Source organism: Saccoglossus kowalevskii, chromosome 22 (assembly GCF_978046115.1).
Source record: "Saccoglossus kowalevskii chromosome 22, keSacKowa6.1, whole genome shotgun sequence".
NCBI classification, from domain to species: domain Eukaryota; kingdom Metazoa; phylum Hemichordata; class Enteropneusta; family Harrimaniidae; genus Saccoglossus; species Saccoglossus kowalevskii.
The window spans coordinates 7249245-7321333 of NC_140662.1; the positions used below are offsets into that span (position 1 = coordinate 7249245).

The 72089-nt window shown below is 34.7% G+C and overlaps 1 protein-coding gene and 1 long non-coding RNA gene across 2 annotated transcripts; both read left to right on the forward strand.

Annotated features, from left to right (window-relative positions):
• Positions 1-260: 260 nt before the first annotated feature.
• LOC100372311 (transmembrane protein 26-like) lies at positions 261-15931 on the forward strand. The gene is made up of 3 exons (XM_002733155.2): positions 261-451; positions 13297-13492; positions 15173-15931. Exons 1-3 carry the CDS (start codon positions 261-263, stop codon positions 15929-15931), a joined length of 1146 nt encoding a protein of 381 aa, XP_002733201.1.
• Positions 15932-17569: 1638 nt separating this feature from the next.
• LOC146728649 (uncharacterized) lies at positions 17570-25091 on the forward strand. The gene is made up of 2 exons (XR_014928192.1): positions 17570-17914; positions 24194-25091. It is a non-coding gene; the product is annotated as an uncharacterized LOC146728649 (long non-coding RNA).
• Positions 25092-72089: the final 46998 nt, after the last annotated feature.

Here is a 72089-nt window from a genome sequence, read left to right on the forward strand (position 1 = left end):
AAACTGGCAGGTGGAATGAGTTGATACGGTCAGAACTTGGAGGAAGACATATTTTGGTTTCGCGAGAATTTGAAGTTTCAAGCGCGACGGACCAATCGAAGAAAAGCTTGAAATCATGGCTATACAAAATACACCTGAATCGATTGTAGCTTCTGAGTAGAAATTATATTTGCTCTGTCTATGAATACAGGAATCGCACGGCGAATTATGGTGTTGCTTGCAGACAAAATACGGGTGGATATGAATTGATGATCGCGAGAATGGAGTTTTTTGGTATCGTCAAAGCCATTATTACGCGTCTTATGTTCTCGGTACATGGCTTTATTTCCGTGTGGAGAGTGACAGATGTAAAGGCTGACCCACTATATTGGCTGTTGCTCATGTCAGTTCTTGGACTCTTATTCGAAACGATAATCACTTTAAAGCTTCGTAAAGGACATGAGTGGAAATGGTAAGTACAAACACGGTACACTCGAAGTCATTTCACAATCTAGTTTAGATGATTTCATTAATATCATTCTGTACAGCAACTCAACATTTTATATTCAATTGAAAAGCGAAATTGCTACAAACCTGTTCACGTTTGATTACAAATGTCATGTAATTTACAAAACAACAACTGGCCACATACTGTCTTCATTCAAAGTTTAGTATTTTTATTAGACGCACACTTTTCATTACGACTTGAGCACTAGTTCATAATAGGCTTTGCCTACTTTTCTACATTTCTTTGAAACCATCGTAACCGTGAAACACTAAACCAATGTAAATTTACCAAAGTGCAAATTCTAATATCGACTCGAGAGATGATAAAATCTACGTGATGTTATTACTTACAGATTTAAAAAAAGCAAAGAAAATACTATATATATAATGTGAATGTTGTATATAGAATGCTAATTATTTTTCGTTTCATTTTGTTTGACATTAACCCTATTGTATTCGTGTTTTGTATCGTTCCGATTTCAACCGGAGACAGCCAATCTCGCGTTAAATAGCCAGTCTTGCGTGAGCACGGAGTAACACAAATAAGTCACATATTGAAACCATGTAAAGCCCAATCTTTCTTTTTGGTATTATGAACAGGTGTAAATTTAGTGTGGGTTTTATGAAACTTTGTTTTTGGGTACATTAGTATTATATTATTTATATTATTTCGACATTATCCAATATGTCGTTCACAAGATTTCACAAGAACCAATAAACTGAAATGTTTCGATAAATGTGAATAGCATTATTATTAGCACTGACTCAGTTTTATAGCTTGTTATAATTGTGGATTATTGCATAGCTGCCACTTGGGTACATGCTATACATACCTGTGTTGTCGTCTATATTAAATTTAATACAGCAATGTAAGTGTGCGTTGTGCGTCTTTGTCTCTGTGCGTGTTAAACTCGGCTACTTAACGCATATTTTGATGTCGTCAGCCGGATAGTGGAACACACTCTCAGCGTAACTGTGTTTTGTCATCGTGGACGTTGCTTTCCACCGCCTTTTTACGGAACAATCGTGTAACGAACAGTTGTTACGCTATTACTCTTACATGCATTTCTAATCGAAGACGGGAAATCGTATTCATCACGTAAATTCAGTGGGTTCAGCGCAAATGTATGTAATTATTACTCCAACAACAATGTGTCACGTACGCATATCCGTATATTTCTTTAACATGTCATGGCACCAGCAAATATGGCTTTAAATGAATTGCTCTAGTCTAAATTCACGGCAGTAAAAATGGTAATATCAAGCTAATATAGTACTTCACAAATGTTCGATATTTGTATAATTATCAACAATTACACAGTCGACGGCGTTGATTGATCTGACATGTACGTGGTCACTGAATTCTGACAGTCTGTGTAGTTAGGGCGTATTGAGAATACCCTTATTTTTTGTAATTCCCGTAAATCAAATATTTGCGCTTTCAGCTTCTCTCATACGATTTCACTCTTAATTATTAACTCAATATTAGACTGACGTCACGATATTGTATCCACATGGCACCATTGTTATTAGATAGTACTACACAACCTACATCGGTGTATAGAATTATCACGGGGGTAAATCCTCTCTTCGGGGTTCTCCACACGTGCCAGGGGGGATCTCGTTTCGTCTCTATATCGCGTTCCCTTGAGGTACGGGATCGGGGAAGTCACTTAAGCTTTACAGTCAAATAAGACACACACAACGAAATACGTTTCAACTTTCGTCTTAGTCGATCAGTCGAGCACTCTATAAGACACAGCGCCCTGGGGAAAATCCCCAAGACTATCGCAAGGCTGGCCCAAGACTAGCCCAAGACTGGACTGCCTCAAGGCTCGCCCCAAGACTCTCCAGGACTGGACTGCCTCTGTTCTCGTGTACTCGCCAAGACCAACTCAAACAACTTTATTCATTTTCAAAACTCTAACCAATTACAAAGCAGTAAAAAAAACTCTAGGGCGTAACCTTCAATCATACAGCCAATCACACTAAGTACTGAACACGTCATATCTTTTGATTAATCGTTTACTACATTAATAACTACAAATACTAACTGTCAGAAATAGTAGTCCGAATAGCGACGGTTATCTCGTAATTAGTTCCAAATCACTGAGTCGAGTTCCGTCCAGAACATCACATGGTCTAAACGATGCCAGACATAACACAGCCATTCAGCTAATTAAGTCGATTAACAGATACGCAAAAACAAATTCATCATAGAATACTCTCAGGAAACGTATCATTTCATAAGTGCAACCGCTGTTAGGTTTGTTCCACACTTCATAATCCGTATTCATAATCACGTAATTCTGATTGATCACCACAGTGTTATGTAGTATAGGTTCCAACCTTATTCACACAGAATTCACTTGGCTCTGAGAATCGCGTACAAGACGTGCATTGCGTACGCAAAACATATGCTTTAAAAACATTTAATTTCTCTTATATTCTACTCACATCTATTTGGAATTTTCAGACCTGTTTACGTGTGTAAATGTTGAATTACCTTCATTCTGCTAATAACAATTCAGAACATTGTTAGTTGAGTAATTATATTCTTTCTCTTCGACTATTTATATAGCTTTTCCTCGTCCAATATTGGAAAACAACACGTCCATCCCTTCGTACCGAATCATACAGAAGGCATATCATATACTTTTACCTCAGTGTACAGAAATAATGTCTCCCCCCTAAAACAAATGTGCCCTGGGACGAGTCGAAATCTATTCAGCTGTGTATTTCTTCGTCAGCTCTTTTTTGACAGTTGACTGTTCATGTTGTACAAGTTTACATGGCATAAGTACGTTCATAAATATTCCACATACATATTCAAAGTAGAATCTACTACATAACGCAGTATATTTTGTGTGTTGGTAACCCATCCCCCCCGATTGTACATGTCTAACAATACAAATGATTGGTATTAATGTAACAATTCTTGGCGGAAACATTTGCGCGTGCGTGTGTGTGTGTGTGTGTTTTCTGACGAATTGCAAAGATATATGTTATTGGATATCTAAAACTAACACAAATAAATGACATATTTCAAGCTTTTTCTCAAATACAAATAACGGTACTTTTGTGCTAAATATCAAGTAACCCGTAACTCTGTAACAGATCAATATTTAGAAGGGCGTTTATTATCAGTATACACTCGTATTAAATGTACATTAAATGGCAATAAGTCGATACAATTAATCTCTTGGCAATCAAACTGAAGTGTAAATTTGTTTAAAATTACTCTCCATTTTCAGGTTCATTTATTTCGATGAATGGAAGTATGTTTTGAGCTAAATTTTATATTTGCCAACTTTTAACTTGACTCTTGAAGAATTGTTTCACTTGTGTGAATAAAATATAAAATACACGTGTGCAAAGCAAAAATAATTAATTTCCCAACGTACATTAAGAATATTGTTCTGGCAAACAAATCAAATTAACAGTTTAAAGTCCATGGCCGCTATTGTGAGATGAAGCACAGGAGTTAACAACTTTTCTCTGCACATAAACACATAAACGTTTGTTAAGTGTGGGTGAGTCCAACTGTTAATTAGCGTGGCGAATCTGCACATTTAATCACTCGATCGTTTGTCTGAACCTAAGTCTTCAACCGCACAATTATATGTGAATCATACTATAAAAGTCTACACAAGTTCAAATTATTTCAGATTATTTAAATCGTTATTGCAGAACCATTACGATTATTAATACGTGTCCAAAAACTTGTATAGTGAGTGTATATTCTTGTAGACCACTCGTGTGTAGTTAGTGGGAGCGAACATGTGCTGACGTTTAACATGTGAAAACACTGTCATTGGGACACTATACATTGTCGTATTATGAAAGGGCATTGACACTGCACTCCTGCGATGGAACACAATGAAAACAAGTATATCCAAGAAATTCAATAGCGATATTGTTTTTTCTGGTTTAGAGTCGAGTTTACAATTTGGAAATCACCAAAATAGCATTCATTTGTAAGACCGTGAATCACTACAAATTATATTGCGCAGATCGCAGGTAATGCCCCGCGTACAGTTCAGGATGATTGTGACAAAGAATACTGTAGCTATAAGGCCATTACCAAACCATTATCAAATTCCGCGCCATTTACCACAAATTATACGTTGTTAAAGGTAATGATATTAACCTTCCCACTCCATTGTAATAGATTGACTTTGTAGCGAATGGCCAGTCAATTACCCCGCGTCGCTTTGAAATATTATAAAACCGTAATTTGCTTTATAGTAGTGAATTTCGTCGTGATTGAATACTATTTAGATTATAACTACATGTTCACTGAATATTGGTTATACCCATGTCGGTTGATGTTCTCCCATACTGGAGTGCAACCTGAAAATGCTCCATACTTGTTTATACACTATATCCATTTGATGTATGTATACGTTTAGAACTCACGACGTATCTAAATAACAACTATAAGTTACGCGACCTGTTTATGAACCGTGTAATAATGTGTTATGAACTAACATAGCAGTGTCTAGGCAATTACCTTCACTCGGTAATTGTAATAATAGGCTATACTATTAAACATATGGTTCATATTTATCACGTACACAGATATGTACACGGCAATTACATATACTTTACATATATATTTTACGAGCATTTTGGTCAACCGCAATAAAATCAAACCTGATTACATCGACTTCATAATCAAATGGTTTATTAGTAGCGGTGTTAAAAACAATGATCGAATCTATATTTAGTGTTCAATGATGAGAAAGATTCCTAAATGTACGCATATTTCATTATTATATTCAGCTCCACGTAATGATTGTCTTGGTAGGAAAACCAAGTGTTATTGTTGTGTGTAGCGAGGACAAGAACAGACAGATTTATTGTCTTTCCGTCTGGACGTCATTATCCTAAGTTGAATTACCGAGAGGCAGTAATGTACTTTGGGGTCGAATCTGCATTCTTCCTGAAAATTAAAATTAATAAAGTATAAATATAATAAATATACTCGTAAAAACTTCCTTGTAACGCCAAATGTTTCACGAATTTAGAAAAAAAAAGCATAAGTTACATTCAATCATACTATATATAATCTATTCAAATTTGGTATTTTCACTTTGAAAAACAAACCAGTATTCTGATTATGTAACTAATATTTTAATTTCACTTCACTGATGTATATGGGCCTGTGGTCTGCAGAAAATCAATAAATACACTAATACAATTTGCCTATGGTCAACTGCTGGAAATTGAATATCAATATAATTAGATGCTTTAATAAGGTGAAATATTTAGGGGTCATGACTAACTAAATTTACAAGAATATTTTATGTCAAATTATTATTACATTCATTACGAAGGAAGCTAGCGTATTGTAAAACGATAATTTGGGCTACTCGAAGAATTTCCATGGAAACTGCGATATAGCTAAGAACGATATATGATATGGCAGTTCTTATTTTAGCAAAAATAACATTTATATTACAATTCTAAATACTATCACATTTCATAATGACACCTCAATAGTTGTTGATTTTGGGATTGTAATGCTATCGCAATACTCTTAATGAAAGGTTAAATTTTGAGCTCTGTATTTAATAACATTGCATATTAATTTATTTGCCAAGTAGCATTTTAAAATTGGCAAAAAACTAAAACCTAATATTTCATTTTTATCATAGTCAAAGTTTTCTAATGTAGTGTTTATAACGTTGGTTTATTTATTTGCCAAATTTTACAGGCGAATAATGTCAATGCGATTGCGATATTTATTGAAATAATGACTTTTAATTTGTATGGGAGAAAATGCAATGCATGTTATGACAGCTTTTTCCTAATTATATTTCTTAGGAAGCTAAACGCATTTGTATATGCTATATTATGGACAATACTAGCAGCTCAACATCGCTAAGCACACACAAGTATAATTGTATTAAGTATAGAAGGTTTAGACATTGTTATGTTATGTTTTACTTCTCATTGTATTTAATGGAAGAAAATTACCTACTACTGGAAACTGACTAAATTATAAGTCAATTTTGAAATGTTTTAGCAATATTAGGATTGGTATCACTAATAATAAATGAGCTTATCATCAAATGTCACATAGTAATATTTTTAAGATAAAACAATATTGTAATAATAGAAAAATTGTGACCTTATTCCATAACATTCCGGACACTTCTATTTCAAACAATTCTTCATGATTTCATTTCCAATATTATGATTGTAATTGTAAATCTTGCTTTTTTTGCATAATGTTTAATAAAGGAACACTTGAACTTAACAGTTCAGAATGCCGAAGTGAAGTAACTGAGCACCTAACTCAGTTGAACAATTTCTGCTGACTGACCAAACTCACGCAATTCCATCATCAATCCAACCACTCATTCCCTAATTCCAATCAGAGAGTGTTGAACTTGACAGTACACAATCGATAGTTTTATTTACACAATCATGGCCAACGTCTCTAGATTACTTGACATGTTTAAACATAATGATGTAATTTGAAAAATACACTCAAACAAATTAGAGGCGAGTTGAATTAAAAACTCGTTATCTGAAATTACGTTGTCATGCACCAGTGAGGCAGTATGCAAGCTCTTGTCTCAGATATGATCAGTTATCCAGACTAATGTTTATGTTCCCATAGCAACATTAGAGTGAACAAAACAAACCCACATATGCCAGTACTGTTTATCCCTAGCCCAGTAACTTGCCTGAGGAGCCTTATTCCAGTCATGCTAATTAATGTCGTAACCCCATTATTGCTTTTCTCTAGTTTTAACTGATTTAACTAAATTATTTATAAACAATTTTTCGCCATAGACTACAATGTAAATAGGTGAAAGTAAAAATGATTAATATCTCTTGATCAATACATTCACAAAGTATCAGTATCAAATAAAGACTTCCAATATGTATTGATCAACCACAGACGTCAGGTTATATTAGACATGTGTTGTACACGTCACCAAATTAAATCATTGTACCCCGATGCCGACTATTATGACGTAAAACTAACTTACAATGTTCGATATTATATTTAATTAGAGATAACGTTAGTACTGAAAGAACAATTTAGTTACATTCTATGTGATTGACAGGTTAATTTAATTAATTTTTACTGCTATTCACACTAATAATTATTTTCACAAAAATGATATTACGTGTTTAACGTACGAAGTCCAAGGCTGCTTTTTAAATTGACATGAATATATGTAAAGCAATTTCATCATCAATGTGACTGTCTTGCATTATTATCATGAAATCAAACAAGGTGTAATTAGGAATTGACGGGAAAATTGTTTTTTACCCATGGACTTGACATCGCATATATATTTACTGTTAACTGCACCGAAAACTTGACATACTGTACTTAGAATACTCGGTGTAATTTACGGAATTAATGTAATATAGAATTATATCTCCATGCCATTCTTGTTGTGGGTTAACATAAATACATGTACTTTCGTGTAGTTAATCGTGCGAGTAGCAGAGGTGTTGCAAGTACAACAGCCACACATGGTCAGCATTGTGTGCAGTGTGACGTTTACAAGATGGTGACCTAAAGTGCGGTTGTTGCACTCGAAATAACACGCTTACACAGTGCAATTAACGACTTCGACTACGACAACCAAAGTTGCTCAACATTTTTTTAAATTATTGAAAAATGAAAAATTCATAACCTGGAAATGACTGATGCAATCAAATGTGAAAATACGTATATGCATGTGAAAACAACTGTGGAGATTACTAATATGCATGTGTAGACGCGAATGAATTTACCTATATTTTTATGTCATTTTTATTGTGGTAAAGTACGAATGAATGTACCTGTATGTTTATATTTTTATGTCATTTTTATTGTGGTAAAGTACGAATGAATGTACCTGTATGTTTATATTTTTATGTCATTTTTATTGTGGTAAAGTACGAATGAATGTACCTGTATGTTTATATTTTTATGTCATTTTTATTGTGGTAAAGTACGAATGAATGTACCTGTATGTTTATATTTTTATGTCATTTTTATTGTGGTAAAGTACGAATGAATGTACCTGTATGTTTATATTTTTATGTCATTTTTATTGTGGTAAAATACGAATGAATGTACCTATATGTTTATATTTTTATGTCATTTTTATTGTGGTAAAATACGAATGAATGTACCTATATGTTTATATTTTTATGTCATTTTTATTGTGGTAAAATACGAATGAATGTACCTATATGTTTATATTTTTATGTCATTTTTATTGTGGTAAAATACGAATGAATGTACCTGTATGTTTATATTTTTATGTCATTTTTATTGTGGTAAAGTACGAATGAATGTACCTGTATGTTTATATTTTTATGTCATTTTTATTGTGGTATAACACGAATGAATGTCCCTATATGTATATATTTTTATGTCATTTTTATTGTGGTAAAACACGAATGAATGTCCCTATACGTTTATATTTTTATGCCATTTTTATTGTGGTAAAATACGAATGAATGTACCTATATGTTTATATTTTTATGTCATTTTATTGTGGTAAAACACGGGTGAATGTACCTATACGTTTATATTTTTATGTCATTTTTATTGTGGTAAAATACGAATGAATGTACCTATACGTTTATATTTTTATGTCATTTTTATTGTGGTAAAACACGAATGAATGTACCTATACGTTTATATTTTTATGTCATTTTTATTGTGGTAAAACACAAATGAATGTACCTATACGTTTATATTTTATGTCATTTTTATTGTGGTAAAACACGAATGAATGTACCTATACGTTTATATTTTTATGTCATTTTTATTGTGGTAAAGTACGAATGAATGTACCTATATGTTTATATGTTTATGTCATTTTTATTGTGGTAAAATACGAATGAATGTACCTATATGTTTATATTTTTATGTCATTTTTATTGTGGTATAACACGAATGAATGTACCTATATGTTTATATTTGTATGTCATTTTTATTGTGGTAAAGCACGAGTGAATGTACCTATATGTTTATATTTTTATGTCATTTTTATTGTGGTAAAATACGAATGAATTTACCTATATGTTTATATTTTTATGCCATTTTCATTGTGGTAAAACACGAATGAATGTACCTATACGTTTATATTTTTATGTCATTTATATTGTGGTAAAATACGAATGAATGTACCTATATGTTTATATTTTTATGTCATTTTTATTGTGGTAAAACACGAATGAATGTACCTATACGTTTATATTTTCATGTCATTTTTATTGTGGTATAACGCGAATGAATGTACCTATATTTTTATGTCATTTTTATTGTAGTAAATCACGAATGAATGTACCTATATGTTTATATTTTTATTGTGGTAAAACACGAATGAATGTACCTATATATTTATATTTTTATTGTGGTAAAACACAAATGAATGTACCTATATGTTTATATTGTTATGTCATTTTAATTGTGGTATAACACGAATGAATGTACCTATATGTTTATATTTTTATGTCATTTTTATTGTGGTAAAACACGAATGAATGTACCTACACGTTTATATTTTTATGTCATTTTTATTGTGGTATAACACGAATGAATGTACCTATATGTTTATATTTTTATGTCATTTTTATTGTGGTAAAGCACGAGTGAATGTACCTATATGTTTATATTTTTATGTCATTTTTATTGTGGTAAAATACGAATGAATTTACCTATATGTTTATATTTTTATGCCATTTTCATTGTGGTAAAACACGAATGAATGTACCTATACGTTTATATTTTTATGTCATTTATATTGTGGTAAAATACGAATGAATGTACCTATATGTTTATATTTTTATGTCATTTTTATTGTGGTAAAACACGAATGAATGTACCTATACGTTTATATTTTCATGTCATTTTTATTGTGGTATAACGCGAATGAATGTACCTATATTTTTATGTCATTTTTATTGTAGTAAATCACGAATGAATGTACCTATATGTTTATATTTTTATTGTGGTAAAACACGAATGAATGTACCTATATATTTATATTTTTATTGTGGTAAAACACAAATGAATGTACCTATATGTTTATATTGTTATGTCATTTTTATTGTGGTAAAACGCGAATGAATGTATCTAAATGTTTATATTTTTAAGTCATTTTTTATGTGGTAAAACACGAATGAATGTACCTATACGTTTATATTGATATATCATAACTATATGTTTATATTAAGTGCAAATCCGTACAATTGTAATGTTCAGTATATATGGGTGTTCTCAATGAGTGTCACGTAGCTACAATTTCCTATATAGAAAACAGATTACAAGATGCACTCTATATTTGGATGAGAACAGCAAAGGAAATTGTTGCTCTCTTGTGAAGTAATTGATTTATCGTTTACACTCAGTACGTTAAATATCAGGGGGTTAACATGACGACTTATGAAATATTAAAGATCAATTGTATTTTAGTAAGTCACTCTCTGTCAGTTACTATACATGTAAATAAATCAAAGAATATAAAGGAGAAGGAGAATAATCAATGGATTTAATTTTAGCGATTTAATCTTGTAGAGTTTTACGGTCTGTTTTAAATACGTCTATTCTGTGCCATGGTATTACCAAGTAAAATTATCGACATAACACACAATAACACAAGTGCCAAGTACAAGATTATACAAATGGTTACATGACTAGAAGAGTGAACATATTATATAAGATTTATTGAATATGCAATATGAACGAAGGAATATATGTTTTTTTGATTATTAATAACCATAAAAATTGCGTTTACAGGACACACACTATTATTCAATAAATGTAAAATCATAAACCCTAATACGCATGCGCAGTGATAATATATGAACCAATTCAACATGTGTATTAGAGAATGTCATTTGTTTCATTGAACGACAACAAGGAGCCTTCAAGAACAGCGCTTTACTGTCTTTATAAATCATCTATGTATTCAACAACAAGCTTTATCAACATAACGAGTCAAACAACAATGTTAAAAATGGCATATTTCGTTCTTATTGCGTCTTTCAACGAGGGTAATTTTCATTTTTGAGAGTATATCTATTTAACCTCGACGTTTAAACGTCACATATATCATCGGAATCACAATTTATTAATTCTGACATTTTCATACAGAAACCGTGTTGCTTGAGATGTTCTAACAGTTTACATTTAATAAATAGTCTATGTTTAGGCGGTAGCTACAGATCCTTGGTTTCAGGGAAACATGTATATTCTTATTTCTGTGAGTTTATTACACATTCTTAGTTGTTTGCATGTACATTGAATTCATTTTCAACATCTATTCAATTTTCCGATGCAATAGCAGGACAACCGAGGTCACCTGTACATAGATTAAATACCCCTTCTATTAGTTGTGTTTCAGGTCCCATATCTCGCTTCCGCCATCCAATATTGCAACAATTTGCAGCAGACCATTGCTTGAAAGCTTCATATGTCTGCTAAGTGTTGTTAACTGTTCGATAATGTTAGACCGAAGTAGATGTGTGTGTTGTACGGAACCACTCCAATTTGTTCACCACTTTAGTGCCGCTTTTCTTTGTCATCAAATTACAATGAGTGTTAGCCGTACAGATTAAGTCTTTATAATATACGTTTTAATGTTTAGACAGTATAATTACATTGTTTCAGGTTTCATAAAAGTATAGCGGTGAATATGTCCTTATTTACAGAGTGGGGCAATGCTAGAATGGTTGGTTTCTCGTTAATAAGTTCTGAGTAAAGAAGTTACAAGATGACGATAAATTGGGCGCTTAATTTTCACAGTAGAACAGGATGGCATATTTTAAAATAAGGCGGAACAACAAGGCCATTGAAAGTGTATTGCCTTGTACTCATTGTTGCGAGCATGGTGTTTGGTACTGGTGTATAGTAGTTTGTATCCACCGCTTCAGCAATTTCTCGTAAAGTACTCTTTGTTCATTGGCATTTATTAGGAAAGTACTTTTTCTTTGTATTAAATGGTCTGCGTTTACTATTTTTTTTTGTCGTTTTTAAGCAGACTGTTTTTCAAAACTAGTTTGTTCTCACAAGTTATAAGTACAACGTTCCAGATCGAAGAACATTGTAGTTGCATGGTCACGTGGTTGCATGGTCATGTGGTTGCATGTATAATGATGAAATAAAATATACATTTGTGCTATGTACAGGTCATTAAATCATTGTCCTTGTATGCAAATAAGTTACGTACCACTTATGCTGCGACAATACACAATCCGCGATAGAGCTACAAAAAAAAAACTCGCCAATTTTGCGGTATAACTTCATTAGAGTACTTCTACTCTGCCGCAATCGTTAATAAATAGGCAGTTCTGGGTCTCGGTCATGCTAGATTGTTCGGCGTTGCGCGCCTTTGACTCTTACCAGACCTCGGTCCAAAAACAGTCTGCACATTACCGATAGTAGTCGTAGTCTATCTATCAGCAAGCCCTGACACTAACAGTACTCCATCCCGGTACTCCACATAATGTTATTTTAAAATTGTGATTAAAATTGGCAATAGTAAACGCTGAAATAAATACAACAGGTCATTTGGGGTCACGTGTGTGGTCAGTTACGCCCGGAATAAAAAGCTGAAAAAAATATGACTTCTGCTTACATCACTGTTATGATGAAATCAACACAATGTTACGTGCAGTGTGGACACTATGGCAACCTAAACATGATTGTACTAAAATTAAACTGAAAACCTGATATACTATACATATACAACAAAATAAAATTATGTATAATATTAGTTAGACCAAACTATTCTATGCTGTATTAGCTCTATAATTGCATATATTTACTCTTTATTTCAGGTTTTGTCCCAGCGTACTGTTTTATCTTGGTAGTGTCGTTCCAAGTCTTTGGATACTTCAAATTGAACTTCACAAGGAGAGAGAAGTGTGGATGAGAGAGGCAGAACTGGCAGCCATTTCAAGAGGCAATTGCACTGCTTTCAGCTCAGACGCGGAGGATCATTCAGCAGAAAGTTTGTCTGAAATATTTAAAGGAGTAAGTTGCATTGTATTAATTTAACGTAATCTGTAGTCTGTAACGTAAAACCGTCTCTGTGTAGATTATTCATCAATTCGGGGATTCACGAAACAGAATATTACAAACAATTGTTGAACACTACATTATTTTGCTATTTCCGAATTGGCTGCAAGAGAAATACGCTTATGAGTTTCATGAGATCAAAACAACTCGAATTTGAAAATTCTTGTGATAAATAATATGTCGATCAGACATAATTAGGGGTTTTAATGCGCATTACTTAATTCATCTCTCAGGTGAGAATCAAACTATGTGAAGTCCTTCTTTTTTCAAAAATTATATTAAAATTGTATTTACTGATCACATATGTACGACTTTTGTACTTCGGCAGTCCGAGGAACATTTTATTTGCCGTACATTATGTAATTTCACACAGAATACATTATGCAATTTCACACAGATAACAACTAAATTCTGTCAAGTTTGCAATTTAATTTCATAATTCAATTAGTTAAAGCGCGGAGTCGTCGCGCCACGCATGGTCGAGATGTATGGGTCTCATATAAACAAAGATGGCGACTTTGACTGTTGCGAAGATCAGCGAGTACAATATCAGGGGTAAAATCTCTTCTTTCGGGTTCTCCACACTTGCCAGGGGGGAACTCGTCTCGTCTCTATATCGTCCCCTTGAGGTACGGGATCGGGAAAGTCACTTATACTTTACAGTCAAATAAGACACACACAACGAAATACGTTTCAACTCTCGTCTTAGTCGATCTTTTGGAGCACTCTATAAGACACAGCGCCCTGGGGAAAAGTCCCCAAGACTATATCGCAAGGCTGACCCAAGACTCTCTTAGACTGCGTCAAGGCTCGCCCCAAGTCTCTCCAGGACTGCGTCTGTCGTGGAGTATTCGCCAAGACCAACTCAAACTCTCTTTATTCATTTTCAAAACTCTAACCAATTACAAAGCAGTAAAACGACTCTAAGGCGTAACCTTCAATCATAAAGCCAATCAAACTAAGTACTGAATACGTCATATCTTTTGATTAATCGTTCACTACATTAATAACTACGGATGTCAGAATAGCGACGGTATCTTGTAATTAGTTCCAAACCACTGAGCCAAGTTCCGTTCAAAACTTCAAATAGACCTAAACGATGACAGACATAACACAGCAATTCAGCTAATAATCAGCTAATTAAGTCGGTTAACAGATACGCGAAAACAAATTCATGACAACAAACTGAGACGATTCCAAGCTTTCATTAGGTAATTTTAGGTGATTGGAAGGTATCGAAGGAGTCACCGCCGGTAATCAGTGCAAGTCACGCCCAGGTCAAACCTCATACTTGTGATTTCCATTTGAAGAGCACATTAGATTGTGGGAAAATCAATGTTTATCAACACAAATGTCGCATATGCGCAGTGCGACCGCGCTTTAAGTACACGGTGCATAACGATACACGTGGCTGAGTTTACCATACAACTATATAAAATATCTTGTTGAAATTTATTTAAATAAGGCCAATTAATTTATTCAGTTGTTTGATAGATGCGTGTCTTCTAGAATATGTGATTGGCTGGAACGGTCTAACACAAATCTGGGGTAGCTGTTTGCGGGAACGGGTTAGTGTCATATAACAATTTAGTGTTTATGTATTGTTTAGCTAAAGTTAACTCTCGTTATTTTCAGGTAACAATTCCTGGGTTTGCGTTTTCTAGTGAAAATTGGGTGCTAGCGCTGCAGCAGCTTCTTCTTGGGCTCCTAATTCTGGGAAGATGGATGCTACCAAAAGGGGAGATCACGCGTGACCAACTCTCCCAACTGCTTCTTGTTTACATCGGCATGGCAGCAGACATATTGGAATTTTCAGTGGAAACACTCAAAGAAGACGCATTACAGGGACAATGGGTGTTAACTTACCTTATATTAGCAATCTGGTCTTGGAGCTTACTCCAATTTTGCCTCGTACTGACCGCGACCAAATCGCGTAAGCCACGCATGGCGCGCGCCTCGTCAGAATCAACATTCCTTCCTTTTGTGACGCGGTGTGAGGGCGGTTGTCGACTATGGTGTGAGTCTGAAGTGTGGGCAATCATGGCTAGTATAGTAATGCAAGACGGACCATTTCTCGCAATGAGGATGTTTTTATTAATTCGCTATGACGTAGTCAATCACATGATGATATTTTTTACTTGTAAAAACTCCCTCGTTCTGGTACTCCAGGTATATAGACTTGTTGTGTTATATATAGAGAAGCACCCCGATCGTCATAGCAACTCGTCTCGTCGTTATAGTGATGATTTGACACAAGTCGGAGACAAAAGCGCGGATGTGCCGTTCATCGTTTCACATGGGCGTGACAGCGATATAGGGAACTTAGGTAACTTTTCTGGTTTCCATACGAATTACGAAAGAGAGCCAGTGATCGAATATCAGACCTCTCTCTGATAAATCGAAAGTTTATGTTTTACTTTCTAAGTTTGTTGATGTTATTTGTTTTAGTGTGTAGTATTCTTACCCCAAATCTGTTATCATGTATATTACCTAATGTATGAACACGTGTGACACTTGTCACTTTTCACCAGTTTTAGTTCGCAATCATGGTCAGACAATGACATTGAACAATAGTTTTAATTCATTGACATTGGACACTGGTTGTTATGCACAGCCATGATCAGACATTGACACCAAGTTCACAGTCATGGTCAGTCGAAGATCCCTTCTTTTTCGTATGCATAGCTTGTTGATTACCTGATTACGTCGCAGAGACGTCACTTTGCCTCATATTTTGTTATGTTGCAATGCTACTAGAGAGAGTATGACTAATTTATGATTGTATCGGATGTGTATATAATTAAATGTTTGGGCATTTTTTGTTTTTTGTTTACTGGATTAGTTGGTATCACGTGAGACTTTTATGATTGTATCGGATGTGTATATAATTAAATGTCTGAACATTTTTGTTATTGTTTACTGGATTTTTTGGCATCGTGAGAGTTGTATACGAATTAATTTTCTTTTATTTTCATTATACCTAACGACCCCACCCAACCTCGCAAAGCACTTAATAAGACTTCCCTGAGTAAATTGAATAATTGAAACATGCAAAGTTTTATTCTCAAGAATTCGCATGTAAATTACATAATGTAACCAGTCAATAGACGACTGGCTACATACTAACAAAAAGAAACAAACGTTAGCATGCCCCTTTAAGTGATAACACCGCATTACCTTTATTTCTTCGATCACTAGGTTCCCTGGGAGTTCTGAGTATTCACGACAACGTCATATTTAATGCATGTTCACAACATGCTCAAATATGAGAGTGAACTTTGTTGGTTTTACTCACGTGACCAACTTGAATTATTTGTGATTACTAGTTATGCAATGTTACCGCAATGCTAATGACGTTGTCTATGTAATTTACAATTTGAATATTTACGTGTGTACGTGTGTTTTATTCGGCGGGAATTAGCGAAAATAAAACCTGGTAGCATGTCCAACTAACTTGCTCAATAACTCACGACAAACCGCTTTGGTTTTGACCAGATGAACGGTGATCAAATAATTTCAATATCTGAATAACATTATTTTAAGTAAGTTTATAAGGTTTTACAGACTTAATTGTCAAAACAAAAGTTGTCAGCGAATTAATGGATTGCTTACTTGCTGTCCAATTACTTCTAAGACTTGCTGTAATGGACCTTAGCAAGACGCAATGGGGTAGAAAATCAGAACAGTGAAAACAACAAATAAACGAATATCACAGGAGGGCATTGTTCCATAATTTGATCGATTTACGTTTCTGATGCAAGTAATGAACAAGTAGACATTCTAACACAGAAAATAAGTCAATGGGAAAACCTGCACCAATCCATAGTCATATACATTCCAAATAAACGTGTCGGACAGATGTTGGATATCGTAATTCGCTTTGCTATATTTTAGGATTCGGGGATCTTCGTCGCTGGTAGACAGATGTTAGTTTGACGTCACATATTGATAAATCGATGAATAATGATATGTTATTTTTACTAATGTATTGGATATAATAAATATTATATTATACCAGTATTTCAATTGACCCGGGAAAATTAAAACCAACGTTCTCTTGCTTTTTGTTATTATTTTTCTTCACAAATCAATAAATCTCATAATTCTGAATAATTCTGGACAGTTTGTGTATAATTTGGAGTAATTTGTTATGTTTAGTTTAAATTTTCTTTGCTTGCGCATCTTTTCCGACCGAATTGTCATCTTTTTGACGCAGACACAGTGACGCTAACTTAGGGGGTATTACAATCAGCTGTCCTAACAGCCATATCACGGAGCTCAACTCAACTGTCGTACTTTTAAAAATCAATTGTATAGCATATCCGTCGCCGATTGAAATGGTATTAGTGCATCGAAACTGTTCGGCGAAGCTGCTAGGTAAGTATATGGCGATTCAATACTAATATTGATATTTACTAGCTAGCTATCCCACTGTGACTTGTTCAGTGTGCCTGCTCAGACTGCTGCGGCGTCTCGAGTCGTCCATTTGATTCTATCATCATCATCATCATGTTGTGTTCAATTCCAATTTTAAATGTGCATCGATTTCTCAAAACAGTAATTTATAGACATGTATATAGTTCATCTGATCCAGAAAGTGATAGTTTAAACTTCATGTACATGTCCAGCTTGAATTTACATGTAAATAATCTATGTGCGGACGTTGAGCAGGCGGACAACAACAGAGCCACCGAGCGAAATGATATTTTCCGTTTTGTGTTTCTTCCATTTGAGATGCATTTCTGTAAAATATTCCATATATGATGACTTTCCAGAATTCGCTGGTGTTGTCAAGAGTTGTAGCATCCATTCTGGAAAATCCATATTTTAGCAGCTATTTATTTTCTTGAAATTAAAATGTTTTAATACGCAAGATTTACAGTAATTAATGAGGTCTTGATGTTAGTAATTTATATCCATAACCTCAATGGTATTCTTGTATAAAACATGTCAGTCACTTTCTTATTTTATCGTATTTTTTCTCTATAACATGACGAGATAGAACAATTTGTATAATATATTATACACTTGCGTCGTAAATGACAAAGGTGTGTCAATAGTCAATAAAACAACCTAGGCAATACTATAGTCATTTAGAAAAGACATACAATTTTGTTATTAATCTTATTATTATCTTATCTTTGTATTACATTTTAATTTGTTTAATAAGTTTTACAATACAAAAACCATCTTTATTATTGCTGCATTGTGGATATACATTTGTAAATGTAGCTCCAGAATGTGAGTAACCACTTGGAATTCCTACTGAATTTTGGGACGCCATGAATTCACAGAAATGCTTTCTTAATTTCATTTCCAAATACTTGCTGTGATAGATGAATGTTTAAACTATACTTTATACATGTACCATAAGTGAATGAATAATATTACTAAAAAAATCCTTTGAAAATAAAAAAGTTTGCCATGCAATCTATTTGTATCTAACTACCTTGGCCTGTCTCACTGACCTGATGATCAATGGGATAGTGGCTTCCTATAGAGGAGAAATGTGTTAACTCAATATTGGATTTTGCAAAGAATTGTGGGATTGAAAATTCAACTGAACAATATAACCATAACATTTTTAAAAATAACTTGCACGTTGCTTGAAAACAGGAGAGGTAAAAAGCTTATTTTAACGGAGGGCTCTATGGAAAAGATGTGAGCCCCCCTCCCCCCAAATGCCCTCTTCAGTTCAATTATCTATCCCACAACTTTTTGCAAAATCAAATATGGAGTTAACACAGTTCTTCCTTATACATGTATATCTAAAACTGGATATTATGAATCACTGCCTTAACTATGAACCAAATAATAAGGTATAATTATTCCCTTAGAACCTAACCTGACTCACTGCACTAACAACCAATAAGACATTTGTTACTCATAATTAGGACTAGGTATTATTATTATTTTTAATAATTTTTTTGTGCCAGGCAACAGTTCCGGACATTGAATGTCACTGTTGTCTCTCCTGACTTTTTTTTATGTGCAAATTGCAAGTGCTGACACATAGTGCATTTTTGCCACAGAAGTCATATTCAAGTTTGGGACTACATGACAGGGCTGTGCGGCCATTTTCCTATCAAATGGCAATTTAATGCGCTATCCTAGTGGACCTTAATCAAGGTTCCCCCAAAGTCGCATTTGTTAGTGAATAAATCTTGGCCAGTGGAATTGGGCTTTCCATGTTCAGCCTGAGTAGGATTTGAACTTGGGTCTACAAATCATGAGTCTGATGCGACAACCACTATGCTACCAGTGACCGGTAGGACTAGGTATTATTAATCGAAGACGACCTGACCCGACTCACTGCACTAACAATAAAACTAATAATAAGGTATTATTATTCCCCTAGAACCTAACCTGACTCACTGCACTAACAACCAATTGGACATTTTTTACGTACATGTATAACAACAGTGTTCTCCCCAGACCTCTAAAGCGTCATAGTACAGTGATGTGACCCTGTGAGAAGTTCTTTCAAGGGTGTGGCCCCTCTAAATCCAAATCAAATACTAGAATATTAATAATTTGCCCATTGCACGTAACAGCAACAATGTGACAAAATAAGTCTCACAAATCACAAATGCTGCATACGTCTGGAAAATATACTGATTTGGTACACTGCTGTTATTTGCAGTTTTTGCTTTAATTTAAAAAAAACAAGTGAAATTAAGTCCCATTGAAAATAAAACTGTACATAAATCGAAGCAAAAATTATTCAACTGCAGGCGAGATCGCCAAAGAAAAAAACTGACTGGCAACACTATTGTTTGGAGGTGTCAATCTGCCCAACGAATGTGTGTCTCGGCTACGCTGGTGGCTCACGCTTTGCCAAATTTTGCCGAATGGCGAGTACACACATTGAGTTTTAAGTTGAGTTGCCAAATAATATATTTTATAGCCAAAATTGACCATATTTTAGGAAAGTAATGATTATTTGAATGTATAAACCATCTTTATAGTAATGTTCTTGAATGTATAATAAAGAAAAATGAACGACTTTTACCATAACATTTTTTCTGATAGTCGATTTTTCTAGGATAGTTGACGTCGCCATTTCTACAACAGAGCTGGTATTATGTTACTGTATTTTGCTGATCATGTATTAAAAAACTCTTGAAAATATGATACATCAGGGCAAAATGTAAGATAAAATATTAAACTTCGGTCTGACCTTTTGCATCACTTCCTGTTGAAACACCATAGTTCCTCACAAAGTCGTATGTTATCGCATGACTTTGTGGACATTTTTTTTATCATCCCCAGTTCTTTCTAAGATTAAAACATTAACTCGAGACACATGTTAGATCAAAAGAAATACCTGGATTGCCAAGTCTGTTTATTAGTGGTTCTAAGATAATTGCCAATGAATCATTTTCAGGAATTTTTTAGCTCCGCTGTCGACTTTGTCGAGCGGAGCTTATCATATGAGTGATTGTCCGTCGTCGTTCGTGTCAATGTTTTACTTTTTCGACTTCTTCTTGAAAACTACAAGCCTGAATGCTTTGATACTTGGTGTATAAGTACCTTGGGTAGACTTCTCTTAGATTTGTTCATTTCATGATGATATCTTCAATTCTCTAATTTTGGTGAATATTTTTGTTATTTTTGGTAAAAAGTGATATTTTCAACTTCTTGTTAAAAACCGCAAGTCCAATTGCTTTGATATTACATATATAGATACTACATGTGAACCTCTCTCAGATTTGTTCATTTTGTAATGATATCTTCAATTCTCTAATTTTGGTGAATAATTTTGTCATTTTTGGTAAAAAGTGATATTTTCGACTTCTTGTTAAAAACCGCTAGTTCGATTGCTTTGATATTACATATATAGGTACTACATGTGGACCTCTCTCATATTTGTTCATTTTATAATGATATCTTAAATTCTCTAATTTTGGTGAATATTTTTGGTAAAAAGTGATATTTTTGACTTCTTGCTGAAAACAGCAAGTCTGATTGCTTTGCTATTATATATATATATATATAAGTGCTACATATGGACCTCTCTCAGATTTGTTCATTTTGTGATGATATCTTTAATTCTCTAATTTTGGTCAATATTTTTGTAATTTTTGATAAAAGGTGATATTTTCGACTTCTTGTTAAAAACTGCAAGTCTGATTGCTTTGATACTATACATATAGGTACCTCAGGTAAACCTCCCTCAGATGTGTTCATTTCATGATGATATCTTCAATTATCTAATTTTGATGAATATTTTTGTCATTTTGAGTAAAAAGTGATATTTTTGAATTCTTGTTGAAACAGCAAGTCCGATTGCTATACATACTATATTGTTCATTTTCTTATGATATCCTCAGTACTTTAATTGAAATGTGCCTTGTTAACAGCGGAGCTATCTCAGCCAACAGGCTGCTTGTTTTGCTGTTCTATTTCAAACTTTATTTGACTTGATAAATACATAAAAGACAATTGAGTAAAATGATATAAAATATCAGACTGTCTCGTCTTTATTTAATTGTAGATAGATTGTTAAATAATTTTATACCAACAGTTATTGTATCAGAATGTTCAATGGGGAAAATTATGCAAATTAGATACAGTGTTTGACATGGGGTCTGGGGAGAACACTGAACTTGGACTGGATTTTATTAATCCTGAGGCCCTGACCTGAATCACTGCACTAACAACCAATGAGACATTTGTTATCTATAACTAGAACTGGGTTTTACATGTATTAATCCTGAGACCCTGGCCATAATCATTGCACTGATGACCAATGGGACACAGGTTACCTATAACTAGAACTGGGTATATTAGTTTCAGAGGACCTGACTTGACTCAGTGCACTAACTACCAATGGGTAATTTGTTATCTATAACCAGGACTGGGTATTATTAATCCCAGAGAACCTGACCTAACTCATTGCACTAACTAGCAATGAAACTTTTGTTACTTATAACTAATACTGGGTATTATTAATCCCAGAGGACCTGACCTAACTCACTGCACTAACTAGCAATGGAACTTTTGTTACCTATATCTAGGACTGGGCATTATTATACCGAGGGAACCTGATCTGACTCACTGCACTAACTAGCAATGGGACTTTTGTTACCTATATTTTGGACTGGGCATTATTATACCCAGGGAACCTGACCTGACTCACTGCACTAACTAGCAATGGGACTTTTGTTACCTATATCTATGACTGGGCATTATTATACCCATGGAACCTGACCTAACTCACTGCACTAACTACTAACTACCAATGGGACTTTTGTTACCTATATCTAGGACTGGGCATTATTATACCCAGAGAACCTGACCTAACTCACTGCATTAACTAGCAATGGGACTTTTGTTACCTATATCTAGGACTGGGCATTATTATACCCAGAGAACCTGACCTAACTCACTGCATTAACTAGCAATGGGACTTTTGTTACCTATATCTAGGACTGGGCATTATTATACCGAGGGAACCTGATCTGACTCACTGCACTAACTAGCAATGGGACTTTTGTTACCTATATCTAGGACTGGGCATTATTATACCCAGGGAACCTGACCTAACTCACTGCATTAACTACCAATGGGACTTTTGTTACCTATACATTGTATCTAGGACTAGGCATTATTATACCCAGAGAACCTGACCTAACTCACTGCACTAACTAGCAATGGGACTTTTGTTACCTATATCTAGGACTGGGCATTATTATACCCAGAGAACCTGACCTAACTCACTGCACTAACTACCAATGGGACTTTTGTTACCTACATTTTTGTATATCTAGGACTGAGCATTATTATACCCAGAGAACCTGACCTAACTCACAGAATTAACTAGCAATGGGACTTTTGTTACCTATATCTAGGACTGGGCATTATTATACCCAGAGAACCTGACCTAACTCACTGCATTAACTAGCAATGGGACTTTTGTTACCTATACATTGTATCTAGGACTAGGCATTATTATACCCAGAGAACCTGACCTAACTCACTGCACTAACTAGCAATGGGACTTTTGTTACCTATATCTAGGACTGGGCATTATTATACCCAGAGAACCTGACCTAACTCACTGCACTAACTACCAATGGGACTTTTGTTACCTATATCTAGGACTGAGCATTATTATACCCAGAGAACCTGACCTAACTCACTGCATTAACTAGCAATGAGACTTTTGTTACCTATATCTAGGACTGGGCATTATTATACCCAGAGAACCTGACCTAACTCACTGCATTAACTAGCAATGGGACTTTTGTTACCTATATCTAGGACCAGGCATTATTATACCCAGGGAACCTGACCTGACTCACTGCACTAATTTCATGTACAAATCAGACTTTTGTTACTTATACTAATACTGGGTATTATTAATCCCTGAGGCTCTGTTCTGGCATTTGTTAATGAGGACTGGGTTTTATTAATCCCAGAGAACCTGACCTGACTCACTGCACTAATGACCAATGAGTCATTTGTTACTTATAATTAGGACTGGGTACTATCGGTATTAATATTAATTCCCTGACCTGACTCACTACACTAACTACTAATGGAAGACTTGTTACTGATAACCCTTAGGCCCTATACTGGGATAAATTAGCATAACATACAAGCTTTGTATTTTGATAGATATTTTAAAAAAAATTTTTTTTATTATTGTAGGAAACTTGGAAATACTATACAGAGAAATGAAAGAATATGGTATCAATGGCTTCAGTACCCATAACAATGATTTAGTAATTGTTTAGTGTCGCATACGACTTATGTACCACTTCCGTGTCACTGAGAATGTTCTAGAACCGTACTGTGTCTGGGTGGAATATTCTAGATTTTGTTTAGAAACTGGTTGAATAGGTAATAGAACACTGTAGGAGGCAATAGAAGGTAATGGAACATTCTAGAAATTGGTAGTAAGTTCCAGACTCATTATGTATGCTGATGTAATGGTCTATTCATAGACAGTGTGGGTATATATAGGGGAGTTGTTCAGCACTGAGTTCAGATCGGAGATCTCGTTGAATTGTATTAGTTATTGGAGTAGTGGTGTTTTACCGCGTTATTGTACTTGATGTTTGCAGAGTATAATAATACCAGTACCAGTTGAAACCTCATCTTTTGGCTCCGTGTTCGTATTTTATCATCGCCGCCAGGGAAGTCTTTCTGTTACTGTTGCCATTTTGGTATTTGAACCATCACACCTGTACTATACCAATTACGGTAATATTATGTTGCGTGTGACATTTAGTAATTTTTAGTAATTGTATTACCACTTTTTCAGTTTTCTGATTATTTCGTGACTACTAGTATATGGTGTATTTTGTTATAACATGATGATAATAACAAAAATATTATAAAACTGTATTACAAGTGTATTACATAATGAGTGAGATGATAAGTAAGATGGTGCATTGTTTATTTTCAAGCATGCTATATATTAAATTGCTCAGTACTATGGAAAATTCTATAATATTTGAAATTGCAGTGTTAGATTCTTTAATTGGGCAAATAATACAGTTTGTACACCTACAAGACAAAAATATATTATTTCTGATTCTTGCAATACCACATTGTGTTGTGTTTATATTCTACAAAATGTTTGCTTTAAAAATTTAAACTTGATTGAAGCATAAAGCTTTGATCTTTATGATTTATGTCTAATAATTTAAAAACAACTGTTCATATGTACCTGCATTGTTAACATGCCAGGACTGCTAACATTCTAACTGTACACGTGCATCAAACATCTTGTGATATACCGGTATATATCAATATGTATATACATTGTGCTGAAAAAAGAATTAGATATTTCTAGCATTCTGAAACCAGATTCTGGTCGTGTGTATGGGATTCTTTCAAATTTGGTATAAACATGGGATCATCCAATATGACAATAAAATAGATCATGTATGGGGTCCAGTGCCCTTTAGTTTAGTTCTATATTTTCTGATGAGTCAAGTCTACTCAAAAAATGTAGCCCAAATAGAAAAATTCTTGGGATAGATAAGTATATGAGGTGACTGAGGTGGTACAATAACCTCAGTGTAGATCCACTGTTACACTACTGCCACCTGCTGTTGATTCATTCGTCGAGCAGAGGGCAGGGATATTAGGTAGGGTTGCAAATTCCACACCATGCCAAAGCATCATTAGATTACAAGTGGGAACATCAGTACTGTATTTCTGGTGACAAACCAGATTGTAAAGGAGACCCTGTATCATATGATCCAGTACTGTTGGTGGGCCCAGATGTACATGTACCATTCTTTTGCAAGGAAGAATGTCTAACCTTGCGCATGGTGTTAAAGAAATTTTAATTTCCACATAAGTTGCATTTTTCTGATTTACCAAGTGCTGCTGCAGTCTCTGGCTTTAAGCTGGCACTCAATGGACAATACAAGAATTTGCTGATCGTAACATGTCCCTTTTTTTACATGGCTAACATCACCCAGAATGTTGTATTTATGGTAAAAGGATATTCACTGAACAGGGGCATGCAAAACTATTTTGATTCAATGGGACCAAATATAAGGAATTAGTTTGGCCCAGTCCTGCCTAGGTAGCTTGCCATTTTGAGGGCCTCAACAGAGGCAGCAGTCAACCACATTGCCAGAACCAATGATGCTAGGCATAGATGCACCAATATAATATGTGTTCTACATATGGTAATCTGAAGACAGATACACACGAACAGTAATCTCATTCATAGGGTCAGAATGCCCAATAATGACAGTCTGGTCGAGGGGAATACAGGAACAATCATAGCAACCAAGGAAATGATCGTTGAGGTGGATGTGGTTGGGGTCAGGTGTTTTCAGTGGTATGAATTAAAGGATTCATTTTGTTTCCCAACCCTTATTTCCTGTGGCGTTAAATTGTTCAGTTACCGTAGCAAACTGGCTAACTATCACAATGACCCTGTAGGACCTTTCAGAAGTCAAGCACAGCTACAAGATCAAGTTGGCCAAAAAGCTTCAGTTGACTACATCACCAGTGTCTATGGCTCTGATTTTCCAGGAAGTGAGAGAATTATTGGCAAATGGCAGCAGTGCAGTGCCTGTTATTCTCCCATATTTTTGGTAAACTATAAAGAACAATATAGACCCAAGCCAACTGAATCAGTATATTCTCTCAGAGCATTTCATGACCCCAGCAGAGGTACACTGCTGTGTACATCAGGGGATTTCCTGATATCACTCAATCTCATACATTTGATTTAAGATATTAGTTCAATGTTTGCCCATTGTAGCCTCACAGGTTTTTTCCAAAATTAATGGTAGTGCCAGTTTTGTGGCTGCACAGCAGGCCAACAATGTGAATCCATTCTATCAATATCTGGTTGATACAAGAGCAGTTATTTTAGCACACATCCTTCAAACAATCACATTTAGTATTTCCGGGAATGTATTCTTGGGAGTGTTTCAGGTTGAGAGACCCAGCAGCCACACTTTTTGGCATGCAAGCACAGCTCAGACAATTAATGAGCTTTGTGGAAATGGCTCCATCTATGAGAGGCCTTGTGCCTCAAACAGCTCTCAGGAGTATGCTCGTCCAGGTCCACACACTCCAGTTGTGTGGGTCGCCACATGGGAAATATCATGGATCCCACAAAGCTTGACTGCCCTCAAGTGGATGGACTCAACCAACATAAGACGGAGATAACAGATTGCTCCATCAACTCCGGCTATAACACTGGTCATGGACGCCTTGAAAATAGAATGGGGAGTGGTTCCCTTGGAAAGCACAGCTCCACATAAACATACCTAATATGTTGGGAGGGCACTAGATTGCTTTCTAGATGAAGTATAAAATAAAACAGTTCCCATTCATTGCGACAACACAACTGTATTAGCATATATCACAAAACATGGGTGGACAAATCCCACAAACTAGCCAGCTAGTGGAGGAGATAAAGAGTGGGAAATAGAAACAGTGTGGCCAACGCAACGTGCAATGCCGTGTTGCACATTCCAATCTTGTGTTTCAGTTTATATGTTCATATATGTGCCTGTAATTTTGAATAGATAATTATTTAGCTGCGCCCCTTTCCCCGTTTTGGAATTTACTTGAGGGTCACTAATGGGCTTGAACTCCCGCAGTTCACCCACCACCAGGGTATACTTTGTACCCATTGAACATACATACAATACATTGGTTTTGGCAAGGTAGGTATGGCTTCACTATGCAAAATTTCGAATAATTCCCCGGGAATCTGATAATGCAATGATCAGTACATTAACAAAGGGAATTATGAATTGTTGTGGGTCGTGAGACAACAAAAGAATGCACACTCCTATGTTGGCACCTTTCATATATTGATTAATTACAGATCCCGACAAGAGAATAATACATACCACTATTTTCGTACCAATCGTATATTGAATAATAACAGATCCCGACAACAGAATAATACATGCCACTATTTTTGTTCCAATCCAATATCGAATAATAACATATACCGACAACAGAATATTACATGCCACTATTTTTGTACCAATCCTATATCGAATAATAACAGATACCGACAACAGAATAATACATGCCACTATTTTTGTACCAATCCTATATCGAATAATAACAGACCCCAACAACAAAATAATACATGCCACTATTTTTGTACCAATCCTATATCGAATAATAACAGACCCCAACAACAAAATAATACATGCCACTATTTTGGTACCACCCCTATAGTAAAGTATAGCAGTTCCCGCCAACTAAATTATATGTGCTACTATTTTGGTACCATCACCATAGTGAAGTATAGCAGTTCCCGTCAACTAAATTATATGTGCTACTATTTTGGTACCATCCCTACAGTGAAGTATAACAGTTCCCGACAACAAAATTATATGTGCCACTATTTTGGTACCATCCATATAGTGAAGTATTACAGTCCCCAACAACAAAATTATATGTGCCACTATTTTGGTACCATTCCTATAGTGAAGTAAAGCAGTTCCTGGCAACTAAATTATATGTGCCACTATTTTGGTACCATCACTATAGTGAGGTATAGCAGTTCCTGCCAACTAAATTATATGTGCTACTATTTTGGTACCATTCCTATAGTGAAGTAAAGCAGTTCCCGCCAACTAAATTATATGTGCTACTATTTTGGTACCATTCCTATAGTGAAGTAAAGCAGTTCCTGACAACTAAATTATATGTGCCACTATTTTGGTACCATCACTATAGGAAAGTATAGCAGTTCCCGACAACAAAATTATATGTGCCACTATTTTGGTACCATCCCTATAGTGAAGTATAGCAGTTCCCACCAACTAAATTATATGTGCTACTATTTTGGTACCATCACCATAGTGAAGTATAGTAGTTCCCGTCAACTAAATTATATGTGCCACTATTTTGGTACCATTCCTATAGTGAAGTAAAGCAGTTCCAGACAACAACATTATATGTGCCACTATTTTGGTACCATTCCTATAGTGAAGTAAAGCAGTTCCCGACAACTAAATTATATGTGCCACTATTTTGGTACCATCCCTATAGTAAAGTATAGCAGTTCCCACCAACTAAATTATATGTGCTACTATTTTGGTACCATCACCATAGTGAAGTATAGCAGTTCCCGTCAACTAAATTATATGTGCCACTATTTTGGTACCATTCCTATAGTGAAGTAAAGCAGTTCCAGACAACAAAATTATATGTGCCACTATTTTGGTACCATTCCTATAGTGAAGTAAAGCAGTTCCCGACAACTAAATTATATGTGCCACTATTTTGGTACCATTCCTATAGTGAAGTAAAGCAGTTCCAGACAACAAAATTATATGTGCCATTATTTTGGTACCATTCCTATAGTGAAGTATAGCAGTTCCAGACAACAAAATTATATTTGCCACTATTTTGGTACCATCACCATAGTGAAGTATAGCAGTTCCCGTCAACTAAATTATATGTGCCACTATTTTGGTACCATTCCTATAGTGAAGTAAAGCAGTTCCAGACAACAAAATTATATGGGCCACTATTTTGGTACCATTCCTATAGTGAAGTAAAGCAGTTCCCGACAACTAAATTATATGTGCCACTATTTTGGTACCATTCCTATAGTGAAGTAAAGCAGTTCCAGACAACAAAATTATATGTGCCATTATTTTGGTACCATTCCTATAGTGAAGTATAGCAGTTCCAGACAACAAAATTATATGTGCCACTATTTTGGTACCATCCCTATAGTGAAGTAAAGCAGTTCCAGACAACAAAATTATATGTGCCACTATTTTGGTACCATTCCTATAGTGAAGTATAGCAGTTCCAGACAACAAAATTATATGTGCCACTATTTTGGTACCATTCCTATAGTGAAGTAAAGCAGTTCCCGCCAACTAAATTATATGTGCTACTATTTTGGTACCATCCCTATAGTAAAGTATAGCAGTTCCCACCAACTAAATTATATGTGCTACTATTTTGGTACCATCACCATAGTGAAGTATAGCAGTTCCCGTCAACTAAATTATATGTGCCACTATTTTGGTACCATTCCTATAGTGAAGTAAAGCAGTTCCCGACAACTAAATTATATGTGCCACTATTTTGGTACCATTCCTATAGTGAAGTAAAGCAGTTCCAGACAACAAAATTATATGTGCCATTATTTTGGTACCATTCCTATAGTGAAGTATAGCAGTTCCAGACAACAAAATTATATGTGCCACTATTTTGGTACCATCACCATAGTGAAGTATAGCAGTTCCCGTCAACTAAATTATATGTGCCACTATTTTGGTACCATTCCTATAGTGAAGTAAAGCAGTTCCAGACAACAAAATTATATGTGCCACTATTTTGGTACCATTCCTATAGTGAAGTAATAATAATAATAACTCTATTTAATTAAGCGCAACAATTCCAACATATGAAGATCAAAGGCGCTGATACAATAAACAATCAGTCAAATATTAAAAGCACATTTAAATAAGTGCGTTTTCAGTCTGGATTTAAAAATGTCTACTGAAGGACTAGAACGAACAGACAGAGGTAATTCATTAAAAAGTTTAGGACCTAAATTTTCAAAAGCACGGTCTTTGTATAACACCTTGGACTTTTTACTACACATCTGACGAGTTTTAATAAGAAACTTCGATTCAGATCTTAAACTACGACTCGGTACATAAAATTCGATTAATTCACATAGATAATTTGGGGCAAAACCATACAAAGATTTATACACTAGTAAAAGTAATTTGAAATTGATTCTTTGTACAACTGGTAACCAATGAAGTTTAATAAAAATGTCTGTAATGTGGTCATATTTTCGAGCACGAGTGACAAGGCAGGCTGCTGCATTTTGTACACGAATAAGAGGTTTTATCTTAGTTACAGGGAGACCAGACAATAATGAATTACAGCTGTCTAAGCGAGAAGATATGAAAGCATGTACCAACTTTTCAGTATCAGATTGGGATAATGATTTACGAATACGATTAATATTTCTTAGATGGGAATATCCAGATCTACAAATAGTAGAAATGTGTGTTTCCATAGATAGCTGCGAATCAAACAAGACACCTAAGTTTCTAGCACTTGACGAAGCACTAACCAATTCTTCACCAATTGCGATACTAGACAAAGGACACGAGTCTTGTGAGAATCTCCGAGACGACATGCACACAAATTCAGTTTTCGAAGTAAAGCAGTTCCCGACAACTAAATTATATGTGCCACTATTTTGGTACCATTCCTATAGTGAAGTAAAGCAGTTCCAGACAACAAAATTATATGTGCCATTATTTTGGTACCATTCCTATAGTGAAGTATAGCAGTTCCAGACAACAAAATTATATGTGCCACTATTTTGGTACCATCCCTATAGTGAAGTAAAGCAGTTCCAGACAACAAAATTATATGTGCCACTATTTTGGTACCATTCCTATAGTGAAGTATAGCAGTTCCAGACAACAAAATTATATGTGCCACTATTTTGGTACCATCACTATAGTGAGGTATAGCAGTTCCTGCCAACTAAATTATATGTGCTACTATTTTGGTACCATTCCTATAGTGAAGTAAAGCAGTTCCTGGCAACTAAATTATATGTGCTACTATTTTGGTACCATCCCTATTGTAAAGTATAGCAGTTCCCGCCAACTAAATTATATGTGCTACTATTTTGGTACCATCACCATAGTGAAGTATAGCAGTTCCCGTCAACTAAATTATATGTGCCACTATTTTGGTACCATTCCTATAGTGAAGTAAAGCAGTTCCAGACAACAAAATTATATGTGCCATTATTTTGGTACCATTCCTATAGTGAAGTATAGCAGTTCCAGACAACAAAATTATATGTGCCACTATTTTGGTACCATCCCTATAGTGAAGTATAGCAGTTCCCGACAACTAAATTATATGTGCCACTATTTTGGTACCATTCCTATAGTGAAGTATAGCAGTTCCCGCCAACTAAATTATATGTGCCACTATTTTGGTACCATTCCTATAGTGAAGTATAACAGTTCCCGTCAACTAAATTATATGTGCTACTATTTTGGTACCATTCCTATAGTGAAGTAAAGCAGTTCCAGACAACAAAATTATATGTGCCATTATTTTGGTACCATTCCTATAGTGAAGTATAGCAGTTCCAGACAACAAAATTATATGTGCCACTATTTTGGTACCATTCCTATAGTGAAGTATAACAGTTCCCGTCAACTAAATTATATGTGCCACTATTTTTGTACCATCCCTATAGTAAAGTATAACAGTTCCCGCCAACTAAATTATATGTGCCACTATTTTGGTACCATCACCATAGTGAAGTATAGCAGTTCCCGTCAACTAAATTATATGTGCCACTATTTTGGTACCATTCCTATAGTGAAGTAAAGCAGTTCCAGACAACAAAATTATATGTGCCACTATTTTGGTACCATCCATATAGTGAAGTATTACAGTCCCCAACAACAAAATTATATGTGCCACTATTTTGGTACCATTCCTATAGTGAAGTAAAGCAGTTTCTGACAACTGAATTATATGTGCCACTATTTTGGTACCATCACTATAGTAAAGTATAGCAGTTCCCGCCAACTAAATTATATGTGCTACTATTTTGGTACCATCCCTATAGTAAAGTATAACAGTTCCCGCCAACTAAATTATATGTGCCACTATTTTGGTACCATCACCATAGTGAAGTATAGCAGTTCCCGTCAACTAAATTATATGTGCCACTATTTTGGTACCATTCCTATAGTGAAGTAAAGCAGTTCCAGACAACAAAATTATATGTGCCACTATTTTGGTACCATCCATATAGTGAAGTATTACAGTCCCCAACAACAAAATTATATGTGCCACTATTTTGGTACCATTCCTATAGTGAAGTAAAGCAGTTTCTGACAACTGAATTATATGTGCCACTATTTTGGTACCATCACTATAGTAAAGTATAGCAGTTCCCGCCAACTAAATTATATGTGCTACTATTTTGGTACCATCCCTATAGTAAAGTATAACAGTTCCCGCCAACTAAATTATATGTGCCACTATTTTGGTACCATCACCATAGTGAAGTATAGCAGTTCCCGTCAACTAAATTATATGTGCCACTATTTTGGTACCATTCCTATAGTGAAGTAAAGCAGTTCCAGACAACAAAATTATATGTGCCACTATTTTGGTACCATCCCTATAGTGAAGTATAGCAGTTCCCGACAACTAAATTATATGTGCCACTATTTTGGTACCATCACTATAGTGAGGTATAGCAGTTCCCGTCAACTAAATTATATGTGCCACTATTTTTGTACCATCCCTATAGTAAAGTATAACAGTTCCCGCCAACACAATTATATGTGCCACTATTTTGGTACCATCCCTATTGTGAAGTATAACAGTCCCCGACAACAAAATTATATGTGCTACTATTTTGGTACCATCCCTATAGTGAAGTATAACAGTCCCCGACAACAAAATTATATGTGCTACTATTTTGGCACCATCCCTATAGTGAAGTATAACAGTCCCGACAACAAAATTATATGTGCTACTATTTTGGCACCATCCCTATAGTGAAGTATAACAGTCCCGACAACAAAATTATATGTGCTACTATTTTGGTACCATCCCTATAGTAAAGTATAGCAGTTCCAGACAACAAAATTATATGTGCCACTATTTTGGTACCATTCTTATAGTGAAGTAAAGCAGTTCCAGACAACAAAATTATATGTGCCACTATTTTGGTACCATTCCTATAGTAAAGTAAAGCAGTTTCTGACAACTGAATTATATGTGCCACTATTTTGGTACCATCACTATAGGAAAGTATAGCAGTTCCCGACAACAAAATTATATGTGCTACTATTTTGGTACCATCCCTATAGTGAGGTATAGCAGTTCCTGCCAACTAAATTATATGTGCTACTATTTTGGTACCATTCCTATAGTGAAGTAAAGCAGTTCCTGGCAACTAAATTATATGTGCTACTATTTTGGTACCATCCCTATTGTAAAGTATAGCAGTTCCCGCCAACTAAATTATATGTGCTACTATTTTGGTACCATCACCATAGTGAAGTATAGCAGTTCCCGTCAACTAAATTATATGTGCCACTATTTTGGTACCATTCCTATAGTGAAGTAAAGCAGTTCCAGACAACAAAATTATATGTGCCATTATTTTGGTACCATTCCTATAGTGAAGTATAGCAGTTCCAGACAACAAAATTATATGTGCCACTATTTTGGTACCATCCCTATAGTGAAGTATAGCAGTTCCCGACAACTAAATTATATGTGCCACTATTTTGGTACCATTCCTATAGTGAAGTATAGCAGTTCCCGCCAACTAAATTATATGTGCCACTATTTTGGTACCATTCCTATAGTGAAGTATAACAGTTCCCGTCAACTAAATTATATGTGCTACTATTTTGGTACCATTCCTATAGTGAAGTAAAGCAGTTCCAGACAACAAAATTATATGTGCCATTATTTTGGTACCATTCCTATAGTGAAGTATAGCAGTTCCAGACAACAAAATTATATGTGCCACTATTTTGGTACCATTCCTATAGTGAAGTATAACAGTTCCCGTCAACTAAATTATATGTGCCACTATTTTTGTACCATCCCTATAGTAAAGTATAACAGTTCCCGCCAACTAAATTATATGTGCCACTATTTTGGTACCATCACCATAGTGAAGTATAGCAGTTCCCGTCAACTAAATTATATGTGCCACTATTTTGGTACCATTCCTATAGTGAAGTAAAGCAGTTCCAGACAACAAAATTATATGTGCCACTATTTTGGTACCATCCATATAGTGAAGTATTACAGTCCCCAACAACAAAATTATATGTGCCACTATTTTGGTACCATTCCTATAGTGAAGTAAAGCAGTTTCTGACAACTGAATTATATGTGCCACTATTTTGGTACCATCACTATAGTAAAGTATAGCAGTTCCCGCCAACTAAATTATATGTGCTACTATTTTGGTACCATCCCTATAGTAAAGTATAACAGTTCCCGCCAACTAAATTATATGTGCCACTATTTTGGTACCATCACCATAGTGAAGTATAGCAGTTCCCGTCAACTAAATTATATGTGCCACTATTTTGGTACCATTCCTATAGTGAAGTAAAGCAGTTCCAGACAACAAAATTATATGTGCCACTATTTTGGTACCATCCATATAGTGAAGTATTACAGTCCCCAACAACAAAATTATATGTGCCACTATTTTGGTACCATTCCTATAGTGAAGTAAAGCAGTTTCTGACAACTGAATTATATGTGCCACTATTTTGGTACCATCACTATAGTAAAGTATAGCAGTTCCCGCCAACTAAATTATATGTGCTACTATTTTGGTACCATCCCTATAGTAAAGTATAACAGTTCCCGCCAACTAAATTATATGTGCCACTATTTTGGTACCATCACCATAGTGAAGTATAGCAGTTCCCGTCAACTAAATTATATGTGCCACTATTTTGGTACCATTCCTATAGTGAAGTAAAGCAGTTCCAGACAACAAAATTATATGTGCCACTATTTTGGTACCATCCCTATAGTGAAGTATAGCAGTTCCCGACAACTAAATTATATGTGCCACTATTTTGGTACCATCACTATAGTGAGGTATAGCAGTTCCCGTCAACTAAATTATATGTGCCACTATTTTTGTACCATCCCTATAGTAAAGTATAACAGTTCCCGCCAACACAATTATATGTGCCACTATTTTGGTACCATCCCTATTGTGAAGTATAACAGTCCCCGACAACAAAATTATATGTGCTACTATTTTGGTACCATCCCTATAGTGAAGTATAACAGTCCCCGACAACAAAATTATATGTGCTACTATTTTGGCACCATCCCTATAGTGAAGTATAACAGTCCCGACAACAAAATTATATGTGCTACTATTTTGGCACCATCCCTATAGTGAAGTATAACAGTCCCGACAACAAAATTATATGTGCTACTATTTTGGTACCATCCCTATAGTAAAGTATAGCAGTTCCAGACAACAAAATTATATGTGCCACTATTTTGGTACCATTCTTATAGTGAAGTAAAGCAGTTCCAGACAACAAAATTATATGTGCCACTATTTTGGTACCATTCCTATAGTAAAGTAAAGCAGTTTCTGACAACTGAATTATATGTGCCACTATTTTGGTACCATCACTATAGGAAAGTATAGCAGTTCCCGACAACAAAATTATATGTGCTACTATTTTGGTACCATCCCTATAGTAAAGTATAGCAGTTCCCGCCAACTAAATTATATGTGCTACTATTTTGGTACCATCACCATAGTGAAGTATAGCAGTTCCAGACAACTAAATTATATGTGCCACTATTTTGGTACCATCCCTATAGTAAAGTAAAGCAGTTCCAGACAACAAAATTATATGTGCCACTATTTTGGTACCATCCCTATAGTAAAGTAAAGCAGTTCCAGACAACAAAATTATATATGCCACTATTTTGGTACCATTCCTATAGTAAAGTAAAGCAGTTTCTGACAACTGAATTATATGTGCCACTATTTTGGTACCATCACTATAGGAAAGTATAGCAGTTCCCGACAACAAAATTATATGTGCTACTATTTTGGTACCATCCCTATAGTAAAGTATAGCAGTTCCCGCCAACTAAAATATATGTGCTACTATTTTGGTACCATCACCATAGTGAAGTATAGCAGTTCCTGACAACAAAATTTTATGTGCCACTATTTTGGTACCATCCCTCTAAACTTACACTGCGCAACTGCAAATCTGCACATTCTCGTATGACTGCAGACAAATTAGCCACTCACCTTTTAAATAAAGATGAACGCTCGTTCTGGAAAGAAGTCACGAAATCATACGCCACTTTCATTCCTTCCGTTGTTGGGAATGCGTCTGGTGAGACGGACATTACAAAAATGTGGGCGAAATATTTTGAATCATCTCTGAACTCCATCACGAATGACACATACAAGTCCAAGGTGCTAAATAATATTACTGAAATTCACGAAAATGCTCATTCTGTGTCCTCTGTGGAAATTCATGGGATTATTAAAAACCTGCCGCTAGAGAAATCTAGTGGTATGGATGGTTTATGTGCAGAACACTTGAAATATGCGGCTCCCAGTGTTAGTACGTATTTGTCAATGTGTATGTCGTCATTCTGTGTGCACGGCACACCCCCTCGCTCTATGATGGAAGTTGTTATAGTGCCACTCTTGAAAAATAAAACTGGAGATATTACCAGCACAGACAATTATCGTCCTATTGCAATAACATCTGTTTTGTCAAAAGTTTTTGAACATATATTACTCAAGAGGTGTGATAAGTTTTTTGAAACTACAGACAACCAGTTTGGTTTTAAAAAGAAACATTCCACAGATCTCTGTAAACCATTCGCCAGTATAATAGCCTTGGTAGCAGTGTATTTGTGTGTTTTCTTGACGCGTCCAAGGCGTTCGACAGAGTTAACCATTGGACGTTATTTAACAAGTGTATTGAACGTAATGTTCCAGCGTATATCATTCGTGTTCTTGTAAATTGGTATTGCAACCAGTTGTACTGTGTTAGATGGGGAAGTACTATCTCACAATTTTTTAATGTTTCCAATGGAGTTCAACAGGGAGGAGTAATGTCCCCAGCACTGTTTAGTATTTATATGGATAATCTCAGTGTATCACTCAATAGCATGCCTTGTGGCTGTCTTATTGGCGATAAAATTATAAACAATTTGAGCTACGCAGATGATATGTGTGTAATTGCGCCCTCTATTAAAGGTTTGCGCAAAATGTTACATATTTGTGAGTTATACGCTGAAGAGCATGACATTACCTACAACTCAACCAAGTCTAAATCTATGCATTTCTATGGTCGTAATTGCATGGACATTTGCCCTCCACTGTATTTATATAATAATAATGTTGACTTTGTTGACCAGTTTAATTATCTAGGACATAAAATAGCTCGTGACCTGAAAGACGATGCGGACATTGATTGTCAGAAACGTTTATTCTGTGTGAGGGCAAACATTATACTACGTAAATTTAAGAACTGCAGCAACGAAGTCAAACTTTTGCTATTTAAAACATTCTGTTCTAGTTTGTATTGCTGCCAATTATGGTGTATGTATAGAAAATCTGCCGTTATTGCCCTTCGGGTCAGTTATAATAATGCTTTCCGTAAACTGTTGGGGTACGCCCGTGACTGTAGCGCAAGCACTATGTTCGTTGAAAACCGCACAAACACATTTACCAGTTTATATAGAAAGCTAATTTATGCTTTTATGGATCGATTACGAACATCAAACAATACACTTGTGTGTGCCTTGCTCAATAGTGATGTGAAATGGAAGTCTACCTTAGTGCAGCATTGGACAAAAGTAGTCTACTGAGTTTAGTATAGTTTTCAAATCTGTATGGTTTGTCATTTTATTTTATTACATATTTGTTTGTATCTTTTTCTTTATATATGGACTATGTCTGAAATAAAACCATAATAATAATAATAATAATAGTGAAGTATAACCGTCCCCGACAACAAAATTATATGTGCTACTATTTTGGTACCATCCCTATTGTGAAGTATAGCAGTTCCCGCCAACTAAATTATATGTGCCATTATTTTGGTACCACCCCTATAGTGAAGTATAACAGTCCCCGACAACAAAATTATATGTGCCACTGTTTTGGTACCATCCCCATAGTGATGTATAGCAGTTCCCGCCAACTAAATTATATGTGCTACTATTTTGGTACTATCCCTATAGTGAAGTATAACAGTCCCGACAACTAAATTATATGTGCTACTATTTTGGTACCATCCCTATAGTAAAGTATAGCAGTTCCCGCCAATTAAATTATATGTGCTACTATTTTGGCACCATCCCTATAGTGAAGTATAACAGTCCCGACAACTAAATTATATGTGCTACTATTTTGGTACCATCCCTATAGTGAAGTATAACAGTCCCGACAACTAAATTATATGTGCTACTATTTTGGTACCATCCCTATAGTAAAGTATAGCAGTTCCCGCCAATTAAATTATATGTGCCATTATTTTGGTACCACCCCTATAGTGAAGTATAACAGTCCCCGACAACAAAATTATATGTGCCACTGTTTTGGTACCATCCCCATAGTGATGTATAGCAGTTCCCGCCAACTAAATTATATGTGCTACTATTTTGGTACCATCCCTATAGTGAAGTATAACAGTCCCGACAACTAAATTATATGTGCTACTATTTTGGTACCATCCCTATAGTAAAGTATAGCAGTTCCCGCCAATTAAATTATATGTGCTACTATTTTGGCACCATCCCTATAGTGAAGTATAACAGTCCCGACAACTAAATTATATGTGCTACTATTTTGGTACCATCCCTATAGTGAAGTATAACAGTCCCGACAACTAAATTATATGTGCTACTATTTTGGTACCATCCCTATAGTAAAGTATAGCAGTTCCCGCCAATTAAATTATATGTGCTACTATTTTGGTACCATCCCTATAGTGAAGTATAGCAGTTCCCGCCAACTAAATTATATGTGCTACTATTTTTGTACCATCCCTATAGTAAAGCATAGCAGTTCCCGCCAATTAAATTATATGTGCTACTATTTTGGTACCATCCCTATAGTGAAGTATAGCAGTTCCTGCCAACTAAATTATATTTGCCACTATTTTGGTACCATCCCTATAGTAAAGTATAGCAGTTCCCGCCAATTAAATTATATGTGCTACTATTTTGGTACCATCCCTATAGTGAAGTATAGCAGTTCCTGCCAACTAAATTATATTTGCCACTATTTTGGTACCATCCCTGTAGTAAAGTATAATTTGTGTGCAATTTTACTGTTAAAGAATTTTTGTCATCAAATCCATTTTCAATAAACATTTAATTTGGAACACACCTTCAATTTATTTTATTTTCATGCTAAACGTTGATACTTTTACAATCCACCAATGTCCAAACAAGCTGCAAGTATTTTGATTACTAGTGGCGGTCTTTATTGTCGCAGTAGTTATTGTCCGCTTGCTCATTAGTAGTATTCAATAGGCTTTACTGCCACCTCCTAGGTCGCTCATTATTGACACGGTACCAAAATAGTGGCAAATACCAAAATAGTGGCTTAACAGACGAGGGTAGCTTAAAAAGAACTATTTAACTTGAAGGTAGAAGCCTACTCATAATTTTTGACAAAATATGGTCATAAATCACATGACAAAGTTCATTAATCTATTATGCACAATCATGATGCGAATGTCCCATGGTACAATGAAATAGCATTATTTTGTGTGTTACAGTTAAGCTTTCTGGGAAAAGTGTCCTAGTAGTTCTTGAAAATCGCTATTTTTAGAACAATTCCATAGAACACAATTGCATTTTTTACACTCTTTAAAACCCAGATTTTTTAAATAATTCAGAACAAAAAAAATTACTCCTTCATTAATAATATGTGATTTTTTTCAGCCTATGTCATCAGGTTAAATTTTGAGATATTGCATAAAATCTCCATAGGAAATATAGTAAAAGCATTAAAATAGTGCCAAAATGGCGACTTCCCACTAAAATACAACCATCAAGTTCTCGAAAATAAGGCTGGTTAACCCCAATTGTTTGTGTCCTGATCAATATCTTTGGAGCACAGTTTATTGCAAAATGAATAAATTCTGGATATTTTAATTTATGAGTAGGCTTCCACCTTAAGGCAGCTGAGAAACATGAGTTTCCAGTTGAAAAAGATGATTTTTCTGAGAAAATGGGCTGAAATAGAGATAGCACGCGTGTTTTTCGCTGCGTAAATATGACCATGACAAAATTTTCAACTCCCATAATACCCACATAGAATATGAAAATATTACACTATAGCCAAAGATAATCCGCATGTTCTAAAATTAAACAGGAGAACAAGATCATTAAATGTCTTATCAACGATCAGGGTGAAACCCTTAATAGATCTCAATCAATTCATAGGGATATTGTTGACCCTTATTCGCAGTTATATACAACAGACACCACTCTGTGACGAATAATTTACGTCACTGCATTAATGATCAACTTTCTGACAGAGATGTTCTCGAAAGTAAACCGACTTTACTTGAACTTAGAAATACTCTTTTTTTGATATGGTCAATGATAAAACGTCAGATTGCTATGGTCTGACAACACACTGGTACATTTTTTCTGGGACGATATTGCCCTTGACCTCTACCGGATTATAATTAACTCCCTGAAAGTTTCCGAAACGCCATTATTACCCTGGTTCCAAAGAAAATTGTGGTAAGCGCTTTATTTAAATTTGAAATTATTATAAAATAATAATTATTATTATGAAAGTATTATAAAATACAAATTACAAAATTATTTCAAAATTGTCATCCCGGCAACGCATGGTGATTGGTATGATAATATCTGAAGACCAATTGTGCTGCATCCTGGGAAGAGATATTGTAGACAATATATTTTGTATAAGAGATCTGATATCATATACCAATGAAACAAACAAATCTGGTATAATTATCAAGTTTGACCAAATAAAAGGTTTTGATCGGGTCGACCATACTTACTTACAAAATACTTGAGCAGCTTATAGTTTCGACTCTAAATTCACCCGTTGGATCTCTATTCGCTACAATGACATCCGAAGTAGTGTGAAATGTAATGGCTTTCTTACGGAACCATTTTCAATTTCACGTGGCGTCAGACAAGGGTGCCCTCTATCGGCGATGCTATATGTGATTTCAATTGAATCTCTCAGCATTGCTATTAAGGGAAACCCAGCCATAAATACATCGCATTTCCTGAATCACATGACATTTTTTTCGATCTAACATCATCCTTACCCTGTCTGACGATGCGTCAAGAAAAACTTTAGAATTACGGCAGCATATCAGGGACCAATATTAGTGACAATAAAACGGAAGCATTGTGGTGTGGGTTCGAAAGAGGGCGCAAAATCCTACCAGTCTGGAGCACAGTCAGATCGGACACAATTTGAAAATGCGAAAGAATACTCAATCAATGGCGGCGCCGAAGGAAAGGCAATTATTCTGAATACACTAGTATCTTCTTTGATTTACTGTTTACCCGGTTACTACAATATCTCACACTATACTTAATGGTAAATTATGATGTTACAAACAGTATTTCTGCGGAGGACTGAATATATGCGTGCAAGGCGTGTGGAGTTTTGTCTTAAGTGGATAAACAAAATTCTGAAGAGATCACATTCATAATTTTAAATACAGCAGCAATTGTGTCATTATGTCAATTTGTTGCTCAGATAATGACAAGAATCTATGCCGATGACAATTTTGATCAGTTGAGTGATACGTCTCGGTTATTCAGATGCTATAAATCGAGGGATAAATATAAAGCAGCCCTAGCCAACTATTTATTATCGATTGCACGTTTTGTAATTACAACTCGGCGTAAAGCATACAACAGATCAAAACATATAATTCCGAGTCTTGATCTACAAAATTAAGAAACGAAATAATAGCTGATATTAAAATGTACGAACTCAACGAAAAAAAATCACCTCTATGAATGGAGGTACGACGCGTTAATGACATCAGTTACACGGCACAGTTTTCAAATAAATTTCTCAAATTACACAATATGAATTATAGTATAGATGTACAGTAAATGATGCATTATGAACTGAGATCTATGTTTAGTATATTATTGTATGTATCTTGTGAATATGTACCGGTACATATTTTATTTACAATGCAGACCTGTGGGTCTGTCGTTTAATAAAAAGAAAAAACAAAATTTGTTTTGTTTAGTCACACACATGGAAAAGTAATGAGGCATTTTGTGTATACGGGTTCACTACGATGTTAAACATTTATAGTAACATATCGTGAAAACTGTTTTAAAATTTTAGTTTATATAAAGTTTTCAAATTTTCTTGCAAGAACAGATTGTTTATACTGCAGGCACTTAATGGGAGTAAGCTGTAAAAATATGTCGTAATCTCCCGAAGCAGGAAGAGGTCATGGGTCAACTCAAAAAGGATACAAGTAAAATCTATAGCAATTTTGAAACATTACCAAACGCCAAATTGGATAAAATTCTTATGACTCTCATAGCAGAATGGTCAGGTGATCGACTGCTCTCTGAAGATAAGCTCAATCGAACTTGTACGTGGCTAGTACTTGTATGGGAGACAACCTGAGCCAACCAGCTAGTACAACATTTTTGATGGGGGTTCGTCGAACACATGGAACAGAAATGAAGCATGTTTGTGTATTCTTTTTTTAACCGTGATGCCAAACATTTATAGTAAAATATCGTGGAAACTATTTTCAATTCATTGAAAGTTTTCAAATTTCCTCGCAGTAATCTGTTAAAACAGTGTGGAAATTGGTTGCGACATTAATAGATCTGCTTGCATATTTGACTTAAAATATTGTCATAAAAATACAGCTCCTTATATTAACAGATTATCTCAGTAGTCACCGGTAAAATTACAAAGTTGTGAAAAACGATTGCAAAGTAGATTTACTTGAAAATGTGACCTGTATTGTTGTTATATTATATTGTCGGGACCCTAAATTAAAAGTTCTAAATAATGTACAAATATGTCGTAAATGGCTGTTGTTGTATCGTACCATCTCCCGAAGAATGAAGAGGTCAACCCAAGCACAGCTCAAGAAAGATGCCCGTGCAAACTTAACGATATACATTTTTAAACATTTCCAAATATTAAATGGTCGCCAATTTGAATAAATTTTAAATGACGCTCATAGCTCAGTGATCAGATGATCGACCGATCAGGCTGTTGTTGTATCGTACCATCTCCCGAAGAATGAAGAGGTCAACCCAACACAGCTCAAGAAAGATGCACGTGCAAATGATATACATTTTTAAACATTTCCAAATATTAAATGGTCGCCAATTTGAATAAATTTTAAATGACGCTCATAGCTCAGTGATCAGATGATCGACCGATCAGGAAAGTGGTTAGTATTTGCCTTGAAAACAACCTGAAAAAAACCCAAGCTTGGTTTCGTCACACACACTTGAAAAAGACGTAACTCATTTATTGAGCGACGGCGTGCCCACGGCAGGAAATGTTTACCAAATTATAACAATGTACAGGAAAAATCAACGTGTTGCGTGGGGTAGGTTTCATTTTGAGGTCATTCATCTTAAACAAAATTTGACCAAGAGAAAAATCGGGAAAAGGTGATTAGATTTCAATTGCGTTTAAAGCCTAAATTCCTGATCTGTCGTCAATTTGCACATGATTGTGCTAAAGACAAACTCGACAATTTCCATATTACAACTGCTGTTCTGTTATTCACTATTGCGACGAACAATTTATGTTTAATTTATCTGATGTTTTTTTGTAAGTTGTACAAAACACCTCCAGACACGATACATCCATATAGTCGTCTTTGCCCCGGGGATCCGATTGATTGCCGAAGCCCTGTTCAGCAGGACATATTTAGAATGAATGAAGACAAAACATTAGCATTAACTCCATATTGTAAATTCCTCGGTATAAAGAATTTCTTATGAATGCATGTATGCTAACATTAAGATTGACTGCAGTATTAGTACTGTCACTCTCACCGCAATTTGGTAAAGTATGAGAAGCGGACACTTCCGGTTCTCATCGGTAATGATGATAATTTGTTGAATTCTGCCAAATGTAGATAATTTTTTCTCGCCAATGTATATTGACCTTTGATAATCACCACCTTTCCGTGGGAAAAAATGATTACACGGATAATTTCAAAATATAACACCACTACCACGGCGAACATATCACCATTATTGGCGCTATATTGTGGACATCCATTCCCATGATTCGTGACCAATGTACGCACCGGATAATATCATAATGAATGTAAATCATAGTATGATAACATAATATTAGTGGTTGTATTGTGTACATCTATATAACATTTATTTTGATCTACATGGAAATAAAAAAATACAAACAATTGTTTTGCCGAAAAACGCAGACACATGTCGCTTGATTGAAGATTTGCAAACACAATATAACGAATAAACAAGTGTAGTTCACCAATGTATGATGTAACAGATATACAATACAATACAATACAGGGTTTACAACACAGTCGTGATATACACAGTTCAGTACATTGGTATAAAGTACATGACATACGACATAGTACATTATCTACCGAAGAGTTAATATACAGTGCACAGATACAGCCGTGATATACACAGTTCAGTACATTGGTATAAAGTACGGGACATACGACATAGTACATTATCTACCGAAGAGTTAATATACAGTGCACAGATACAGCCGTGATATACACAGTTCAGTACATTGGTATAAAGTACATGACATACGACATAGTACATTATCTACCGAAGAGTTAATGTACAATGCACAGATACAGCCGTGATATACACAGTTCAGTACATTGGTATAAAGTACAGGACATACGACATAGTACATTATCTACCGAAGAGTTAATATACAGTGCACAGATACAGTCGTGATATACACAGTTCAGTACATTGGTATAAAGTACAGGACATACGACATAGTACATTATCTACCGAAGAGTTAATGTACAGTGCACAGATACAGCCGTGATATACACAGTTCAGTACATTAGTATAAAGTACAGGACATACGACATAGTACATTATCTACCGAAGAGTTAATATACAGTGCACAGATACAGCCGTGATATACACAGTTCAGTACATTAGTATAAAGTACAGGACATACGACATAGTACATTATCTACCGAAGAGTTAATATACAGTGCACAGATACAGTCGTGATATACACAGTTCAGTACATTGGTATAAAGTACAGGACATACGACACAGTACATTATCTACCGAAGAGTTAATATACAGTGCACAGATACAGTCGTGATATACACAGTTCAGAACATTGGTATAAAGTACAGGACATACGACACAGTACATTATCTACCGCAGAGTTAATGTACAGTGCACTGATACAGTCGTGATATACACAGTTCAGTACATTGGTATAAAGTACAGGACATACGACATAGTACATTATCTACCGAAGAGTTAATGTACAGTGCACAGATACAGCCGTGATATACACAGTTCAGTACATTGGTATAAAGTACAGGACATACGACATAGTACATTATCTACCGAAGAGTTAATGTACACTGCACAGATACAGCCGTGATATACACAGTTCAGTACATTGGTATAAAGTACAGGACATACGACATAGTACATTATCTACCGAAGAGTTAATGTACAGTGCACAGATACAGTCGTGATATACACAGTTCAGTACATTGGTATAAAGTACATGACATACGACACAGTACATTATCTACCGAAGAGTTAATGTACAGTGCACAGATACAGCCGTGATATACACAGTTCAGTACATTGGTATAAAGTACAGGACATACGACACAGTACATTATCTACCGAAGAGTTAATGTACAGCGCACAGTAAGGGCCACGTGTGCTTGTGAGATGGTGATAATGGCCATCAGGCGGAACCGTAGAAAAAAACTTAAAAAAACATACTAGAAATATAGCATTGTCAAAAATATCCATTAACAATATTAACGTGCAGAATACCTTGGATATTCAGAAGTTACTTAGCGCCCTCACATTGATGTCAAAACAACCGTCCAGAATTACCTGTCTGAAATCAAATCGGTTTAAACGTACTTGTTGTTTGTGGGTTGTATTGGACACATATTATTACGTGCATCCATGTATGTATGTATTCAATGTGTAAATATGTATTCTGTATGTAAATACGTATTCTGTATGTAAATATGTATTCCATATGTAAATACGTATTCTATATGTAAATATGTATTATGTGTGTAGATATGTATTCTATATGTAAATATGTACTCCGTATGTAGATACGTATTCTGTATGTAAATATGTATTCAATATGTAAATATGTATTCTGTATGTAAATATGTATTCCATATGTAAATACGTATTCTGTATGTAAATATGTATTCCATATGTAAATACGTATTCTATATGTAAATATGTATTCTGTGTGTAGATATGTATTCTGTATGTAAATATTTATTCCATATGTAAATACGTATTCTATGTAAATATGTATTCAATATGTAAATACGTATTCTATATGTAAATATGTATTTTTTGTGTGGATATGTATTCTGTATGTAAATATGTATTCCATATGTAAATAAGTATTCTATATGTAAATATGTACTCTGTGTGTAAATATGTATTCTGTATGTAAATATGTATTCCATATGTAAATACGTATTCTATATGTAAATATGTATTCTGTATGTAGATATGTATTCTATATGTAAATATGTATTCAATATGTATATACGTATTCTGTATGTAAATATGTATTCTGTATTTGGATACGTTTTCTGTATGTAAATATGTATTCCATATGTAAATACGTATTCTGTATGTAAATATGTATTCCATATGTAAATACGTATTCTGTATGTAAATGTATTCCATATGTAAATACGTATTCTATATGTAAATATGTACTCTGTGTGTGATATGTATTTTGTATGTTAATATGTATTCCATATGTAAATACGTATTCTATATGTAAATATGTATTTAAAATGTATATACGTATTCTGTATGTAAATATGTATTCTGTATGTAGATACGTATTCTGTATGTAAATATGTATTTCATATGTAAATACGTATTCTATATGTAAATATGTATTCTGTATGTAGATACGTATTCTGTATGTAAATATGTATTTTTGTGGAGATATGTATTCTGTATGTAAATGTGTATTCCATATGTAAATACTCATTTTATATGTAAATATGTACTCTGTGTGTAGATATGTATTCTGTATGTAAATATGTATTCCATATGTAAATACGTATTCTATATGTAAATATGTATTCAGTATGTAGATATGTATTTTATATGTAAATATGTATTCAATATGTATATACGTATTCTGTATGTAAATATGTATTCTGTATGTAAATATGTATTCCATATGTAAAAATTATTCTATATGTAAATATGTATTCTGTATATAGATATGTATTTTATATGTAAATATGTATTCAATATGTATATACGTATTCTGTATGTAAATATGTATTCCATACGTAAATACGTATTCTGTATGTAAATATGTATTCCATATGTTAATATGTATTCTGTATGTAGATACGTATTCTGTATGTAAATATGTATTCCATATGTAAATACGTATTCTGTATGTAAATACGTATTCTGTATGTAAATATGTATTCCATATGTAAATACGTATTCTATATGTAAATATGTACTCTGTATGTAAACATGTATTCTGTATGTAGATATGTAAATATGTATTCCATATGTAAATACGTATTCTATATGTAAATATGTACTCTGTGTGTAGATATGTATTCTGTATGTAAATATGTATTCTGTATGTAAATACGTATTCTATATGTAAATATGTATTCTGTATGTAGATATGCATTATATATGTAAATATGTATTCAATATGTATACACGTATTCTGTATGAAAATATGTATTCTGTATGTGGATATGTATTCTGTATGTAAATATATATTCCATATGTAAATACGTATTCTATATGTAAATATGTATTTCATATGTAAATACGTATTCTATATGTAAATATGCGCTCTGTATGTAGATACGTATTCTATATGGAAATATGTATTCAATATGTAAATATGTATTCTACATGTAAATATGTATTCTGTATGTAAATATGTATTCCATATGTAAATATGTATTCCATATGTAAATACGTATTCTATATGTAAATATGTATTCTTTGTGGAGATATGTATTCTGTATGTAAATATGTATTCCATATGTAAATACGTATTTTATATGTAAATATGTACTCTGTGTGTAGATATGTATTCTGTATGTAAATATGTATTCCATATGTAAAAAATATTCTATATGTAAATATGTATTCTGTATGTAGATATGTATTTTATATGTAAATATGTATTCAATATGTATATACGTATTCCATATGTAAATATGTATTCTGTATGTAGATACGTATTCTGTATGTAAATATGTATTCCATATGTGAATACGTATTCTGTATGTAAATATGTATTCCATATGTAAATACGTATTCTATATGTAAACATGTATTCTGTATGTAGATATGTAAATATGTATTCCATATGTAAATACGTATTCTGTATGTAAATATGTATTCCATATGTAAATACGTATTCTATATGTAAATATGTACTCTGTATGTAGATACGTATTCTATATGTAAATATGTATTCAATATGTATTCTATATGTAAATTTGTGTTGTTTTCTCGAATTTTCTCCACCGGCGTTCCACAACAGCGCGCATAGAGCCCATAGAAATACGTGGTACAGTGGTGCGCGTCTTAGCAACGTGGAACGTCTTGTGACGTAGCTCCTCCCCGAGGACATGTATATATGTATTCTGTATGTAGATATGTATTCTATATATATATTTGTATTCTATAGTATATATGTATTCTGTATGTATATATGTATTCTGAATGTGTATATGTAATCTTTATGTAAATGTTTAAAATTTAGTTAAAAGATCACAGAAATTACAAATAAACCATACAGTACCAATCAGTGGAGATCTATGTGTCACGTGATCAACTAAAGTTGTCCCTGTTATTCTACTTTTCATATGAATAATGTGACTCTGTCTGTTGTCACATTTCATCACCATTCTTGTAATGCTCCTTCCTCACGGATGAAAACATCTTTACAAGCTGAGAAGTGGTTCATAATATTACTACCCGCGACGCAACTACCACTGCTTAACGCGACAGAATTGTACTTCCGATTGGATGTGTTTTGAAGTGTGCCTATCGTTTTGGCTTCCGTTCTCATAGACAGTAAAGATTACGCCAATCGAGAAAGGACAGTTGGTGATGACAGCCTAGACGTTATGGCGATCGATACTCACAATGCAAGGGATAATCCCACACAATTAATTCAACCTTCCATCGAATTTGGCAAACTAGTACTTTCATCAAATTAGTGTTTTTTTCCTATAAATCTGCGTACATCAAGTTAATAGAATGCTTCCGGCCAGCTTTAATATAATCGCAGTTATGTACATACATACAGGGTGATTACATTGTACATCAGTTGTTAATTAGCTACGTGGAACGTCTTCTGTCAATTTAATTATCGACTGGGAATCAACATGAAACTTTCTTTTTATTACGATGGGGATATCACATGATGAGTTTTAAATGGAATTTTGTAACTGTGACAAGAAACAAATGAAACTTACTACACAAAAACACGTTTTGACCTTGTTTTTAAACATCGTACATCATCTATTCAATAAATGCGTACATGATTACGAAACCATTTTGAATCCATCGATAAATTTAAGATTTATAAGAGCCATTGGTAACATGATTTATTAATGTTTGAGTCAATTCAATCCGTGGTTTTACTCAATAGGTGGGAAATAACCGATATACATAAATGAAGCAAACTTACGGTTCGGTTTCCGAGTTTCACAACACGAACACAATTTAGTTGATATTTGAAACTACGGGAAATATTCAAATTATTATGATTCCTAACATTTATTCAACAGTTATGTATACGACCGCCACCTCATCGAGATGTTGGCGTAATTTGAAAATGATAATGGACCAACTAAATTACCAGGGTAGTTATTACATATTATGGTCACTTCAAAATGTTGTATATTACGTAGAACGTTCGTATTCTCTCTCACTGTCCAACAGTACTAATCTGATCCTGTATCTGACAACTCAGAAAATATTTTTACTGAGCGGCCTGAACTATTACATCCGTATCATTCCGAAAAATTAACACGATGTGTTTTGGTACAACTGCTTATGATCGCTGGTCGAAAACTATATTTAATTTGAGTACTTCAGTTGTCCGAGAACAACGAGTAATAAAAAATAAACATGGCAGTTGGCCGAGGTAGAAAATTGTGCAGACGGCCGCGCGTTTTGAAACGTTACTTTATAATGTTTTATCCACTTTCGCCAAGACTATATATGCTTCTTAGAGTCTACAATAAACAGTTGTTTTTGTGAAGTCAATTTTGATTCAAGTTTGTGTCAAATAAATGAACAAATAGTTGTAAACTTTGAAGATTACGGCATGACTCCACTTGGTATGAGAAAAAAGGCAACATTTGTGTAACATCATTTAAGCTTGTTTATGCGTTTAAATTTGGATTTACCATAAAATGAAAAAGAAGCATAAAAAACAGAAATGGATATATAAAAAAATGAAAATAATAATGAAAACTTCCTTAATAGTTCAATAGAATAGAATAGAATAAAAAATAAAAAATAGCGCATTGATGGTACATCATCAATAGTCAAACAACATAACAAAGACCAAATACTTTAAATCAATTCTTAAAGTGTCTAGGCTATAGGATATGTGGAGCTAAAGAAAGTTGAAGATCAACGTATGAGAACAGCAATACAAGTTTGTAATTCATAAAATTGAAAAACAATATATCACAGGAGTTGAAAGACACACAAACCAAAGCAAATTTCAGCAAACCAAGTTGACGGAAATAAAATTGGTTAAATATTGTTTTGTTCAAGGAAATAAAAGTTCAAGAGCGTGGATCGTATGTGAAATTGGAAAGGTCGAAGGTCATAGGTCATAACGTTCAGATGAAATGTCTTTTCTAAGAAAAATTAACTGTTCGCGATTTCAGCAAATCCTGGAGTTGTTTGCTATATAGTATGATTAAACAATCATCGCCAGTGATGGCGTAGTTCAGTAGTAACTTAAGGAACCCCGATGACGCCATATACATCGATGCGCAGTGTCAGTAATGATAAAAACAATCACTCGTGACCACCCTATTAAAATGTTCTACGAAACTATTATCCAGCCACGTAGTGACTAATTTTCCGGTTCTTATAAATTGATTGCAATGAGCAGTGACTTATCTCACTCGTCACATAGTTACTATATTACAATAAGAAAGAGGGTGCGTTGAGCTCTTGAAAAAATACATATTGGTATGTGACGTTGTTATATCTTTACTGTGACGTATACGGTACGTCAGCGAATTGGGGAAAGGTCTCCGAGCACGTAGTGGTTCATTCATTCACGATATAGAGTATACCCAGAAGGTACCGGTGTAGGGCAGATAATGTAATCACGAGATATAGTGACGACAGTGACCGCCCTTGTATGACTGAGCGCTATTATGCAGTCTGCTTCCATATAACATCGCGCTCGATATTCTGCACAAAAATAGTCATTGCCATTGTATCTTATAACGTCGTGGAGTGACGCGTTTTAATACATACATCTATGAGTAAACAAAGAAAACTATTAGCTCTGATCATACGGGTTAGTTTGGTTGTGACGATTATGAATAAAGCAAACGTTGATGTTCCTTTACTTGTGAATTAGATCGGCATGAGATATCGGCAGATGTGATACCTGGGTATCTGTTCTGCTGAACATCGCACGTTACTTCATGCATAAATACAGACGTAATCTCTATTTTATACAAAACAATCTACCACCATATTATTACCTCACTTTTATTCTTTGTGAATTCCATGATATCAACATCGTGCGAGTGCACATTAATAAACGTATTCATAAAGATAAGGGTTTTCTAAATAGCTAATTAAAGTAAAAGTCTTCCCGTCTTGTTCTAAAAAATATTTTAAAATCCAGAATTATACACGCTAATATTTTTTTTCCATATAGATACACACCTGCGTCCGAGCATAATTTGCTTTCCATGTGTCCTGATTCTGTTGCAACAAATTGTCACTCTGTTGAGTTTTTAGTTTGTTTTGTTCATTTAACAACATGCCTCTATGTAGAGATGAGTTGGGATTGCAAACGTATCTGATTTAGTTTTGGTACACATTTGGAGTATATACGATACTGAATACAACTCAACTCAATACAATGATGCACAAGGTACAATACAACCTGTATCAGGTCGATGAACGAAAGATGACTACATTTGTGGATTTTCTTTTTATTTTCAACTCCTTTTATCGATAATTGTTAGTCCTCAACACAAAACTGTTCAATCAAGTGCTGAAAACATTACTCCTCTGTGTATAACGAGTCCACTCCATGTGTCATATGTCACCACAATTGTACACGAGCCACCCACGCTCTGGACGGATTACTGCCAAATGAAAGCTCTGTATCTTTCCGCTTAGCAAGCTAACAACATAATCGTATCACATCTCAAGCTTGCCCGAAATGAGGATTATTCTTTGAAGAACCATAATCGTCGCCAGTGAATTTTCCACCATACAAGGGGCTCCTTAGTGCAGAAAGGTACACAAGTTCTATCAATTATGGTTGCCTGGCTGTATATTTCACCACGCTAGAGATGCCAAAGCTTTGAATGCAACTGTGGTAATTTGCTACCAAACGGTGTCTGGTCCTAGAAATAGTATACAATAAGTTCATTCAAAATTACTCAAAGTATCATTTATTTTATCTTTACTAAGATTTACTAAAGTTACTAAATCATTTTCCGTATCCCTTGAGCGAAAATAAATGGTATATATATATATGTATATGGTAAATTAAATGGTATATATATATATATACTGACTTATTTGCAGTGGTATATAAATTGTCATGAACATTAAACGTATCTTGTGTTAAAGGGCACTGGTTGTCGCGTCACGCATGTGCGAGATATGGCTCCCATATAAACAAGGTGGTGTCTGTGATTGTTACGTAGACCAAAAAGTACATTTTTTTTACAATAATTTGTTGGTCATTGCAAGGTATCGAAGGAGTCGCCGGCGGTAATTAGTGCATGTCTCGCCCAGGTCAAAACTCGCACATGCATGGCGCGATGACTACCGCCCTTTAAATATATTAGACAATAGTAGTATTTCTGTAAAAGTAAACTTACTACTAATTTGGTTTTAATCCTGTTATCGATGTATATTTCATTATCACTGTTACGTAATTATTTTTATGTATTTACCGGGATTCGGGTAATATTAGCAAATATCGCGACAATTAATATTGACTTGAAAAAGACGTCGTTGTGAAATTAGACGTCTGAATTGAATTACTGTACAAATCTGACATGAAAACAGTTGAATGTTAAATAGAATAATTTACCGAGTCACGTAAACCAGAACCTAGTGGATGTGTACGGTAGCAAGATCATCTACGAAACCTACGCATTGTGTTCTGTGGTGACGTGTGTTTAGAGCGAGTAGAAGCAATATTTTATACGTTTGAAATTGCTTTAACATACAAATGAGTTATCAACATTTGGGGGAGTTTGCACTCAGGTTTGCGGATCTCACACTTATTCTTCATCTATACAATGCATACATTCTAGTGACGCCTATCGGATGTAGTCGATTGTTTGTAATAATTCTAGACGTTTTGTCATTGATCCATGTGGAATCTGACAAGCCGTTTTCCTGCTACTTTATCTGATTGCATGTAGCCTCGCAAAAATGACTGGCCATTGTTATATAGTTTCCAGGATATATATTAGTATGATGTCATCTTTTCAAGAACGAAGTAACCTTCAAGGCACGTGGTATTTACTGTTGGCATAAAAATTACTTCAACGAGTTCAGACTGAAGCTGAAATTTCAATATTGAACCAATACAAAAGACCAGACAGCATTGAATTCAAATTGAATATTTATTGATTGAACATTGTGAAAACACAAGATTAATTGACTTTTGTTATGAATAGTGATATTTATTATTTTAATAAATAATAAAACGTTTCAAATAATTTGTTTTCATACAATATAGTCTCATTTCTTATGTGCTGTGGGCAGCTAAAGTGAGCCATTAACCGGAATATAAATATTATTACTGTGCTACGCACACCGCACCGACAATTTAATGTTTTTACTGCGTAATAAACATCGTAAACAAGTTGGGCTGATTTTATGGTGTGCATTTATTATGTTATGGTGTGCGTTTTTCGACTTCTGCTGTGCATGTAATATGTTATGCTGTGCAAACCTTATGGTATGGTGTACATCCTTAAGCTTGATGCACGATAGCTAACGAGCTAGCTACCGATGTGTATTGTAGTAATTTTGCAGTTGGTTTTATGTAGCATGCTTGTGTCAGTTAAATTGTTCATTTTAGAAATGGACACTCGGCCACATATCCTATGAATAATAGGTGGCCGTGTGTACATTTCTTAAGCGTGTTAAAATGCGTGTTCATTTTCATACAAGCGGAAGTTTGAGGGACTCCGCCAAGTATACATATTTGAGACGAAATGAGAATCTGACATTAAAGCTTAGACAGGATCGAGGTGACTCAACTTGGTATGAGCATGTGCACGGCAACTGAAAATGACGGACGACACGGCAGTTGGAATAGATCTTGTTAAATCTGCAACGCACGAGCTTTCATAGAGGACTTACATTGAGCACTACACGTATAATACACTTTCCGACAAGACATAAATAAGCATTTTATTTGTAGTCATACATATTTTCTTTAGGGAAATCGGAACTATCTTCTTAGTGACCTCCTATTGCCGGGTAGGTGTAGTGAAGTATTTCAACGTCAAGCCAAAAACTGTATGCTACATTGATCTAAGATTAATGCCATCTCAGATCACGTTAAAACTACACAGTATCCACACCTATAAATTGGATACATTGCATCATACAATGACTCCGGTAGTAGTCAGACAATGGAACTACGTTTATATGTAATCACATGTACGAATGATTAAAAACATTCCCCCACAATGTAACGTACATGCAGATAAACATTATACACCATCGTTTAGAATATGAGTGGAACTAAAAATACAGGCTAACATGATGTCAATATTCACCGAATAGTCAACACCTCTGACTGATGTTTCATAAAACATCCGTATATCACTGTCATGAGATCGAAATCCGGCATGACTCAAAACACGATGAATGTACAATATACATGGCAAATGTATAACCCAAAATGACAAATGCACACCATAACATGATGTGTGTACACCATAAACTGATGATTGTATACAGTTTTATTGTAAACATACACTATACCATAATTATTGCACGCAATGACATGACGTTTACACATAAAATACTGAACTGTACTGTTTGATGGTAAACATGCACTATACCATAATTATTGCACACAATGACATGACGTTTACACATAAAATGAAGATTGTATACATTTTTATTGTAAACATACACTATACCATAATTATTGCACACAATGTCATGACGTTTACACATAAAATGATGGATACAAGCAAGAACGTGATACATGTAATCTTGTTGTGGTTTTCCACATATTCTCACATTGCCATGGATATGCATTTACAGGAAGTGCACGGGACATTTGTAAGGCTGTGAGCTGGAAGAATGCGTATAATTTTTTTTATCTGCCTTTGTTTTCTAGCTATGACAATATAAAAGTAATTATTAATATACTACTGAAAATCTGTAATCTAAAACCAACAGCAACTGTTTCGGGTGATGTATATGTTGTTATAGTAACATGCTTAGTAACTTTGAAAGAATGTGTGAAATAAAGATCCGGTTTTAACCAGTTTTTCTCCTGTTTCTACCCTAATGAAAAACGAGCAAAGGAATGAATGAACGAACAACTGAACAAAGGAATGAATGAATGAACAAACGAGCAAAGGATTGAATGAATGAACAAACGAGCAAAGGAGTGAATGAATGAATGAATGAATGAATGAATGAATGAACGAGCAAATGAGTGAATGAATGAATGAATGAATGAACAAACGAGCAAAGGAATGAATGAATGAATGAATGAATGAATGAATGAATGAATGAATGAATGAATGAATGAATGAATGAATGAATGACACACAGAGGAATATATATTTACAACTATCAAAGTAAATGTCTCCACCCAAGTGTGACAGAGTCTATTTTTAACATAGCCGCTAGACGTTGGTCACGAACTTTTCAGCTTTCATTCAGACTATTATTGCAATTACACTACATGCTATGCAAATCCTCTTCTCCCAAATCCTTCATTACAGCCTATAATATCCCATCAAAATACAGGCATAATCCCTAGGCAGTAATTGATGGGCAGAGATTATTTACATATGGTTGAAAAGATGTCGCTAGTTATCTGCCTGAGTCGACTAGTTGTCATAATGTATTTTCTTTCAGTCATAATGAAACATCAGCCATTCAGGTTCTCACTGGACACTGATGAATACACGGTAGTGATAAATGACGATCGCAAAATGTGCCATCCCATGACGCCATTGTAATCTGCTATTATTGAGAGAACTTCATAAAATACCCGTCTTCATTCGTCAAATAATTTGCAGGAGTCTGTAAAGCTCATTATCCTGCATCATTCGTAGATACTTAGCGCCGACATCCGGGGTATTTCCGTCGAACGTTTGAAAATTACAGAATGAATAAATAAACTGCAGTGTACTAAGACGGTAGAAGAGTATGTAAATGGAAAGGTTTGATAATAAGGTATGATGGCGTGAATTCTTAATTCACATTCCCAGATATACTAATTAGACGAAAATATAATGTCACCGACCTTACATATTATTCCACTCATGAATTGTAGTTAGTATGATTAGTAAATTTGTACATTGCTACATTTTTAAACCTCTAGACAGCATTCCCAAACGTACGCAATCATGCACGCTATCATTACGATGCCCGTGGATGCTACAACGTCTAATAATTACTCAAAGCGTAAAACGTATTTGACCCAGATAAAATAGTTACATGGAAACCCCTTTTATAACATAAAACATGTGCAAAAAAAGAAGAATACACCTATCATTAAACCTAGGCTATTTTTCCTTCTAAAGAGTGGCATCTGCAGTTGTTTTTATATACGAGGCAGCATCAGTAACCTACCTGGTTAAATGCCCACGGGCCCATGTGTTATTATCAATAAAGATTGACTGAAATCCACGGGCGATAATTTTCAATAAAATAATTCGAGTCAACACAACACAGATCGTGTATTTTCACAGTTGGCGGTGTCAGTCTCACAGTGCAGCCAGATGATAAATGGATTTGAACAAAAGGCAAGCATTTCCCGTCTTCGAATTAATTCCGTTAATTCTGCAATTATCCGATGTCTTTATGAAGACTGTTATTAAAATAACGATTTATGAGTTTTCGCATTTTGAACAACAGTGTATCCGATGTTAAAATATGGATATAATCATAATTCGCCTGAATACATTTCCTTTAATATTATATAGCCTACAATTCGTGCATAATCAATTGATTTGGAGGACATTGCTCTTGTAGTTTAGATTGAAATGAGTCCTAACCATATACCACGGGGAAAACCATTGTCGCCTACTAAAGTTAGTGTGTTTCATCCAATTTCAAAAGCACACTTGAAGTAATTGTTATCTGTATACGATGCTGCAGTAGTTTCGTTTTACTAATTACAATGTATGTTTTACTATGAAATGCATTTTAAATTGCATGTACATTGGAAAGTACAGCTCTTCCCTAAAGTGATTTAACCAGCGTGGACTGTCTTATTAATTTATATAGTGCTTGGAATGATAATGTCATGACCTGAATGTAACTATTATGCAACATCAAGTATGATTATTAGTAATATTTTAAAGTCTCATTTATCTGATATCCTGAGAATAAAAGACTATAACAAATTTAGATATGATCGCAATTCATGTTGCTATATATATACGATTAATTGACAAAACTAAACTAATTTTGTTTTAATGATCAAAAAGTGTTATACTGTTTGATATTTTATAAGGTGTATCCGGGACCTTACATCACACGGTGACTTGTAGGGAACCTGTTATTTTTACCACGTACGCACGATTGACACTTTCACATCGATGGTTTTATCGCACTTAAGGTAGAGATGCAGTTTACCTGACAGGTATTTTAATTAGTTAATTAGGAAACCAAGATGACCTCTCTTGTCCACAAAACTATATATTTTCGGAAAGCTTATTGTATGAATTTTATAATTTTGTTAGTATTTTTTTATGGACACTGTAGTTTGAAATATGCACAAAAATGCGATTTTTTGGCCAAAAGCGATTTAATAAAAATAGCCTTTAAACAATGCATCTGTTTTCTGTCAAAATTGGTTTATGGGTACATCTGTTTACTATGGAGAAAGTGCCGTCTTGAAAACTGTCAACTGTCAGTTGTCAATTTTGCAGGGCAGCAGCTCAAATTTCACTACTTCAAGTTTATGCATAAATTAACACCCAGGCTAGTTGTCTGTACGATTGTTGTAACACTGTTCAACCAAAAACAATGCCCCGACGGCGTTTTGAAGATAAACACATTGTCAATTTCAAAACAAAAGGTCATAGCGTCTAGGAGCTATTTTTTTTAAAGTTCTGGGATGTGCACTAAAAAGAAGCTGAGATAATTGCTAATTTGCATAACAATTCACTCAGTAAGAAGTTTGCTAATGCTCATAATTAAAATGGCTGTAACAGTTCCAAATGTATTATCGTTTTGTTAAAAGTTAAATATAGTGCATAATATGGAGATCCCGTCATTTCTTTTTTCACCATGTTTCCTTTTTATTATTTATGTACAGCCTTGCTAAATCTTGCTAAGCATTCAAAAAAAAGAATGTTTGCACCTGTTATCTATATTTTAAAATCGTTTTTTGAGTATTTTCTACTATTCACAATTCTACAAAATGTCTACACTCTATAGCCAAGACTGTTTGGATAATAAAAAGCAAAAAAAAAAGATTTACTCCCAAGTGCTCACGAACCTGCATCTCTACCTTAAGGTTATTTTTTCCTTTCTTCCGCGGTGTCAGATAAACGTCATAACAAATTCAACATAAATGAAATTTAATCCGATACTGTCAACATATAATGCAATTTCACGGTTTTGTCAATTAAAACTATGTATGGCGATATTACAATATATAGTAATTACAACACCAGCCAGTAATCGTTGTAAATATCACGTAGGTGCACGTGTCGCTGACACAGAGTAGACACCAAAACACCCCCGTGCTTATATTTAAGCGAACAACTGTTATATAATGATACTAGGCTAGTTTTTATTATAACTCTATTTTAGATTATAATCAGTACACCTGCACAATTGTCATTTTTTTTCCACAGGCGACAGAACCGGTGAGGTAGTTTTAAAAGTAACTTCACCAACAAATAACCATTTAGAAATATAGCACAACATCAATACAGTCCAGTCCACACTTATTCGTTTGTTTCGTTTAGGTTTATATTTTAAATCCATGGCGTGAAAATATAATGCAATCAGTAGGAGTTAGTCATCGGCAAACATGTGAATCTAATACAGATACTATATAACTCTGTTGACGAGAACGGAAAACACATAAATACGTAAACCTATTATATTCACAAAGGTGCATGAGTTATTTCATCAGTCGATGTGATGACATTGAAGAAGTGTCTAAACGTGGTAATCCATTACTTGTTGCACACACATTTAATTTTAAAACCATTATGCAATAAATCACTGAAATGTCATGTAGAATTTGTCACAGGCATGTTATAGCATTTTCTTTTAATTATTTATTCAAAACCTGACTAGTAGTGGAGAAAATAACTAACAAACGAACAAGGTGAAGGATGAGTAAATGGCTTATACGCTTGTGTGATTGGTAGTATGTCTTGTTCCATTTAAAACATCAATACATATCTAGTTTTAAAACACTATAAATCTATTATACTTTTCAAACTTATTTTTTTTACGAAAAACATCTATATGTGATAACAAATCAGCAAATGAAAACGTTTCTCTGAAATTGAGTCCCCGCCTCGTCAACCATAATAAAGACATATCATGAATCTTCAGTTAATATATACTTCATGCATGACCTCCGAATGTCACATATTCTAGCACTTTGTGAAGATACAAATTTACTTATCAACTTTATTAGTTCCCTATATAGAGGTAGTGTCATGACGTGTAAACAGAATTAAATACAGCACAAGTATTAATTTATTATCATTTTAAGGACCAGGATGTGTGACCTTTCATAGGGCAATGTTAGCACAATACAACAAAAAATATAAATACGGAGCTAGGAGTGAGTGTAATGAGGCGTAATTACAGTCCAATTACGTTGTATATCATCGAGCTTTATTTAAAACGAGGCAGTTATTTTAGTAGATATCATTCATTAATTCGTGGTGAGAAATATTGTACTTTGTAGATGTTTTATTCACATTACGTTTGTTTTCAGTGTTCTAACATAGCACAGTCAATATGAACATAATTTGTGTGCACCACCGATGACAGATTCTAATTTATCAGAATCCTGTAGCAACCTCCGCAGCATATCCAATGATTGACCCCCTTGTTTACTGTGAGTTCTATGCCACTACATGACATGTACAAATGGTGGAAAATTACCTTTCATTACCAACACTTTGGGAAAAAATAGTACAATTGCCGTGGGTTAATTACGATTGTCTATAGTAACAATGTCAATTCATGCAAAATAATTATATTGCTTGGTATTTAAATTAAAGTGCCGTTGACTTAGTAATCACCAAATCCTTCTCTGAGATCAATTCATTTGTACTCAGATGCAGGTATATTGATCTGAACATTGCACTACAATGGAGTAATTACAGAACACAATACGCTATTACACACTATTTTAAACTAGTTCATAACTCTCTATGAGTTGACGCACCGAGCAAACACATACTATGGTGTTATTATGAGGATACTGCAAAGTATGCACGACGGCAGTACAGCGGCAGTATCGACCGACGCGTAGTGTACTGTCCGAGTGCAGACTTTGCAGTATCCTCGTAATAACCATATTATTGTACATCTTTTTATCCCAGGAATATATCATGGGAATGCCTAAATCCAAAACGTTTAGAACAGATTGGGGCAGTCATGTAATCGTTTCATATTTGGAATTCGCGTTTCCTAATATGGAAGGATAAAAAGACCCAGTACAATACCACAGAATTACGTATAGGTATTATTATACATCTGTCACCGTAACGTCATAGGGTACAGCGTAATTTTGCGGTATTTTACGGGTATTTTCATCCTACTATATTAGAAAATTTGACCGGACCCCATACAGAGAAGTTCGCTCCATCTTTTCTAAACATTTTTGTTTTTCGGAATTCCCATGATGTATCCTTTGTTAGGAAAAGATGCATAATAATAAGATTATTACGAGGATACTGAAAAGTATACACGGAGACAGTACAGCGGCAGTATCCACCGACGCGCAGCGGAGGTCGTTGCGACCGCGTACTGTCTTCGTAATAACCTCATTATATAAAGACATGCTATCTTTATTTACATGCTCCAGAAAACATGTTTTGCATTAAGCTAGAGTGTTAATTCCTTATTCGTATTTTTGTTCTCTCAATGATCAGTAAGAAACATTTTTTTCAGAAACTTAGAATATTAACATTTTATTGTGAGATTACAATATGAAATCAGATGTTAACGTTCTGGAGCAATACATTGTTCAGTTAAGAAAAAAACTCCTCTGCATGCTTTTCAAAACCCTTCGTCTTAGTCTAAACGTATATAATATGTTAATGCGCATTTACTGCTAGACTAATAACGCTAACATTCCCTAAAAATAGCAAATCTTTTCACTTATGAAGGAATTATAAATAAAGTAATCCCGCACAAAGTTGGGAAAGGAAATATCTCTATTCATGATCACCCATGTGCTGAAAACCCCGACGATTTGAAGGATCACAGCCGATTCCGCTGTAGAAAATCAACATATTTTTTTTTCTTCTAGCTCATTAATCTCCTTTTCTCTCAAGTAGATGTGGAGACTGATCACATTATTTGTAGGAATCTGTAAATCAATATGTTCAGGTATTTAAAAATAATACATTAAATAAAAAACTAAGTGCACCTATCTTGATCACGGTGTGATATTGCGTTCCAAACATCATACCCACTGCATTTTACACCAGCATAGTACTTGTAATGTAACAGTGAGTGCAGTCACACGCGACATCAGAAGTGTAAGTTGCAACATCAATCAACTGTTATTCGCACTTCATCGGGGTTCAATTTATTTTTTAATCTGCAATACACTCTCACTGAAATTACATTTTTTTTACAAGTTTCTCTGATATTACAATTAATCAATATTTTGTAAGATACAAATATCGAACACTATTTTTGACACTTTCGAAGAGGAAGAAATCCAATCACGCAAAGTAAATAACCCTCGAGATTCCCAACTTTTCAGTAGCTAGTTCTCAGTTTGGATACCAGAACTAATGGGAAATCCAATCGAATGTAAATGTGTATTTTCTTTTCTTTGTGGTAATGCTGATAAAAATACAACCACTCCATGTCTGAACAGTTGATATACAGTATGAATTATCAATAGTTTTCTCAGTGCTTCAAGCACTACCCATTTCCTGCTATGTGATTTTTACTATATTTCCGTTCAATAGAACAATCATAATTACATTGTACCAGTATATTCGGTTACGTCATCAGTTTATTCAGTGCATGTGTGCGTGATAAAATGTGACAGAACTGACGTCAAAAAGTTAAGTGTATGCACTTACAAATTAATGCATAGCAGGTCAGTGACGTCGCATATAGTGAGTTTCACTCATTCACGTTTCATAGACCGATCTCATCATATTTTAAACAGGTGATTTGACGATGACGTATGCCTCTTGTAAATCTATTAAATTTGTAAACGAGACAATTATAAAATCGACTACGTGTCCTGATCATTACATTAAATTTACTCGGAGACAACCACATCTGCTTTTCAGTGTTATACGTGAGTACACATATAAAGGAACACAATTCGATAGAATGCTACATTTATATCTCACAATCGATAACATTGCTTGGTAAATAACCCTTACTTATAAATGCAATCTTGTTAAAAAATAAAAAAAACAGTTGAGGACTGGCGACTGACTATGTTTGAGGGGGTGCGTAGTTATATATCAACACGACGCGTTAAGATTGCCGATCTGACATCGTCTCTTTGTGTGAGGTTCATTCAATTCGATTAATAGCAGTCGCAAGACGATATCGGTGTCAATATATTGCCTCGTTAGAAGTTGACCCATATCACTAACTTGTTACATCATGAACCACAGGGCAATATTAATCATGGAGATATATCTTTCCTGGAAGTATACAATGGAAAGCAATCACATTCAATAAGTAGTACTACGACGTCTCCCAACTCGCAAGGCGAAGTTTAATTTGCCATGATTTTCAGCCGTGAAAGATTAGTATTCACATGTAATGTAAAATGTCAATATTGTTTTTAAAAATTATAAGAGGGTTAATCCAATGTGCAACATATAATATATACCTACAGCATATACCGTGTTCGACATATATCGATCCCAGTAATTAAAAAGTCAAAGATCTCATAATATTTTTAGTTCACACAGGCAATACATAAAAGAGGCGTAAATATTGCGACCGCCAAATAATGCGCACGTTGGCACTGACTCGCAGATAGGCAAAGTGTTACGGCTGATCGAGTACTAAAATTCAGATTGGACCACCTATACTCTTCTCGAATGACCGTCAGTGATGTATACGTCATATTTAAGCGCACGCACGCCGGTGTAACGTGTTCTCATCTGTGTTTACATCGACGTAACTATTACGCAATGGTTAGGGTGGCGATGATACCCCTTCAAGGGGGTTTAACTCCACCGTTCTTAAGCTCCTTCACGTCGGCGTAACGAGTAAAACATGTTTTTCTTTTACGTAACTTACGCTACGTTAATTAGTTGTGGAAAATTAGCGCTTTTTCGATGTATAAGTTCGTATGTTTTATATTGAATTACACAATGTTTTAGTCACATTTTCTCTCGAAAGACTATTTGGAATTCACTTGCAATTGTTCGGGGGTAAATTAATATGTCCTGGAGAGCCACACTTAAGTATACGTATCAGCTATATCCTTTGGATCGCGAACACAATCCTTGGCAAATAAATTCCCTGGGGATACTGCAAACCTGAGATAAAACGAGAATTCATTATGTGCGTTATTTGCTGGAAGGAAGTGACACTAGTATCACGCACAAGTGGGAGTAGTTTAAAGTCTTAGGATAGAAGATTTGTTGACACTTTATTAAACTATTAACATTAGTAATTTGTCGTACAATTTCCTGAATTTAGAGGTTGTCAGAGTTCAATTTAGTTTCTTAAACAACTTGATTAGAGGTGTGGGGTCACTAGTGTATACAACACACTAAATCATTGTTTTCTCAATGACTGTAGAGTAATTTCCCGTGTTATGATTGCAATCACACTTCTATCAAATGAAATCTCCTTTAGCGTGCCAATAAATAAAACAAAATGCAGATCCCTTGTTAGTATGAGGTTATTACAAGAATACTGTGAAATGTGCAGGAAGGGAGTACAGCGGTCGTAATCGCTGTACTGCTTCGTGATCGTCCTCGTACCGCTTGAGTAAACACCTTGCGGTATTCTCGTAGTAAACCATTATTTTACATCTAGCTGTAACTATCGATCTTTTTTCTCCGATTTTTATTTTTAATAGAACTTTGCTAAAATGTGGACACTGAAAGCATAGTACATACGTTCTATTCTCGGGGATGAAGCCCGGGGGGGGGTACTCACATTGAAGTGCTATATGTATATATGTGCCGCCAAAAGGGTTCCTAAATTCACCACTTCTGTCTGAAAAGGAGTATGTTATTTTACCCTGTCAGTCTGAAAAGGGGTATCCTTTTTTCATTATTTCTGTCGGAAGAAGGGCCCATATTTTCCAAAGACTATCTCTAGAATTTGAGTGACCCAACAATCAGGAGAATGAAGCTGATTTGTTCTGTCTGTAACTTCATTTCAATCGTCAAATTCCGTCCCGGGGGTCCACCTGCTTTTCCCTTGGTACCTTTTATGCTTACTGTCTGGAAAGGGGTATCCACAGTTTGTCTGAAACGGGGTAGGCAATTTGAGTTTATTTCTGTCTGATAAGGGGTAGGGATTTCCAACAATCAGCTACACACCCCTGTCAGTATTTTTTGCAAATACCCCCGGGGTGGGGGTGGGTGGGTGAAGTTACGTCACAGAACGTTCTATGTTGCTAAGACGTGCACCACTGTTCCATGTATTTTTATAGGCTCTGCGCGAGCTGCTGTAGAACGCCAGTCGAAGAGCCGGTGAAAACAGCTATAGCCGGGAAAACAGCACAAACTAAACTATGAAACAGACCTGCACAACCAAATTTATATATGTTGTACATATAAGAGAAGAGTCTCAAAAACTATTCCAAAGTACGGTTTTCTGAGAGTTTTCATCGTGATGGTTGCCAAGTGGTGAAAATGCCCGGATGTACTCACGAAAAAACCGCGATGGCCGCGAGGCTGCGCTCATGTCTTCACTGAGAAGAGCCGTCTATTGAAATAAAAAAAAATGTCAAGCGAACCACAATTTGTAAATGAGTTTAAAAATGTCAAATACGCGCGGCCACATTGACAGTCCACATCGCGTGTCCGATTCAACAAAATTGCAACTTCTCGACCCTTAGTTTTCATGCAATTGACTGTCTAAAACAATATTTTAGTAATATTTGGTCACTTGTATGATTACCAAATAGTATCTATTATATGACGTATGTCCGTAATATTTGATGGACAGCTAAATATTATCTACTATATGCTTTATGTCCGTAGGGCATATAATAAGTTGGTAACCGTTGTCCTAAGCAACTATTCAAAATAGTCAGACGTTTCGAGCAATGGCTCGTTCTCGATATTTATTTACGTTCATAAGGCGATCTACAGACGGGTGAAATGTACTGTTACCGGTGTCAGATGCAATATTCATTATCATATGGATAACTGTTTGAGTGAGATTAATATCACCCCCAAATTTACACTAGGTCACGTGATATATAATATCTTCTTGATCCGGGACTTACAACTTGAATAACACTGACACACTGTAATAGCAGTGGCAGTTTTAGAAGGGGGCTGAACAATTTAATTTAATGCGGTAATTACATGCTTAATTAATTATAATTGTTAGAGAAGCTAGACCGGGCATGGAGAATAGAAAATGCAATTTACAGATGATTTTTTTTTATGTTTTACAAAAATAGCTATGATGTTATATATAGTTTTTTGCAGGTGAATCAAGATGGTGGGCTACATAATACTGATGGCAAGTTGAATAACTAGAGAATGAAAAGTAATAAAAAAAATGTAAATTGCATTCTCCTGTATTTGTGGAACTCATTTATTCGGGAGTACTATGTTGCTAATAACATATTTTAATCAAAACGAAGTAAATGTTTGAGGACAGTGTAAACAATTGGCTACAAAAGTCTCGTAAATTGGGCTGGCGCCCTCGTGCAATTTATTCGAATCTGACCAAAATAGTGAGTTTATATCAACTCGCACTTCATTCGTCCAATTTACTAATACATATATTCGCATATACGTGTCCATCATCTAAGATAAAGAATTTATTATATAATTTTGGTAACACATAGAGTATTTATTTCATTGGCTTGATACAGTTATTACACCTACCAGTCACGGCACGCCACAGTCATGAATCCGCGAGAATCGGTTTCAAATTAAACATGAGTCGGGAAGAAAAAAATAGCCAACGTCGCAAATTGCTCTACAACGCCAGTAACGTTGCAAGCTCGTTACAATTTTGTCCATGACACGCACCACTAGCGATTCGTGCTTAGCCAAATTTGTACAAAGAAACTGCACAGCTCACTTTGATATAGGTCAAACCTCGGGGTCATATCAAATGGATAATTGGACGATTTACTTGGTTGTTTTATCACAACATACAATGAACATATTCGGATAAAATGACACGTGATACAAAACCCCGGAAACTGTGCCAAATAGTATGAAAACATTTAAAACGGGAAGGTCGTCACCTGCACACGCGTGGGAATTGAGTCCCAAGCGACGATAACAACACACGCTAAAAACGCAAAGGCTCATGGGCAGACGCTTGTTTGTAAACAATGACACGCTATGGCCATCTGACGTATGCGCAGGTGACGACTCCCCCGCTTTAAATTCAAATTCTTCATCACTTGCAACATAATATTTCCAAGACATCAGGTTGTGGAAGAAGTAATTGAATTAATGGTATTTGTAGTTCCAATCACATCTGACCATTCTCACATGTAATATAAACATTTTTCACGAAAACTGTTCAATTTGAAACACTTCAGAAAGCGAAATCACCAACAATGTTTCACTCCGAGACACCAGACTATAAGTATTTCCAACAGTGCTAATGTTTATTACACATTTGTATTCCAGAGAGAAACAAATTGTTTTTATCTCGAAGCACTTCCTAAACACATATATGCAATGTTTCAAGTTGAAACACTCGACTATAATGTTTTATAAGTGTTTGATGAATATGTATATGTTCCCAACTTCATAAGAGTAACTAAACACTTTTCTTTAAAACTGTTTTATTTTGAAGCACTTCAGAAAACAAACACACATGAAATGTCACCATTGTCAACAGACATACTATGCACGTAGCCATATATTTATTGATTTTAGTATTTTCAATAATATATATTGTGCATACTTGTCACAAGTTTAGTAACCTAAGAAATTGAACATGCACGGTGTTATTATCAATGCTTGAGTTAGTAAGCTGTATGCGGCAGTGCTGGACAGGAGTTAATTCACTTTTCATAGCTATTGTTCCATTGGTGGAGACTTAATTTGAATTCCGTCTAATACAATGGTGATTACCACACACCTGTACCAATTTGCGTATAATCTAAACCAGCTCCTCTAAGCCTTTATTAATACATAACCATTTAACTGTTAATTTAGAGAAATCATAAATACAATATGAAAATTAATATTCACTAATAATTTAGGTTGCTATTATTTTTGAGATACCTTTCGTAAATAAAATTGTTCACGATATCCGTTGTTATATGTTGCGTGTTTAAGTAACGAGTAACTTGTGTCGTGTCCACGCTCATTTAACGACTGAAATAAACTATTGCGAGTATGTAACCATGTAGCATATTCATTAAATTTGGACCGAATTACGTCTTTTAGCCGGAAGTTATCCTAAACAAACCTAAAGGTATGATGATATTGAGAATCCCTTATGTTATGAAACGTATTGCTTGTTATTTGCAGCGACCTCAATTCATTTAATTATGTACAAGTTGTTACGATAACTGACTAAACTCAAGTTTATGCATTCTTGTCGATATCTATGAGAAACATGATCTGACTTTCCAAATACAATTTTTGTATCAATGATGTTGCTGTGCGTTATTTTATAACAACAGTATTATTTTACATCACATATTTCTGATTCAAATATCACATTGCTTGAAACAATAATGATAATTAAGCATTACTCATTGGATTTTGATAATATTATACTTTATAGATTTTAAAAGAAAAGGTCGGAGCGTACGAGATGATTTTGCCAATATTGGTAATTAATTTTGTCCTGTTAATATAGATTATTGTTGGTCCAGTGTTCACGTGCTCTATGGCAGAAGAACTCTGGTTAGGTTAATGTCACAACACTGTACTTTTATTGGATACACATTTTGGAAAAGTGTTTCCAACAGAAACACGTATTGAAAAGTGTTAATTATTACAACATTTTTAAAATCGTTTTTCTAAACACACATTTTAAAAAGTGCTTCCACCACAAAAGTTTATCATCTAAACGGTTTGAAAGGTGCATTCACGCAAAACACAGTCTAAATATTGTAATATTAATAATTTGGTAACAAAAATCAGTATTAATACACAGTATCTGCATCTGAAATATATTTTGGATCCGAAAGTGTTAATGTGCAAAATATATCAAATGACGCGTTTTGCGATCAAGTACTTTATACGATTGCATAATAAACATAACATACAATAAAAAATATGTATTAATATAAATATGTGCACATAAGATGAGTTTGTGTATAACGTTTAAAAACATACATATATAGTTAAAAGAATAATAACAATTGTGTTTTTGTGGAACTAATTAAATCCTCCACTTATGTGCAGCTGAATAAGTGTTTACTGAAATTCAAATTCGATAAACTGTAGAAACCATAATTGTGAACATATACACTTCAAAACAGATGAGTAATAAACCGAAACAAATAATAACATACTTAAACTTGTTCTTCTTTGATATAGATTGACGTGCCTAATCTCTTGTCCCGTGGTATTGTTGCCTCGAATACAGTCTCAATTTATTTCTTAGAAACTTGCTCACTATATTCCCATTCTCGCCCAATTCATAAATCTGCATATATGCACTACATACATTTGATTTCATTCAAATCCGCCCAATATATAGTTCGATTATTTGTCCACCTCTAACACGGAGCGGGTGGTATTTTAAATGTGTGTGTACCTAACGAGAGTGCCTGGCACATGTAAAATGTAAACAAGGCAATTCACATCTGCCGACGCTGGCTCTATACATTACACTTTCACCACGTTTTGTAACAAGACCGCTATACCTTTAAGTTTATTTAATATACCTTCCGGTTCCTGTCATCCCTCAGCAAATCTAAAGGGCATTTGGTCAAAGCTGTCTTTAACGAACATGCCACCTGTCCACATGCTTTTGATATTATATTTCAATCGTTGAATGAGCGTGCGCACAACACAAGTTACCAGTTACCTGCACACATAATATATAATAGTGTTCATCGTTAATACCTCATTTACGAAATGTTTCTCACAAAAGTAGAAACCTAAATCAATGTTCAATATTAGTTTTCAAATTGTATTGAATTCATGACATTTCTAAATAATAGTGAATAATTATGTAAAGAGGAACTTAAAGGAGCTCATTTGGATTATACGCAAATTCGCACAGGTCTGTAGTAATTATTACATGGCATTCAGCATTGAGGCTTCGCTAATAGAAAATGAATCCATTGATTAGATCACAGGGAATTAACGTCTTTCCAGCACTGCGTCATTCAGTTTACTAACTCGAGTATTGATAACAGCACTGTGCATGTTTAATCTGTTACTGAACTTATGACAAGTACATGGCATGCACACACATAACATATTTGAATATATGAAGCTGTTTATTATTGAAAATACTAAAATTAATAAATGTATCGCTACGTGCACAGCATGTCTACTGATCACGGTGAAGAGTGTGGGCATTGCTTCTAATAAATATGCTGTATTCAATAAACATTGTGGTTACTATAGATACAATAGACTGCATAAACAAATATCCTGTACATAAACACTTTATGAATCATGCAATGCTGCGTGATAAGGTGGATAGATTGTATGTGTGTTTGTCTTCTGAAGTGATTCAAAATAAGACATTTTTCTCTGGAAAAGTGTTTTAGTTACTCTTATGAACCTGTGTAGATGTCTTATATATAAACAGTTTATGAATCATGTACATTCGGGTATTTTAGGTTGTCTTCTGAAGTTCCAACTTACAGTACAAAATGAGCAATGACGTCATTTGAAAACGTTCTTATGTTATCCAATTGTCCAATAGAAACCTCCCGTTTGAATTCGAATTGTGACTCAGGAAATACATAGATGACATATAGATGGAAACATATAGACGAAGCGAATGCCTTTGTTGTGCCGAGAGTACTGTGTATATAAGTGTTATGTTACACAGCAAATTGTTGGATTGTTGGTATTTGTATGTACTAATATGTAAACAGAACAATTAATGGGATATAATCAATTTGGCAGTAATTTCCCTTCACCCAAGAGTGAAAACAGTGACCAAAGAAGTTAGCACAAATATACACATCGTTCGATTCGCTCTGATCTATGACCGTCCCTACAAATCTGTGTGAAAAGATGTATGTGCCCTCGGTTAAATTAGCTGGCTCCACCAATGAGCGTTCAGGTAACAAAAACTCGCATCAATTTCAATTTTTAAACCAATAGAATTCGTTATTGGTATATCACGTGATAGCTGAAGAATTAACAATACAGTTTGGCAAAAACATTGCGAATTTTCTCATTTTTAGTACATTTGGAGATTACTCTATTATGGCCTATTAGCAATAATAAAACAA

Coding starts and splice junctions, on each gene's coding strand:
- LOC100372311 (XM_002733155.2), top strand. CDS start 261: ATGGAGTTTTTTGGTATCGTCAAAGCCATTATTACGCGTCTTATGTTC. Junction 452..13,296: donor AAAGGACATGAGTGGAAATG/GTAAGTACAAAC, acceptor TCTTTATTTCAG/GTTTTGTCCCAGCGTACTGT. Junction 13,493..15,172: donor TGTCTGAAATATTTAAAGGA/GTAAGTTGCATT, acceptor CGTTATTTTCAG/GTAACAATTCCTGGGTTTGC.